Genomic DNA, 63,968 nt, shown 5'->3' with positions numbered 1-63,968 from the left:
AAAAAAGGAAAGGGAAAGGGAAAAGGAAAGGAAAAAGGAAAGGGAAATTGAAAGGGAAAAGGAAAGGGAAAGGAAAAAGGAAAGGGAAAAGGAAAGGGAAAAAAGGGAAAAAGAAAGGGAAAGGGAAAAGGAAAGGAAAAAGGAAAAAGGAAAAAAGAAAAAAGAAAAAGGAGGCCAGGCTGGGGGCAGCAGGCGAACCCCCTCCTCGCCTTCCCAGGTGCCTCTCAACAAGACGCATGAGGCTCCGGAGGTGGAAGGCCAGTCCAGGGAGGATGTGGAGCTCGGGCCAGCTGTGCCAGAGGTGTTGCCATGGTCAGAAAGGCCTACCCCTGTATTATGACCGCCTCCCCAAGGAAGCCAAGATGGCTTAGGGGTGTGGGTGACTCCCTTCTGAGGGGAACAGAGGGTCCGAGATGCCAGACAGAGCCTCCTCTTAGGGAAGCCTGCTGCCTCCCTGGGGCCCGGGTTCAGGGCAGCACTGGGAAACTTCCCAGCCTGGGACGGCCCACGGGCTATTGCCCACAACTGCTCTTCCGCCTGGGTGGCGACAAAGCTGCAACACGTGGTCCAAGGGCGATCGAAAGAGACTTCGGGGCCTTGGGATGGTTGGGAGGGGAATCTGGAACACGGCTTATTTTTCCCTCTCTCCTTCCAGTTGCGGGCAGCGACACTGGAAGAAAGAGGTGGACCTGGTCTCTTAATACGTGGGTCGTGGCTGGTGTCCCCGCCAGAGTTTTGGGTTTTTCGATAATAGGGTGGCCGGCACGGCCCCAGGCCTGCTGGTGTCAGATGGGCTTCGCCTTTCTCAAAGGGGGAAGGGGGGTCTTGGCTCACGAGCTAGCGGGGCTCATTGGCAGAGCTCTAACCTACACTCGAAGGGATGTTATGGAGGCACACACAATCAAATCCAACAGGTGTTAAAGCTCAGCTTTATTCTTTAGTAAAAAGTTAGTTAGAACTCCAGTAACATTTTGTAAACCACAGGCTCAATGATGTAAGGGGAATTAATACTACACAGCTGACTTAAGAATTCTTAAGATTTAAAATGATGACTCAAAACGTGCGTATCACTCACCTAAAAGTTGAGGGCTCTCTACCTTGAGGAGTTACCTCGGGTGGTGTCCCAACCAAAGGGGGAGTCCCCGACTGCAGACCTGCTGCTCTTGGGAGGACTGATTCCAAAATGTCCTCCAGCGGGATCCTCTTTATACCCTTGTCGAATCTGATCTGTGGTCATTTTAATCTCCATTGGCCAAAAGGTCACTTCAGTGTACCTGGCGCATCTCAACTGGTAAGTTCAATTTTCAACCTGTGGCCTCTAGGGTTTAGGGTTTTTTTTCTCCCTGCCTGGAGAAGTTTCATTTCCTGGAGGAGGGGTGTACTGCCACAAGGGGGAGGGGGATAATATCAGGCTCACCCTTGACAAGCTGTGGGATGACACGCCAAGGTTGGAGGGACAGGGTGCTAGCAAGGGCCCTCAGCCTGTTGCTCAAAGATGTGTGGGGTACACTAGAACACACTTGTGAAGTCTTACAGAGATGAGCCAGGGGCTGCTGAGGTAATGGGAGCCAAGAGGGAAACAACAATGGAATCATAGGATCTTTTGGGTTGGAAGGGACCTTTAAAGGTCATCTAGTCCAACCCCCCCCTGCAATGAGCAGGGACATCTTCAACTAGACCAGGTTGCTCAGAGCCCTGTCCAACCTGGCCTTGAACATTTCCAGGGATGGAGCATCTACCACCTCTCTGGGCAACCTGTTCCAGTGTTTCACCATCTTCATTGTAAAAAACATCTTCCTTATATCTGGTCTAAATCTACCCTCTTTTAGTGTAAAACCATTCCCTCTTGTCCTATCACTACAGGTGCTGCTGCAAAATCTGTCCCCATCTTTCATATAATCCCCCTTTAAAGTACTGAAAGGCAGCAGTAAGGTCTCCCTAGAGCCTTCTCTTCTCCAGGCTAAACACCCCCAACTCTCTCAGCCTTTCCTCACAGGAGAGGTGCTCCTCCCTCTGATAATTTTTGTGGCCCTCCTCTCAACCTGCTCCACCAGGACCATGTCTGTCTTTTGCTGAGGACTCCAAAGCTGGATGCAGTATGCCAGGTAGGTTGTCACCAGAGCAGAGTAGAGGGGCCAAATTCCCCTCCCTCCACCTGTCAGCCATGATTCTTTTGATGTGGCCCAGGATACAGTTGGCTTTCTGGATTGCAATGGCACATTGTCAGCTCATGTCCAGCTCTTCATCCACCGAGTCACACACAGGGCTGCTCTCAATCCCTTCAAACCCCAGCCTGTATTGATACCAGGGGTTGCACCAAACTAGGTAAAGTACCATGCCCTTGGCCTTGTTAAACTTCATAAGGTTAACATAGGCCCACTTCTGCAGCCTGTCCGGAGTCTTGGGTGGATCATGGAAGGCAGAGCTTCCTCGAAAGGAGAAAAATCATGTTGGGGAGCTGCATCGGAGGAGTCTGTGGCTGAGACCCAAGACCTTCGGTACTTAAAGCAGAGGTCAAAAGACTCCGGGAGATGCCTGGGAGGAGCCTCGGGACAATCCTAGAGAAGAGAGCATCCTGCAAAGGAGAAAAATCATCTTGGGTAGCTGCCTTGCAGAAGTCTGGGGCTGCTACCTGGGATCTCAAGTCCCTAAAAGAGATGTCAAAAGACTCTGGGAGTCACTGGGAGAAGTCACACATGGATCCCAGAGGGGAGAGCTTCCTCTAAAACAGAAAAAATCATCAAGGGTAGCTTCCCTGGAGAAGTCTGGGGCTGCTACCTGAGATCTTAGGTACATAAACCATAGGTCAAGACTGTGGACCACACCATTCCTCCCAGTAAGGAAAGCCACTTGCATGGGATACATAACTGCAGAGATGACACAGGAACATTTATTTTGTGGGCCCCTTCTATAATTTCCCATAACCTCCTCCTAAATCAAAATGCAAATCTTAGGCAGGGGGAGAGTTTGTCTTCCTCTCCTCCAAGGAACACCTATGGAAAGCATGGTTTGTTTCTATTTTCAGTCATGCTTTCTGAACATTTGGGGAAGCAGGTAGGCAAGCTGCCTTACACATGTAGCACTCTATGAAGCAGTAGAGTCAGGCTGGGTTTGTGCTTTTAAGGTGAGGAAGGAGATACAAGAACAAAGGAAGATCTGTTTCTTTGAAAAGATCAGTGTCCTCAAGTCCACTTGTGCCACAGCTTAACTGCTAGGAGATATTAGCACGGGTGTGAGAGCAAGGGGAGGAAGAAGAGAGTTTCTCCTGCAGATTTGAGGCAGGACAGGAACACATGCAGGCCTAGGAAAGTTCTACAAGCAGCTAAGACAAATACCATGATGTGATCATTGCAGCATTACTGCAGTGCAGTGAAGACTGCAGAAAACACGGTGAAAGAACTGTACTGGAACCATCATGGCAGGAAAATTCTCTACAGCAGCAGGAAGTAGATCATCATCATAGCCCAGAAAGCTTCAGCTTACATGAAGCTTCGAAACGCTTTACTTTACAGAGGAATCACTACCTAGAAGAACATAGTTTAGACTTATATTTCTCAGGAGCATCAGATAGCATTATTTTAAGCTAGCAAAACTGCAAGGTAGTCCAGCTAATGCAGCAAGGCAGTAGACACTTCCAGTGAGATTCTGCAGTCAGAACAGAGGCATAGCAGGGCAGGATCGTTTTCCTTTTGCAACTTCCACAGGGGGTACACAAAAAAAGCCTTGAAAACTACCCCTTCAACATCCTAGTGGATCAGCTGTTGTATTCTGATTATTATCACTGTTACTCACTATGGCTTACAGAATATGGAAGAAAATTCCTGTAACACCTTTTAGCAGAATTAAAAAAAAAAAAAGACAGAATCTTCAAGTCAGGATCTTGGAAAAAGAGTTCAAAGGCCAGTTCTGCCATAGACTTCCTATATGATCTTGCAGACTAATTTCCAGTCAAGAAGTAGATGACAACCATTCCTTTGTTCTCTAGAACCTCATCTGACAAAGCTATTTAAAAAAGAAAAAAAAAGCCTCCTTGGACCATGAACTTCCTCACTAGCTTCATACAGAACATAACCACACTCTCAGCCTCTAGGTGTCACTGCAACTACAATTAAGTCCTTACAACAGGTCAGCAAACCTCCCCCCCACCTCATCCCTTGAGGGAGTAAAAAGTTTTTTTCAGAACAAAACTATCCCTACAATACCAAAGGCAGAAGCTAAGTTGTAAAAGTGTCATTGAACTCAAAAAGACCCCTTTAACTCCAATATTCTTTCAAAAGACATCTTTATTATAAAAGATATAGAAAATTAGAGTTAAACTTGTTTCTTCCACAATGTTAATCACAGCAGTTATTAAAAAAACCCTAGGTAAACATGTTTAAGAGCATTTGTATACCAAATTAAGTGTTTGCTACTTGCCATCAAATACAGCAAAGACATGCTCAGTATCAGTGCAGTTAAGGCAGTCAGCAAGCATCAGCCTGCCAGAGGGCAGGGAAAAGAGCTCCTCATTTACCTCCATGTGCCACACAACAGCAGCACAGTGAAGCAAGACCCAAATTGCAATTGCAGAATTTCAGCCTTGCTCTGCTGTTTGAGGCAGATGTTCCAGCTCTAAGCAATCATGGGATTTGTCTCTCTAAACATCAGATGAACTCAGTCACCTCAGACACTATGTCATTAAGCTTTCACTCCTTAAAGAAAAATGGCCGGTAAGCAGAGTCATTCATTCCTTTCTATTGCCAGGGTGGTTTAACTTTCAACTAACTTCCCAGATAAAGTTCTTTTGCCAGTTTCCTTACAAAGAGTTGTTTGTTACATACCACCAAGAACTTAAAGTGGTGGCCAAGACCTTAAGTTTCCACCACTAGGGTATTCACTCATGGTGGTTCCATTCAAACAGCAGAACAGCCATTCACCTTCAGACAGGAAGGACTATGTACTTTGCTGCCCATACTAAAGGTACAAAGACAGCGAGAAGAACAAGAGCCACCACAAGCTGCATCAAGATACAGGATGCAAGTCTTCAGCCATCATTTAACACATGACAGATCACCACATAAACACTGAATGTGAAGACCAGGACTGGGAATGGGGTACAAGGGCAGGTAAAACCAAGGACAGCCTCAGGACTGCTTGTGCATTTATGTGAATTAAAACCACAGTGCTCTGGTTTGCATTTTGAAAATGGCTGTTTGTTTTGGTTTTAAGGAAATTAATAAAGCCACCACAAGATCACAATCCTCCACTGAACACAAGATTGGTCCCTTATATGTTTTTATACTACATTCTGCTTTGGGCAGATGCAATCCAAATTGGTAAGGAACACATTCAGTCAGCAAGCATCCTGGTCAGTATTTTGCTAGCTGGATGCTGTTTTCACCCCTTAAAGGAAAAATTAAAAGATATATTAATTAAAAATAAAAATAGTGTTTCAACCAATTCCAGGGAAAAGAAAGTGTCATTGACTACAGAGAACTTATTTTGTTTTTTTCTTTTATGACAGCACCATCAGAAAAGAGATTATACCAGAGCAGAAACAAGACACAGGCTGTTCAGAAAGCAAACAAGGAGGCAAACCTCTTGTGTTCTCTTAGCAGTCATCTCTGCACAAAGGCCAGATAACCAGCTTGCTACAGAACCATCCGAAAGCAAGGGAGAAAGTCTTCTTGTCTCAGATCAAGTCCACTTCCTGACCTTCAGTGTGCACGCTTACAACAGTTAATTCAGTGCAGTTTAAATTCAAGTCACTTAGTTTAGCTTGCAAGGTTCAGTAATACTTCTTGGAAACAACTGTATCTGCAGCCACATATTTTGTACCTATGTTAGAAGGTGATACTTCAGCTCCTGCTAGAGGAACTCTTTCTGCGTATGGTCCTTATCTCTCATCCCTCACAATTTGACAGACTGCTCATTTTCAGGAGCGAGTCAGGCAGTATTTCAGCAGTGGTTTCCACACTGTGAGGGAAGAACTGGCATTGTACAGGTTGCTTTCCAAGGGCTGTTTTATATTTCACATACCTAAACATCAAACTAGATCACCACAAGATAAATACCTGTACTTGACCATTAGTACAAGATTCTGCAGCTAGACATACACGTTACAGCAGGCTCAGTGGGCCATTGAGGAAAGTGTCATAAAACAGCATGTAGTGTACCAGATATAACTTTTCTTCCAAGTTGTGCAAATATAATCCTCTTAAGGTGGACAAATTGGCAGTGGTAAATCCTGCACCACTGGCTGGTTTGCTGATGATCACTCATCTCACCATTCCTAGATACTTCCTCTGTGTTCCCACCAGTTATTTGGCAAGTTACAGAAGCAACGGAGTTCTCTCCCCAGCTGGCTGCTCTTTCTGAAAAAACTCTTTGATATGCAGTAGCTTATTATGGATCCTCTCTCTTAAGGGAGGGATATGATGGCTAGGGTCTAAGACATTGGTGCTTCTACGTTCCCTTTCCCGCTTCCAGGTGACATAGGGGTGTGGTGGAAAGGGCACTTCACTTCTCTCTCGGCGAAGCTGCACAGTTACTCCGCTGAGGGCCAGCATTGTCCACACTGACAGGATAATGAAGTCTGAAAGAGAGAAAACAAACAGACTCCTGTATCAAAGCAGAACTTTCCTTCCTTTCCCAAGCACAAACACTGAACAAGCTTAGTGACAGAAAGGAATGAAATATTGTCTGTGCATCCTCACAGGCCTAGAGTAATTCCATGCAAAGGTGAGAACACACATGGAGTTGAGATAAGCCTGTTCAGTCACCATATTAGGTCTTTTGACTGCCCATTCTGCAAACTTATCAGCAAGGTGGCAGTCCAGGCCTGAGAAGCACCGTTCCCAAGGGCCATTGTCACATATCACCTGCGGGAAGGTTAGTGCCTTTGAGTCTACTCAGTATTTCTTTTGGAGTACTAGAATTTATCATCTGGGTGTTAAATCTCACACTGTACTTACTGTGTTCTGCTGTCATCCCTTCTTACCCTCATTGACTATTCACAATGGAACCAAAAGAGGCAGCAGTTTATAAATAAATAAAAGTCTTAAGAGCAGTACTCACCATTTGTTTGAAAAGGCACATTGGTGTAAGCTCTACTGAAGTAATCATTGAGGACCCTTCTGAGTAGGTCTAAGGTGATGTAAGCAAGACTTGTGTAGACATAACAAGCAATAGCTAGGATCACTGTATAAGAGCCTACCATTGCAGAGGCCAGTATGTTCAGCTAGAGGGGGAGAAAAATACACAGCTTTAGGGGAGTGATGAACGCTCTTTATTCCCCATCTCCTTAAGGTAGTATTTTGTATCAGTTCTTCTACAAGAAATTGGCTGCACACACCTGTTATCCAGACATCCTGTTAAGACAGCAGAAGTTGACTAAATGCAGGTGTTAGTGGATGCTGTGTGCAACACTGCAAAAAGTCATTCCTTCGCTTATGGACCATTTAGCACAAGTAGGGCTGACCAGGAACTCCCCTAGAGCTGGTCCTGTGCTGAGCTTCATGAAGGCGTGTTAAGTTTTCTATACATATCCCACAGGACTACATTTTGCATTAAGAAGTCTGACACCCCTTCCTCTCTCCTTCCAAGGTGACAATGCAGATTACTTACAATTCTTGGACAGCCAATAAAAAGCACTGGAATCATCAAGGCCACAGAAGAAAAGGTCACCCAGAACACCACATCATCACGGAAGACCCTGTAGTCTCCTGCAAAGATACCATATTCCACATGTAATTTACTAGTTAGTAAAACATTTTCTTTTTTGCAGGTGGTTGGGGTGAGCTTTTTCCCCCCCCAAAGATTCTGTACATTCAGAAATATCTGGAGTACAGTGTTGTGCTGGTTTTGGCTGGGTTAGAGTTAATTTTCTTCATGGTAGCAAGTATGAGGCTATGTTTTGAATTTGTGCTGAAAACAGTGTTGATAATACAGAAATGTTTTTATTATTGCTGAGCAGTGCTTACACAGAGTCAAGGCCTTTTCTGCTTCTCACCCCACCCCACCTTTGAGTATGCGGGGGGGGGGGCGGGGGGGGGGGCACAACAAGTTGGGGGGGGGGCACAACTGGGACAGCTGACCCCAACTGACACAAGGGATATTCCAGACCATATGATGTCATGCTCAGTGTATAAAGCTGGGGGAAAAAGGAAGGGGGGGACATTTGGAGTTAGGCATGTGTATTCCCAAGTAACCATTATGCATGATTGAGCCCTGCTTTCCTGGAGATGTCTGAACACCTGCCTGCCGATCGGAAGTAGCAAATGAATTTGTTGTTTTGCTTTGCTTATGTGCGTGGCTTTTGCTTTACTTATTAAACCGTCTTTATCTCAACCCATGTGTTTTCTCACTTTTATTCTTCTGATTCTCTTCCCCATCCCACCAGAGGAGTGAGCAAGCAGCTGTATGGTGCTTAGCTGCCAGCTGGGGTTAAATCACAAGCATTCAAAAGCTTAGCTTTTGAGCTCAAATGCTGATTGTTTGATGCATTGTAACATAGTTAGTCAAAACAAGAACAGAAAAAGTGTCCCAGTTGAGTATAGGTCCTGTACTCTAAGTTGGGACAGCAGATCTTGTCCATGAAACAAAGATTTTTTGATGAGGTGTACATTACTCATCTGGTAAGAATTAAAAGTACCAGAGTACTTCTGCCCAATAAAAAGCCATTTTGTTGCCTATATAAGTTTATAATCTATAAACCTGCATCTATGTAAGTTTGACTCTAGGGCATGGTACAAGTGCAGCCATCACAACAACACAAGGCAACAAATTCTTCCGGCTTTAGGAAGAGTAATTAAGTCACTCAAACACTACTTCCCTCCACCCCCCTACCCCGCCCCCAGCTTTCTAAAGCCTGTCAATTAAACAGAGGGGACAAGCTGACCCCCAGCATGGGTTATCACAGAATTGTGGCTCGAGTCATGCACAGATGACTGGTGAATGAAACTGTCCCAGCAAGGGATCTTGAGCAGAAGTTTTGAGATTTAAAATTATAATAGAGAAAGCAGTGTGGCTGATGCTCTGCTGTCCCAGAGGGATTCCAGCTCAGCAGCCCTGCTTGCTTTTAAGAGAGAAACAACAGACAAATTGCTTAACAAAGTCATTCTAAAGACCCTGATGTTAGTCCAGCTGCAAATACAAGTTTGACTCTTATAGTGCAGTGCTCTCAGAGCTTTGCACTGTAGTATGGTGAAAGGTAACAGCAAGAGCTCCTCTTAATCCATGATGCCTTTATGCTTGAAGCCTTCAAGTTAGACTACAGATTTACTACTGTGACTTGTTCTGGATAGAGAACAAGACAGACAGCAAGTGCATGCCTGGAGCAAAGCTGGTGTCACAGACTGCTGAGCCTCACCAAGTTCTCTGCAGAATAAGCAGTTTCCTTCTCCCCCCAGTACAGATTCCCTAAGTAGTTTTAATTACAGCACACCTGAAAGAAGGCTTCAGGTACATCTCTAGTCCTCGCAACACTGGAAAGTGAAAGTTAAATATCGCACTAAGATAAACCAGATAACAACATTCATCTTAGAGCTGCAGGGACACATCACTCAATAGCCAGCACTTTGCAGCAGAGTATTTCAGTGCATACCTAGTGGAGTAAAGAAGACCATCGATGAAAAGAGGAATCCCAGCACAAGTCCAATAATAAACATACAGAGTAGAACAGAGCCAGATCTCCACCAGCTGGCAACCAGGAAAAGCCCTCCAATAATTCCAGCTACTGCTGTCAAAGTAAGATGCACTGAAAAAGAAAAGGGGAAATTCCAAGGCTCTGATAACTTCAGTTACTGCAATAATGTATCAGTAGCTTTACTTACATGCTTGATTGTTACCTAATGAAAACTTCCTGAAAAAAGCCAAACAAGAGTATCTGTATTTGCTTCATGCACTTCACTCAGACTCCAGTCTGCAACTAAGGATGTGCTACCCAGAGTGGCATAGAGCTGGAATGAAAGTCTTACTACTATGTACATTAGTACCTTGAGTTCCCAGGGCAGTTATGGCTAATGCACTTGTATCAGAAAAAAAGTAACTATATGAGGTACGACAAAGACAAAAGGAACAAATTCTTGCTAGTCTAACAAGCAGGGTGCAGACCTTCCATTTTACAGATGAAATCTGCATTTGATCTGAAATAGAGGTTCACCCATTATGAAAGAAGTAGGAAGGAAGTATGTTGCAAGTTTCCAGAGTTTCTAAAAATCTGTATCTTCCTTGAATAGATATTAAATTTGTCTTTTAGAGTTGCATCTATTAATTCTGCATCACTATTGGATGTTGGAAGCAATTGTTACTCTGTTGCATATTCAGCTATTATGGTAATCAAAGCTCAGTTCAAGTACCCAGGTATCATCCTCCTATCGTAAGGCTCACCAGCAACAAGCACAACAGATTTTACTGAAGGGATTCATAACAATACTTTGGGAAGAGGATTGGGTATCCTGACACATCTACTCACCATCATAACCAAGGCCAGTTACCCTCGTAATGAATACAAAGAAGAAGAATGCTGTGAATATGAAGCCCATGAAGAATAAGTCTAGAGAAAAAGGAAAAAAGATTTAGTATGCTGTCATATCACTTCATACCAAGCCCACTTCAGTATATCTTCAGACATCTTCATGTTACAACAGGGAAGGAACATACCAGCTCACTGACTGAGAAGCACAAAAGGAAAGCCAGACAACACTTTGTTCTGGAAAGGGGTGTCCTCAAACACTTCTAATAGTAGAAAATTTACATATTTATGTCTATGTTGCCCAGCATGTACCCTAGTTCTACGTTTCTATTCTTTGCATACCAGAAAATTCTTGCTCTGCATTTAAAAGCTCAGATACTGTAAAAGCAAAGCAGTGGACCTAATTGGCACATAATCACTATCAAGTGAATCTTAGTAACAACACCACCATTCTAAGATAAAGTAAGTTACATTTATGAAATTCCAACCAGGCTTATGAGAAGAGAAAAAACAACCAAAAAACATTCAGCACCTGTTTTCCAGAATCTGTGTCCAAAAAAGCAAGTGAAAAGACCAAGAACAGCAAGAGCAGTGAAGAATACTTTGGTAGAGAGTTTACCTACAAGGAGAGAAAGTGTTACTAGACAATTCCACCTAGTAGTTCCAACGAGACTAAGGTAAGGCAAGGTTGCTGTTACTAAGTCTACTGATAATTTAATGGCTGCCACTCCTTCAGACACGCCATGTGAGCAGATTTGCAATGCCTGAACTAACAGTTATCTTGATAGGATCTCCAACAGAATATTTCACTAGTTCCACACTGATTAAGAGATCAAGAGCTTCCTCCTTATTCAGAAGACTAAAGTTTCTGTAACAATTAGTTAAGCAGCTGTAACTTGCTGTTTATAATATAGATACAGCTTTATCTGAAAATTCTCTGGTCAGCTTTAGAAAAGTGACATCCAATCACCTATAAAAATCAGTACTACAGGATTAGTGACCCAGGCAGCAGCTACAGTCTTTACTGCTGCAAGCCTTCACCATAATCTCCCTTTAATATACTTTCCATGCAACAGAAAGGACTGTCAGCATCCCAGTACAGCTCACCTGTCTCCTAGGCAAAACTCTTACTGGTGTTTAAGCTATATGAAAAAGTAAACCACATTTTCCTAGTTCTCCGAATTAGAGAGGTTTAGCCTAGATAATTTGTCTCATGTTGTCATAAGGCAACACTGAGTTTGACAACAGTTACTTGTGTTACAGTATACAAGAAAATAATCATGAGAACAAATCTTACTTTATGAACCATATTCTACCCATTATTCTTGTCTCTTCCACAGTCACAATGGGAGTGGCAGCTTTGCTCTTTTTCTGCTCAAATTCTATCATTATATAACTTTGTACAAAGTAGCATGACTTTGTAGTCATTCCACTATTGCTGACATTTTAATGTTTATTTTAGGCAACTATCTCCTTTCAAAATATTTGAAGGTTACCAATTCCTGTTAGCACCAGTACAGTTAGAAAAATCAGGCTGGATCCTAATCTAGTTCATGTTTTATTAGCTTAGTTTCACATGTAGCATCTATAGTCCTACAAGTGATTTAAGATTATGTATTCAATTCAAATGGAAAAAGCTAGAGTGGCACTACAGAGTTGCAAGTTATATATTTGCAAGCCACATATTAAACTTCCATTAAGTTAAACCTTCAATTGCTAATAGTTCTCCTTAGTCTTATTTCAACAGTCTAGAATTTCTTCTCCATCAAGAAGTAGACTCCATCATAAAGTAACAAAATACATCCAGCGTAAAACAAAAACCTCCTTCACACACTAAAAAAAAAAAGTCTCAAAAGCACCATTCGGCATGTTGGAGCACAACAAGCTCGAGATGAGCTGGCAAGGACATACAAGTCCCAACTTACTGAGAGAAGAGCAGTTATCCACTAGGTCAGCAAAGCTGCAGGCATATGTATGCACAGGTACGTATGCAGCAGAAGTATTCCAAAGAGGATCCCATACTATGACATTGTAGATCACACCTTGTCCAGGAAGTGAGGAAAAGTAGACATTGGTCTTGTCATCAGTTGTCAGCGTAAGCATCTGGAACAGTAAAGAGAATTTTGAGTTGCAAGGAACTCCTTGTCACTGTTACTGATGGCATGTTGATGTGTCCATACAGCTGAGGCAACACTCAGCAGCTCAAGGAAGATGATCAGCAAAAACTCCAGGCAAGAGCTCTCCTATTCTGAACTCTCTCAGTATTACCAATTGAAGCATTAAAGGCTCACAGGACAGAGTCCACTTCCTCCAGCACTCTGCTGTCAGAAAACATAGTAGAAGATTCTTCCACTCATGTTTTGCTCTTCCCCATTTGAGGACACAGTTCAGGTTCCCGGCCAGCCTCCAGCCAGTCTCCTAACACAGGTCTGGCCTCTGAAGCAGGCAAGGCTGCCATTCTACTCCCTAGTAAGGCCAGGCAGGTCACAGCCACTGAGATTCTCCCCTCCGTCCCTTCCGATATCTTTGCTGGGGGATAGGTAAACATGTGGCAAGTATTTGCTCTCATGTATCAGATCTCTCTATGCTGCTCCAAAAGGCACCCATTTCTAGTCCCGTTCCACTATATTCTCCCCCCTCCTCTCTTCCTTGCATTCCATGCTCAATCCTCAGCACATGAGGATGCCAGACCCCAGCATCTCTCAGGCATCATAGAAGACTATCCATCTTTGTCAGAAGTGGCTCTATTTCTGGATTTACAGGCACCGAGCGGCAGTATAGCTATAGGCAAGCTGGCTTCAACATCACTGAAGGAGCACTGTGGTTAAACCAGTATTCAGCAAGCAGGAAGACACTGCAGTAAGAGCTTGTTCCATTGAGAAAAGGGTGCAAGACATACATCTCAGACTAGTCACTAACATCTACGTAATATCAGAATCCATTGCAAGAAACCTCAATTTTGCCTCATTTCAGGCTATGCTAACTAGCCACCTCTATCCCAAGAGAGAGTGGTTACCATTTTGTATGCACCACTCACTATATATTTCCTAGCCAGAAATCCCAGATACAAGCAAGCAGCCTGAAGCGTCTGCAGCTTGCTTATGTCACTCAAGGAAGACAAGCACAGAGGAGGAGAAAACATAAGATAGTGCCACTGCCACACACCTAATACACCAGTGCTTCAGACTTACTTTAATGCCATTGGCTTTGATACTTTGCACCTCAGACATCTTCCGTATATGGCTCATGAGTACCATTTCAGAAAGATCGTTTTCTGGTAAGAAGTACTGGTAGACATCATAGCGCAGTCGCCATCTGGAGTTCTGACCAGTCCCTGAATCGCAGGATGGTGGGTTTGCTCCTCTATAATTAAAAAAAAAAGAGATCAGCTATATGCCCAGCACAAGCCCCCAGATCTTAACATTAGTTTTCAGGTCCAAGGTGGCAGTATTTGGCTGCTTCTCTTTAGAAGTTAAAACCAGCAACTAATTCAAAACTAGACTATAAATGTTTGTGAGCACAGACTACAGCAGTATTATGCCGAACCACCCTGATGCAGGTAGTGTCTGTGCCTGTACCTGCCTTTACATTTACAGAGGCTTCCTACAAGTTGTCATAAGGAACCAGCACAAGAATTTCAAAAGGTCACAACAGCCAAACATCACAAAACCACTGTTTGTTTTCCCATGCATGCTATATATACAGCTCTGAACACAGCCTTCCCCATTCCCTGCCTATCACCTGTGACATCAAGCATCATTCAGGAAATAATACCTTATAACTTGAAGTCTCACCGTTAAACAAAACTCTAGGTTGTTATCATGCTTCAGTGCCAGTAAAGGAATGAAAGTGGCTATAATACACAATTGCTTCTCAACCAGATTAAGTCATTATGCAAAGTGGGAAGATCCAGAATTTGCTGACTGCTTGCACATCTGAAGTTGCATAACCTTTCCCATAAGATGCAACTCTCAACTTTTATCTCTCTCTCTCATGTATCCTCTCCCCCTCCTTCTTTTCCTCATTTACTTCTCAGTTTGTTGCAGCAAACAAGATTTCTGCCAGCAGCTAGATGGTCAGCCTTTTCAGCAGAATCTTGTTTTATGATCTTGGCCAAATACAGGACAAAGAAGGTCTTGCTCAGTGCACTGAAGTTTTTCCACACACCTGGTATATCCCAAGTTTGCAGGGGCAAACTTGATGTGTATATCAACCAATGTATAGTCTAGGTAAATATTTGGATCCACTTCCAAGTCAAATTCTAGATTGCAGCCTCCAGGAATAGGATCTAGAACACAGAAAAAGATAACTGCAGTAGTTTTTACTTCCCCCTTACACAGCATGAAAGAAGTTCTAAGACCTCAGCAATGCATGTACTTGCAGGCATAGTCTGCTTCCTGAGCATATAAAATTGTCAGGTTCTCTTACTGCAGTCAATAGAAGTGGTTTCACTGCAGTCTAAGACAGGTCCTGATACATACGCACAGCAGTTTTCTACTCTAAGGCTGGAGTTGTGACAAGACCATACAGTACATCCTATACACAACTCATAATTCAGCAGTGATACTAAACTTTTTCAGCCCATTTCAAAAGAATTTCTGGCATCTCCATCATATGTTTGCACCATGTAAGACTATCACCTCTGAAAGGTCAACACATCAACACTTCACTTCATAGTTAACTTGTAATAAGCAGAACTGGCATCCCTTAACAAGTAATAAGAACATACCTTTCTCCATATAGGGAATAGAGATAGCTGTGCTGAGCACCTGGCTAGCATCCCGTGACCGAAGGTACCATGTACATACGCTCTGTTGAGGCCGAAGAATGGAAACCAGTCCTTTGTCTACTCCAGTTCCTGAGTTGTTCACAGATGGATTCTGGACAGAAACAAATTGAGAAGATTTTTACCACAGTTTGATGTATTGCACAGGAGTCATATTCCCGCCACAAACCTGCAGGGCACACATTTCGGTGCCAGTTGCCACAGATGAGGCATTCAGCCCTTAGCTAGCTGGTAAAAAAGGAAGATGGAAAAAAGGGAGTGGCCTCTGACACCACACACTGCCTAGCTCAGGCTCAAAAACCCAACTGACAAGTTTGAGACTACTAAAGAGTTAATAATCACAAGAAAGTTGCAAAGAAATCTAGCTAGTCAAAGTCTACTGCTGCACAGCAATGTGTTCACTAGTGAAGGTATAAAAAGATTGGAATATCCCTCACAAAAATTTGTGAGATTGCTTCTCAGAATGCTCTTTATTGCTAAGTGCAGAAGCACCTCACTATCTCCACCAGAATGGAGATGATTGTATGACAGCTGGCTTAACACCAGCCATGCCAGACAAGTGCTTGGGGCCAGGTCAGCTACTGATCTAATGCCCACCAGCACCATCCCTTTCAGAACCAGGGGTCTTGAGGAAAGATCAGGCAGCAATGGCAATATCACACTCACATGGCTAGAACAACCTACTGACCTGCAGTCGAATCTATTTTTCAGCATGGAAAATATGCTTTTGTCCAAGAGAGCCACAGTTATCTGAGGCAACACTGTAAAAAAGCACTTTGGACCTGGCAGACTTTAAAGTCTGGCTCAGCTTCATATTTCTAGAGGCAGGCTAGCCCTAAAAGAAGTATAGCTATATTTATGCATCACGGTCTTTGGTCTGGTAAGGCCCATGAATGCAAAGAAGGTCTGAACTGACAGTAGAAAATCCTACCAGCAGTAATCAAAGATTGAATAGGTGTAACAGTAATGTCTTAGCCCTATAATCCTGGCTATTTCACCAGTACAAAGATGACTGAGCTGGGTGACTTGTGTTACAGGTTATTCATCTCCTAACCTTCCCAGGATACTTCTTGACACTCGGTATATTCTCATTTGGGAAATACTGATGGGGAGAGGAAAACTGGATGGCAGCTGTCAGATCTCCATCTACTACCTTCAGATTAGTCTATGTTCTGCTCAAATACCACTTAGACCCTCATGGTACCATAAAAAAAAAAATCAAAAAAAAAAATCAGTATTTTAGACTGCATCCCAGTAATGACAAACTGATCCTAGTGTATAGCAGTAGGAACACTTATACTGTTAGCTAGAAGTAGCAGCCTTCACTGGAGTACTAAGGAGCAATTTTTCCATGTGCCACCAAAGGATAATTAGATTCAGGACAAGGAGCTGGGGTAACAAGACATCATATCTGTAGGCTAGATCCAAGTCGCATAAACAGCTGACAACTAAACATCCCAAAGTGATCATGTTTAGTGTATAAGGTATCTGGCAAACACTTATCATGAATCAGTTTTTAATTTGACAAGCTGATGGATAGTAGTCAGCAGTCACATGTCAAAAGCACCACTTCCACCAAGAACAAAGAGCCTTGAAACATTGTCAAGCCAGCTCTGAAATTCCTTCAGCATTCAGTCCTCCAAAATAGCAGCTATGACATACAAGTACAAGAAAGGATTTCTGAAGCTCAAATAATACTGTCCAAGAGCCATGCAGGTAAGATATTCATATTATTTATATTGCTTCAGTTCTATATTCCTACATGTCTCGGAGCCCACTTCTTTGTTGAAAAAAAGTAGCACTTAAGAACAGAAGTGACACTGTTACCATACCTTATCAAAGGATATCACCACACTGCTTTGCTGGGCATGTACTTGAAAAATAACAACAGTCACATTGCTTGCAATGTTCCTGATTACAGCTTCCACTGGATTGGTCTGGTTAAGCAGCACATTTCTGAATTTTCCCAAGGAGAGCTCAAGAAGACCTGCATTACAAAAAAAGGAAGACACTTTTTTTTTGTCCAGAGGGAAGCAATTATCAAGGGGAGCCTGGAAGCTTCCAGTAGCCCAATATTAGTCAGCTAGGAACAGAGCAAGATGTTGTTTTATGCTACTCTCATTCTGTAAGCCATATTAAGTTTTCAGAAACTACTGTACAGCTATACCTACAAGAACAGATACAGCTAGAGAACCCACCATGCAGCCTGGCACTCACCTAAGCACATCAGGCAGGACTTCCTGCTAGGAGCTCAGTATTTGATACTGCTGAGTTCATCAGCAACAGACACTAGCTGCAGCTGGCCAGCTAGTGCAATCAACAGCAAGTAACATTCAGTAGAGTAAGAGAGGATACTGAGGACTACTTGCTCTTTGGCAAATACAGGCAAGTATTAGCCAACCAGCTTGCACGATACCCGTTAGACTTCCTGGGCGAATTCCCATGGACCATAGGAGTTGTAGTCAACTTCTATAACAGAGTTAAATCTGTAGTTTACACATGTATACTTACCCACTTTCAGCTATTTCACATACATCTTTTGCTCCCACACCATTCTTAATTATTAGGACTGTTGGACCCTGATTTCTGTATCTAAAAATCTGACTAATTTTTCCAAGACACAACCAAGACCATTTCTTCTCATGATAAGCACAACCCCATGATCCACTGTAATTTTTAATTAAAGAGAACCACATGACCGAGGATATAAGATTCTTTGAGAATCATCTTCGGCTTGAATCAAGTCCTGCAAGAAAGCCTGGTTTCTCCCTGCACTGGGCTCTTTATGGACAGGGGTTGTCAAGGGAGGAAAGAGAAGCAGCTGTACAGAAGCCACAACATTCTCTTTTGTTGGTGGTTAGCAGCCAGACTACATGCTTGCCGAGCACACACAACGCCTTTCAGGTTTTTCCCTGAATTCCCATGCATGCACACACAGTAGTCCAGCAGACCTAAAACTTATCAAGCCTAAACACATACACAGTACCTCCTCAATAAAGTTGCCTCTTCTAGTGTAAAGAGTTGATACTGTCAAGTACTCCAACAGAAGCACAGAGTATCGACAGTACCATCCTATATACACTGTTGCTGATGACTCAGGTGGTCTCCCATCCAAAAAAGGAAGGGATACCATCTTGTCATCTGAAACTGCCCCCAGTACTCTGTAACTCCTTTCTGTTATTTTTTCACTCTCCCCTGCCAAGAACTGGCATCTTTGGCCAGCTTCTTGGCCTCTTGATGATATGTAAACAGAGTTGAGCTCCTACCCTCATGCCTCCTCCACTCATCTCACAGCAGAGGAAGGAAGTGGAGGAAAAGTCTAACTCATTATCTTGTTAACTTCAATGCTTACATGCTCACCCCCAAAATTCAATTAATACCAGTACTGCATCATCAATAAAACCCCAGTTGAAATATGGGGATCATAAACCACCTAGGAGGAAAAACAAAGATTCTCCCTTTTTCTGTCCCATCATCTGCAGTTTGTGTTAAGGTAGAAAAAGTTTCTGCTCCAAGTTTTCAAAGAGTAATTAACATAAAATTAGAGCTACAAAAAAGCTTTGTGTGTTCTTCAGTTTCTGATAGAGTCCCTTGAGCAGCATTCAGATATCCTCCCCTTCACAAGACCTCTTTTCCTCCTTAGCTCTTAAGTTCTACCAGAAATGCAACTAGCAATATGAATGCTAAAGAAAAGCATTCAAAAGGCACAGACTGTATATCTATGCACTCAGAAATTTGGAGTGAAAGCTTAGAATGCAGTAAAAAAATTTTTCTTTGATTTTTAAGAACTTCAGCACAGTTTCCTGAACTGCAAGATTTTCACACTTAGATGTTCTTTGAAGGAAAATGCTGAAGCCATTTACATCCTCTCTATACTCTACATCGGGGGGGGGGGGGGGGGGGGGCAGACAGATGACAACTGCATTGCTCTGCCTTGTTTCTCACCTCCGCTCTGTATTCATACCCAGAGGCCTCTGCATAAACAAGAACAGATTCGTCAGCAAGACATGCAGCCACTACTTCCACATGATCATGAGACTCTAAATGTCAGAGGCACTCTCTCAAGTTTAATTAGTGTGATAAATTAAGGCATGGTGTTCTACATTGCTTTACTGTTTGCATAATTGATCCTCAAACAGTGCATGTGACATACATTTTAAACCAAAATCTGGACAGAAGAGTGTAGATTGAGGGTGAACAACAAGAATGGCTACATCCATCAGACAAGTATTTTTCAGCTTGTTATTCACAGGCTCCTTGAATCACACTTCTAGCCAGGCTTGAAAGATGAGTAAAAGGAGAGTTCACAAGCACTGCAGAGCAGCAGACCCTTCTAAGAAGTTTGCTGGAAGAGCAATAGCTACATGGCCACAGACTTCAGCACCTTTCCAGCCTTCTCTTTTTCTGTCATTTGAACAAGTCACTGGTGGTGCTCCGAAGCAGAAGGGGAGCATGGAGAGCAAGGCAAATTAACCAACTCATAATTCATCAGGCCTATGGCTATCGCAAGTTCTCAGACAGGCATCAGACTACCCGAGCCATACAGAGTTCAGTGTTGTCAAAGATGCTTTGAAACGCAGATACCACAACCTCCATGAACACGTAGTACTGGCCACAGCGTGCAATCTTCTTCTTTGGACAAGGTTGATCTTACTGAAGGTAGCACACCAAACAGGACTGCAGGTTCAGCAGCACATGCAGGAAAGAGAACAGCACCACAGAAGTGAGGTAGTTGACCCAGCAAGTCAGCAACAGAGCCAGGAACAAAATCTGGGCATCCCTGCTTTTTTTATTGCTTCAGTTGCTTCAAATAGTGAAGGTCTGGAAACACCCTGTAAGATGCCATGCTATCCCCTCTTCCTTGCCTTGTAGGGAGAAGCATGATGGTCACTGCATGTCAGAGTAGTTTTGGGTTAGATACAAAGAGGAACCCTCACTATTACAGAGATTATCAACTGAAAACATACTTAAAGGAAGTCAACATTGCTGAAACTGAGCAAGAGCAGAGCAAAGATGGAGTATTGAGCATGTATTACTTGGTATACTAGTACCAATACTAGAACAGGAGCACAGATAGTCCAGCGTATAAAAGAACTGATGAACAGAGCCAGACAACAGTCTATTCTGTCACTCCACATTGTATCTTTTCTCCCACATGAAGGGCAAACACAGTTAAGTCAGCAAAGGAATTGAACCTCTCAGAGCGCTTCCAAGATCAAAAGTCCTTATTCCTAACTCTAACCAACTAGGTAATCAACTCTACAGAGGCTCAGCATTTATTATCCCTTCCCTGCGACATGCAGTTTCACCAACAAGCAACGGCCAGCTTGAACCATTTGATGCTTAAAGTAAACCACATTTCTGGCTCAAATAGTCAAGTGTCATTCCTCATCACCAACAAATGGTTAACCATACAAGGTTCTTGATGACACCTACCATTCCAATTTCCATTATGAAACATGACTGAAGAGATGCCATTGCTGCCCCTGCAGGAACAGTCTTTACCTACAGAGCCACGCTCAAACATTATGCTTGCCTCAGACAAAGAGGTTCTCTACAGTCAGAGAAAATGCATTTCTACTGTGCCAACCAACATACAGTGGATATGCAGAATAACCTTATGTAAGCTTTAAGAGGTAAGAACCACCTTCCAGTGTAGCGAGTAAGTCAACAAGTAGTCACATGAAGATGTTTAATGGAGATGAAATGCAAGCTCAGACTGAAAACTAGTTTGAGTAGGGAAAACATGAGTATACAGTTACTTAAGAGAATAAAACCAGCAGTCATATTATATCAGACTTGTAAGGCCATGCATACATGGATGCATAGCAGAGTCCTGCTACAAGGTCTCTGTCTTCCCACACTAGTAAAACCCCAAATAAAGATACCACCCACCTTGCTTCTTCCAAAAGAAGCAAGAACATTTATGAAAGCTTCTAAACTTTAATTGCATGTGTACTGAGACTCATGCTTAGAGCACAGTTTGATGCTTAAAGCAGACAGTGCCACAGAATGTGGCTTGACACGAACTGCACCACTCCCATCCCAGAAGACTATTCTGTTCACCAAATTAAAGGTAATGAGTGAGATCTTCTACAGTTTGAAAAGTGAGGGAAGAAGTACCCATCTCACCTGCTTACAGTTTTACTAATCCACTTTTATTATCAGACAGAACACGCAAGACCTGAGCTCCATTGCATTGCTGGCACTGTTGATTAAGTTGTCACTTACACACCTGGGCAATAACGCTTCAAGATGCAAGTGACCAGCTGTCCAGTACATTCAGACAGCTGAATAGCTTTGTGTTAACTTAAAGTGTTGTCTCTGCATAGACTAAACAGCTAGCACAAACCAAGTTCATCCAGAGAAGCTCCCTTTATGAAAAGTGCACTGCTCAATCCTGATTACACTCTAAATTCACTTTAGTTTTTCCAACACTAAATAACCTGGTTTGGATGTAGCAAACAAGGCCAGTTGCACTCCTACTTCATGAAGGTGGGGCTCCCTGGAAGGTGACAAACATGACATATAAAACATTTCTGCACAAATACTTAAGTCTGAAGAGCTGCAGCCTGTCAGAACCCCAGAGAGGTAACATAGGACATCGTGCACCGATTTTACTTACGTGCACTTTTAAAATGAAGCAGGATCTTCTGTTAGGAGATAGCAGAGCTCATCCCTACAAACCTGAGTGTCTAAGACTGAATAACTACAAGACAATTTCAAATAAGTGGACCTAATGGTCCTAAAGTGTCCTTGTTTAAAGGGCCTAATGATCAGCTAGACATTGGTACACAATTTACACAGCTTACTAGCTTTTCACCAGGAAAATACTTCCCCCTCCACCCTCAATTCTGCAAGGAAATACAGCAACAGGCTCCTTCAAGGCAAAGTAGTTAGCTTAGTCCCATATTCATTCTGCCTTTTTACATACTGTAAAAAAAATGACTCAGCACATGATCCATTTCAATCAAGTCTGGGAGACAAACTGCTTGTCAGGATCTTTTAATATAAATATTAAAATCTAAGAACACTGAGCCCTCATTCTCAGACCTGCTTGTCACCATCAGGTGCCAAGCCTAAGCTTCTAGGGCCTGCAAGAAGCACAGAACACCTGGCTCTCCACTAAGATCTTGGGCATGAGACTGGGGGGGGGGGGGGGCGGGAAGCTGGGAGAAGTCTTCCATACTTGAGACTGATTCCAAACTCTGTCCTGCAGCCTTGCCAAGTATCCCAAGAATAGATTTCTTTTGGTCAATTAAGCTTCATTAGAGGCAAGATTAAAAATAAAGAAAAACTAAGAAGAGGAAGCTTAGATCAGCCCTAACATAAGGCAGCACTTGCTTATCTCCAAATTATCTCTGAAAGGAAACTGATTATTTTTTCCTTTATTTGAACAGATAAGAGTTTAACCAGAAAAAAGTAAGCAGCTCTTAAATCTTCACAAGCTATACTCGTTACAGTACACTTACCTACACTCCTATTTTAGTCACGTGCAGGAACACAGGGGAATTACAGAAAAAAACCAACCATGCCAAATAAAGTCAGATTACATCAGCATGGCCAACAAGTAATTTTAAGAACCAAGCTCCAAGTTCTAGGGGGTTTCGCTCATTTCCTCAATTTTATAGGGACAGTGGTTTTCAACACACAATTCGCAGAGTGCTGGGAACACAAAACCACCTGTATGTGGTCAAAAAAACCCCCTGCTATTAACCTTGTTCCTTTTCTCATATAAACTCACGGATGGTAAATTCCACCTTGTTTCCTTAGAAGGAGCACACTACACCAGACTCATTAGCCTGCACCGTATCCCTGCAACGGCATGGTAAAAATTAGTCCAGCACATCCATGTAAAATGATGGCGTTCACAGCAATTAAGCTGTAAAATAAAAAGAAAAAAAAAGGGGGGGGGGGGAGAATGGGTTCTCCCTGCCCCTATCAAAGATTAAGATAACCACGAACATATAACTCTTCTCCAGCTCCGCAGACAGCTGCATCTTCGTTTTGATCTTCACTCTTGCACAACCCCCGAGACAGCAGCAGCAGGTCTCCCCACCGCCACCGCCTGGGACACCCCCCAAAAAGGGTCCTGCAGGCCTCTCCTCACAACAAGCCCCCTCCCCTCCATCCTGCTAGACGTCGACCCGGCCAAAAAACACACTCTCCCCGCTACAAGCCGGGTTCCACCAGCCCTCCGGCTGCCTAATGGCGGCCACGGCCCACAGTCCCGCGTCGTGACCACACACACACCACCACCCCCGCCGCCGCCGCCACCTCCCCGCGCCGCACTCACCTGAGGCACCGCCATGGCGCAGGACCCCCAGGAGCACCAAGAGCACCACGGCGCAGGGAAAGAGCCGCATGGCGCTGCGGAGGGAAGGGGGAGATGAAGCTGAGAGCGGACCAGGGAGGTTAGGAGGGGGTTGGGCCGGGCGGGTCCTGTGAGGCGGCGCAGCCTCCGCGGGCGCTGCGCCGCCTCACAGGACCCACCCGCCCGCCCGCCCGGCCGGGCCGAGACCGCCCTCGCCACCCCTCACCCACCTGCGCGAGGAGCCTGAGGTAACGGCCGCAGCCGCCGCCCCCAACAGCTTTTATCCTCCCAAAGCCGCCTCTGCCGGCTTGTGGCTGTTACTGGGGCGGATCAGAGGCTTGGGAAGGTCTCCAGGTCGAGGCGGGGAGGGTTGGGGTTTTTTTAATATATATTTTTTGTTTGGTTTGGTTTGGTTTTTAGTTTTTAAGGCGGCTGCCGTTTGTTTTCACCTTATAAACAGCGGTAAGAAAGGCTGCTCGGCCTCAGAGGCGCCTCTGGCTGCAAAAGTGATTCATGGGTGCGTGACGGCAGAAAACAGAAAGCAAAACAAAAGTCTCTTTTTTGGGGGGTGTGTTTTCAATTTGTTATGTGGGCCTCGTTTATGAATTCATGTCGTAACCTAGGCTCTAAAAAGCCTTGTAGGATCACCCCTATTGCATTTACTTTTTCCCCAGCTTGCTTTGATCTGGTTTCCAGTTAAAATGCAAAAGGAAGCTGTCAGTCTGGTGTAAGAACAAGGAGATGAGTGCTGGTCTGTATTTATAGATATTTCAGATAAATGGGTGTACTTTCTTCTCCTTACCTTTGCCTACTGTGCATAGGAAGGCAGCCTTTCTCAGTCAGGTTATCTAGTTTGCTGAGGTTATTTCTGTTCTGCTCAATGAAGTTCCTGTAAGTCAAAATCCATGAGATATTAAAAGTCTGTTAAGTTTAGTGTTTGCCACTGCTGTAGTTGACCTCTCTGAGTGAGACCTCAGTCACTCTTCATTCACAGCTCAGCATTCAAACTGCTCACCTGTGGCTTTCAGCCATAAGCAAACAGCGCCTGCGAGAGGCTTGTCTTGTGCCATGAGCCCCACTTATTCCAGGCTCAGTCCAGCATCCATCCTGCTCGTGGAAATCTAAGAAAGAACCTGTTGACTTCAATAAAAGTTGTAAACCCCTTAAAAACGCGCAGTAGATTTTGGTCTACAGCGCAGTAGTTTGTGACTTGGCTTTTTAACAGAGGAGCACGAAGGAACCCCGCATCACAGTTTACACGTACAGGCCAACAAAATCCTAACCCCGGCCATGCCATTGGGAAAACACCTTTGTCGGATTAGTTTGTTCCATGGCAAAGAGGGGAGCTGTAGGTGACAAAAGTCTCGTGGGACATGCGTTGCTGCTGGGTGGCTGCACCCACAGCGTCACTGGCAAATTAGCCAGAATAAACTCCTGGAGGTCTCCAGCCCAGCTGGCCCTTGAACCCGAACTATGGCCAACACTAGAGCAGGTCAGCCACGGTTTTGCCTTGCCTCACCTGAAGACCCATGAGGGCAGCGAGCGCACAGCCTCCCTGGGTGTCCCGTCCCACCTGCCTCGTTCTGCGGGTGTTTCCTAATACTCAGCCTGGCCCTCCCAAGGCCACCCGCCAGCTGTGAAACCCGCCGGTGATCAGGGGAGGTCCCTGGCTGGGGGAAGGCTGACATTGTACCCAGCTTTCAGAGGTAAGAAAGAAGGGATTTAAGTGCTGAATGACGGTCAGCTAGACACCAGACACCTACTGATGGGCACAAATCGGTATTTGTTGCCCAGCCCAGGGGCACAGAGGCCTCTTGCTGGCTCTAGGCCGGATCATTGAGGACGCTACGCTCCTGGCCCTTCACCGCTCCCCATCCGCTAGACATGATGCCGGCTCAGCTCAGGGCAGGAGCAGAGCGTGGAGCGGAGCCGGCGGCAAAGCGACTGTCGTAAGGCAACAGCTGTGCCCTCCGTGGCACACCGGCCTTCTACCGCCGGTCACGCAGGAATTAGGGTAACACGGGAATTAGGTTGCTGCTGCCGCCGCCCGCGGCCCCTCCGCCAGAGCCGAGGCGGCACCGGGCCTCCTCCTGGCCTGCAGGGGGCGCGCCAGGCCCGTCCCGACCCACCGGAAGGAGCCCTGCGCCCCGCCCCGTCCCTCCTCCGCCCACCCAACGCCCAGGCGCCCTATTGGCCGCGCTGGTCGCTGCGCGCTCGGGCGGCGGCGCCATGGCGGATCGGCTAACGCAGCTGCAGGACGCGGTGAACTCGGTGAGGCGGGCGCTGCCCTCTTCTCTCCCCCGACGCCCGTCGTTCTTCTTGCCGGCGGGGAGGGGAGGCTGGTGCTGGGCCACGGCCCCTCCTGCCCCCGCGGCCTCCGCCGCCGCGCCTATGCGCGGGGGTGCGACCCCTCTCCCCGCCGTCCCCTGCTCGCAGCCCCGGGGGCTATCGCTACGGGGGTGTGCGCCCACCTAGCGCCGGGTGGGCCGCTGCGTGGGGTCCGCTGGGATGCAAAATAAAATCGAAATGGCCTTCGTAGCAAAATAAATTAACGACCTCTTTGCCGCCTGCAGCTCGCAGACCAATTCTGTAACGCCATCGGAGTATTGCAGCAGTGTGGACCCCCAGCCTCTTTCAGCAACATTCAGACAGCAATAAACAAAGATCAGCCTGCTAACCCGACAGAAGGCAAGTCTCTCTTTCTGCGTCTCCTAACAAAATGTCAGCGTGTTCTGGTATTGTATGCTCTGTAATACAAAATCTGTACTCTGTTTCACAGAGTTCAGCAAACAATTTCACCAGTAACTGCTGGAGCGACTGAAGTTAGGCCATAAATTGATGCCAGCTGCACTTGCTGCATGACATTGTGATAGCGGAAAAGTAATTTTAAGTGTTAAGTAAGCATTGTGATATACTTCTTGTGCTGGTTGCTTTGCACAGAGATGGTAGCTCTACAGATACAAAGTGTTTTAATAGGACTGGTGCAAGAGGTTGTTAATAAGTTGTCCGTTACTTCCAAGAAGTCTTTTTAGAAAGAATTAGTGTTAGTTTTATGAGTTTAAAATTCTCCACGCCATAAACTTTTGATTATTTGTGTTTCTCTGTGTATCATCTGCTTATATAATTAATCAAGGAATAACATCATGTTGAATCTCCCTGTTGGCATTTGTGGGTTTGATGTTGGCTGCTTTGTTTTGGGGGGTTTGGTTGGGTTTTTTTTGAGAGAAGAGAAACTGATCTAAGACACTGAAATTGGCAAGTGAACTAAAAGTTCTCTCTGATTTGAGTACTTCAGGTTAGTATTTAAATAACCATGTTATTCTAATCCTGAATTTTTTAGTTCTTTTCTCACCCCACCCCTCCTGAGAAAATTTTATATATATATCTTGTATCAGATTAGGTTTGTCTATTAGGATATCAGGGGAGACTGGTTTGGAGCACAGTGATGCGCTTTCTAGGACAGTTGAATATTAGTTCTTTATTGGTCTGTGGTGGTTTGCATTCTGATACTGGAATTAGTTGGAAGAGCCAGCTGAAAGGCTTGTTTCCTTCCTCATCTTAACTGCTGCTGTCCCAGGTGCCAGCATCGGTGTGGTGCCAGGATCCTAGAGGCTTTGTTAAGGTCCTAAAATGGTAGGTCATGACTGACTTCTCTTTTGATTTGTTTTTTTCCTAAAATTCTGAATAAAGTGACTTCAGTAAAATCATATAGCCACATTAGCAATGCTGATAAGGGAAAACAAGACTACCAATTATGTGTCTTTAAAGTCTTAATAAGAAGGCCTTAAAACTCTTTACAGGTAAACTCTGTGGTGACCCCAAATAAGCTTTAAATGGATATATTGGTTTTGTTTGGTGGGGTTTTTTCTAAGTTAAAGTCAAGTGTACCTTTGATAATGTCAACCTCTTCTATAGATTTTTGGCATTAGAAAGTGTTTTCTCTCCTGCATCCGCAAATCATTCATGAACCATGCAATATAAACAAATGCATAAGATCTTAAATTATAAATTGAAACAGGCTGTTACAATATTTTAGCGATAGTAAGGAACTTAATTCAGATTGAATGGATGCAATTCCATATGGAAAGGTTTTGTTTCTGGCTTATGATGCCTTTTACTAAAAGTTCTTCCAATGATATAGCAGCTAAATTAAGGTCTGTTATAACCTTCCAATCCTTTTCCATTTCTCAGGGGCAATTTAACTTTTTCTGTGGCTGAATAGGAATTTTTCTTTTTAAATTAAAAAACCCTAAAATTCTTTCACTAATGATCTGTTGCTTAACATGATTGAAATAATCCATCTATTTGAATCACTATTTTTATGTCGTTTCTAGTGTTCTTTTTTTGTCTAGTGGCAGATTTCGAGGCAAGGATTGAAAAGTTAAATGAGTTTCTAGCTACTTCTCAATACTTAATGTAGTGACTAGGACACTTAATACTGATATTAGTAATTTCTTAATTGTCTAACTGTGATGGGAGTTCTAGCTATTTTCTCATTTGTACAAAGCCCAGCCCTTTGTATAACCAGTTACCTTGTTTAATCTAGGATTGGAATTAAACTACCTTCATCTAACACGGTTGAGTTCCCATCAGTTATGATACTGTTGTTTTCTTCACGCAGGAGAATTTTTAACACCTGCAGACTTCAAGTCTGTAGGATTTTCTATGCTGTGTATATGGAATTGTACTTATTTCTAATAATGTACTGAGTAGGCTGGCTTTTCTTTTTTAAAGAGTACGCCCAACTGTTTGCAGCATTGATTGCACGAACTGCAAAAGATATTGATGTTCTAATAGATTCCCTGCCTAGTGAAGAATCGACGGCAGCTTTGCAGGTAAGAGTGTTCTTGATTAAAATATTAAAACATAACTGAAGGCAAGCTTCTTCCTTTTTTAAAATGCATTTTTTACTCACCAGGTGGTGTTGAAAAATGATTTTAATACAAGCCTGAATTTTTCATGAGGTTAGCTTGTGAGTACTTTATGGGCTTAGCGGAAAACTGAATTTGCATCTAGTTCTAAATAAGATTATACACAGTGAGAATATTTTAAATTTAGTTTTCTGTTAGAATGTTTTTTAAAAAAGTGCTTTTATCATAACACCTCAATCCTGGAAACTGCTACCCCTTTTTTTTTCCCCCCAGCTGTTCAAATACTAATACAACAGATGCAACAGTACTGATGTGCTGGGGGGGGTGGGGGGGGGCGTCCCCTTGGATAATCTTTCACATTCTTTCACTAATTAGGAGCACGTTTCATTTTGTAGCTGCAGGGCCAACACTTTATTGAAGCCTTGTGTTCTTCCACAGTGTTTAGGGTTGTTACAGGGTTTGCAGGGTATCCTTTAAGTTCTCCAGCTCTGTCATAAAACAGTTCTTTCACTTTTCAGTAACAGCGTGTCCTTCTTTGGGCCAGCCAAACTTGGTGCTTTTGTTTCTTGCTCCTTTGCCTTTTAGACTTTAGACCAGAGTTACTCTAGGAGGAGCTTGGGAATGGAAAGCAGGTACTGGCCAGGCAGCTATTAGCAGGTGCAGCCAGTATCACAGCCTCCATTCCCTGCCTCACAGGAGCTGAACTGCTGTGAACAGCTTGTGAGTTCTCTCACAATACTTGTCTGTTTCTCACTTCCAAAAAATGCCTTGGACCCATGATTCAAAGAATGCCACCGTATTGGGGGTTGGGTTGGGGTTTTTTAGCTGTTATTTCTACAGATCTTGCCTATTAAACAGCAGCATTTTTTGTTGTTGTTTTGACTCTTAGCTGCTAGATTTACATCAAGTGTTTTCTTTTTAGAATGCAACAAGGATCCAAAGAGTGCTGTTTCTTTGAGAACCCTGGAACTGCTTTAAGATCACCTGAAGGTTTTACACCTGGGTTGATAATCTGTAACTATTCAAAGGCATTTTACAAAAGACTAATAGTAGAGGTGCCTGCTGGGCCAAATACAAATGACTTAACAGTGACATCACATTTGGTTTTAAACAGAGGAGGTTAAATTTGGAAACGTTGCTAGTCACAGTAATTGCTGAATATACTAATTGGGCCCATTAACACCAGCGTAATTTCATGTAACTGTGTATTTAATAGCTGAAGACAGCTTTCCTGCTGCAGACAAATTACAGGCTTCTTCCGTGATTGAGCAGGGTCTGATGCAGGGAACGTAGGGTGCTCCAGAAAGAGAAGTTGGTTAGCCAGTAGGGGCATGCTTTTCTTAGAAGTGATACTCGGAACAGTTTCTTGCTCTGTTAATGCAGAATCTCATTTCACAAGAATTTCTGGTCTTTTTTGTTTGATGTGGTTTTGAGGCAAGTTAGCTTACTGAGTCTAGTTTTGATTTTTATTTTCTGTTGTTTAATTGATGCAGCATTAAAGATAAATACTATGCCATTCTTTAAAAAAAACTATTTTGAAGGTGCTTCAAACATTGAAATATGCAGTAGAGGTTATGTTGAGAAGTGATGGATAGATACTTGGCTAATAGAGATATACTTAGGCTGATTTTTTTTAATTTTTTTTTTTTTTAATTAAGGCTGTCTTGGTATATGTTTCAAATCTGAGGCTTGTCTTAAAAGGGGCTGTTCTACACTAATGCCTAACGCAATTTACCCGTCCCTTTTGAGTTCCTTTGTGGTGAAGTTGGCAGTACATATTCTACTTATAGAATGTATATGGCTTACCTGCAGTCAACTATTTATCAACTGAGACTGAAGTAATTGAGCTGGATTCTAAATTTCTAACTTTTACCTTTTGCCATCTTCCTTCTCTGACCCTTCCTCCAAGAACTATCAAGTCCTTAATGCATATATTGACCTTCACTAAAGACATCAGTGTTGCAGAACAGAAAGTGAATATGTGGATAGAATTTGCCAGTTAGTTTAAGCGTGACTTCTTAAGGACCTGTATAACTGCTTTAAAAAAATATCAGTTTGAAACTATTTTGTCTTTTCTGTTATCCAGTTAGAACTAGTTTTAGTAGTTTTAAATTTGGTAAATATTTTAAAATATTACAATATTTTGATGTTAAAATGTTTTGTTTCACTAAATTTTGTCTAACTGAAAAGCAGGTTGGTTCTGAAACAATACTGAAGAAAAAAGGTTAAATAATACAGTTTAATCTGAAATATGCTATTTAACAGAAAGGTTTAAATAAGTTATGCTTACATCTTGCTGAGCACCTTTCAGTAAGGGAGTGGGGAGGGGGATAAATACTCACTTCTCATCAAGAAAAGCTGTACTGAGCCAAGAGTTGTAATATGAAAGAAGCTAACATCTCTATTTGGGGGAGCAGTTGTGTTTACTCCATGGGGATATGCACTGTTTTAGGCTGCAACCTATAACGAGTTGCTTTGAAGTTGCTAGTGTGTAATTCAGAGGCTAAAGAGAGAATCTTTCTCTTTTCTAGGGAACACTAACTGTTCCATACACATCCTTTAGTAGCAAAGTAAATTTTGTATTATATTTGAAGATCCGTACTTTTCTCCCTTTTATTTTAAAGGCTGCTAGTCTGTATCGATTAGAAGAAGAAAATCATGAAGCAGCTGCCCGTCTGGAAGAGGTAGTTTATCGTGGGGATATGCTGCTGGAAAAGATACAGAGTGCCCTGGCAGATATCGCCCAGTCACAGCTGAAGACGAGGAGCGGTACGCATAGCCAGCTCCTTCCGGACTCATAGCACCAGGCGGCAGCATGCCCCTGCGAAACCCGGTGGTGGCAAGTCGTGTTGGAAACACAGCTCAGTTCCCACAGGGAGCTCTTGACACCCAGCCTGGCTGTCATGGGACTCTTGTGTGCTCTGATTGTCAGTAACAACGTCTTTTATCAAAGCTCAAACTACAGGTTTTGTGCAAGAAGCGCTTCTACTGTAGAATAGGTGGTTGTGTTCTAGAATTATGTGTCCTGATGTATGTTTCCTTGACTTAAAATACTAATTTTCTGAGCTTTCTTTTCTATTCATAAATATGTCTGATTTCAGTCTTATTTGTTATCTTCATTACACAGGCCTTAGTCCCTAAAGGGAATTCAGACGGAAAATATATTAAGAGTATTTGTGTAATTTGCTCACTCTTAATTTCAAACTTTTATGTTCTTCTTGTATTTTTTGTAAGGCTCAAACACAGACACACTTGAATTTGCCGGAGTTCCATGGAGACAGTGCTAGACAGTGATGTGAATACAGTCGTGGCCATCTGTTTTAATTAACAGAAATGGTAATTAAACATTTGTGTTACTACTCGGCTGGTTTACCACCCTTTACAGAGCAAGTAAAGGGATAAGTAAACTCTTAATGTTTGCAGAGTAAGTGTTCTTGCTATTGGCATCTCATTTAAAAAAAATAAATCTGCAGGTATCTGATATTGGCATTTATTATTGTTCGTAATTCACAAATGGGTCTTCACCTCCATTACTGCCACTGACAAGCTTACTTGCTCATGCCACTTCTCTGCTTCTGCTGAATATTCTGCATTCTCGTGGCAACTGATGAATGCCTCTAAAGCAGACAGTAATAAGGAAGCATTGGATGACTGGGAAGAAATTAGCAATGAGAAAACTGAAAGTAACTTATTACATAATGTTGCTTTTCCGTGTAAGCGGTGGCTGCCACTGTGAATGCTGTGATCGTAAGCAGCAAGAGGCCTGTCATCCCCAGTGTGCTGTAGAGAGTTGTTTGTTTTTATCTTCACACATTGAATCACTGAATAAATTTTTGCTTCTCATCTTAGGACTGTAGAAATACCAGCATCTCTTTATATTTGAAAAAAAAAGAACAAACACCACCAGATAATGTAGGGTTCAGTGCATGAACTTGGAGATGACCTGTTAGTCATTTTCTGGGTTTTTTTGAGTTAGCAGCCTTGCATTACTGTAGGATGCTGTTTATTGCCACATAACATCTGCTCATTTCCTCATCAAAACTACCTACTTCTCTATATGGTGGGCATGGTGGTGTTGGGTTGACGGTTGGACTTTATGATCTTAAAGGTCTTTTCCAACCTAAATGGTTCTATGATTCTATATTGGATATACTGTTATTAACTTGAAAGTTACACATGTTGCTCTTGTGTATAGACAGGTAAGAGCAATTCAAATGTCTTTAGCATGCTGATTCTTAAGGAATTAGATGCAGCTGCTCACTAGACTGCACCTGTGAAAGGAAGAGTATAACATGGCACAGGATACATCTTGTGTACAGCCTGTTTTGGGGATGAAAAAATACAAAGCTGTTCCTACCTGTTACAAATACTAAAACTGAAGTATTTAATCAGACTGGTATTTAATTAAATATTTAATATTATTTTGTCAAATTTGCATATCTGTAGTCATAAATTTAATCTCCTGTTGTGAGGCTCTTGTACGATCCAGATTCTACAGAAGGAAAAACAGTTGGGGAGGTGAACAGGCTACAGCACAGTCCCAGTTCTGTAACGGAATCTTTATCAAGAATAACCGGGCTGTGGCGATTTGCTAAGCTGTCTAAATATGCCTATGTCCTGGGGAGGCTCGAGGGGCCAGATTTTCATTTGAAGTCAGTCACGGGGCCTGTTTTTGGTTTTGTTTTTTTTCTAGAAAAACTGCATCCAGTGCATCTCAAGTTGGTTGGGGGGTGGGGTAGATTTTTGTTGTTGTTGCTTGTTTGCTTTTTAAACTAGTGGACTTTGAAAACTTAGAGTGAAATGTTTGGGCTTTGCTTGTGGATTTCTTTGTTTTGTATTGAGGTGTCTTAATTTGAGATTTTGATGTTGCTGGGAAAGGGGGTAGATCTTCATAGTAGACTCCCTGGTATAGCTTAACATGTTCATCACCTCAAACTTGTTAACTTGGAAACTTTTTGCTGTGGGAGATGGTGTACATCTTCAGTAACAATACAATTCTTTTAATTTCATGTATTTCTATTTTTTGTACTTGGAAACAGCTGTATTTCTGCAGCCTGGCACTGCCTAACTGTAGAAGCTTTTTCTTTTAGTTGCTGTTTATTTGAATATGCTAGCCCACTTTATGTTAAAATGTGTATTGGTATCACACAGTTAATTACACTTAGAAGTAAACCTTAACCAGAGGTATAAGCTCCCTAGTAAGTATGTTTGGTTTTTCAGGTACTTTACCTTTGTCTAGTTCAGTGAATATTGCCAATTTAATAGAGATGCAGTTTGCGATACAGTTAAAAACAAGTAACACAGTAAAGCAAGAGAGCCAAAATTGCTCTTTTTTGCCTTGATAAATAATGTAATGTAATGTTTTGGTGAGTGAGTAGTACTGTAAGATGCATGACCTCACTAGTTCTTGTATGTTGTGTTGCTGGCCTAGCTGTTGTAAATCTTTACCTGCTCTTTTACAGTCTGCAGCTCAGCCAGTAAGTTTGTATATCTTTTGTTGGGCTCTGAGACAAAGAAGGGGGAAAAATGCCAATTTGCTACAGCTGTCTAACGGACAAAGCATTAGATTGGGGCTTGGAGATGCGGATTCCTTTCCACTTTATCATAGATGTGCTGATTTGTCCAGCCCTTGCTGTTGGGGTTTAAACATCTCTGTTTAAAAAGCAGCGTGTAATGGTAGTGATCTCCGTAGGAGGGTACTCGTGCAAGAATTGTAGGGCATGCAGGATTACTGTGTCTGTACTATTTAGCACCCCAACTTCCAGTACAAATAAAAAAAAAAGAGGAGGGGAGGCAAATGTCTTTCAAAAAAGGCATTTTATTTTCCTTGAGAAGTCTTGACTGCCTCCAAACTTTTCATACTGAAGAGAGGAAGGGTAGGAGAGAGAGAAAAAACCCCTTCATAACAGCTTCTAACAAACATATCAGGTTACCTGCGAGAGAGCTGTAAAAGGAAGCTTTGGTTGAGACAAGACAATAAATGGAGGTAAAGCATCATGGGAAGAAAACAAAAGTATTGAGCAAGATATAAAATGGTTCTGCATATTATGCTGGACAAGGAGTACTGCCCAGTGAACAAACTGTGCTTTGAAGAAAGATAGCACAGAGCATAATGGAAAATTCCATTGAAAAACAATCTCAACCACTTCAAATGAGCAGGAGCATTTCATGCTGAGAATCCATATAGCCCACTGGCAAAGATGTTGGAATCAATTTAGTAAATATAAGTGGCTGATCAAAGCCTAGTATTCTTTACTATAAACAACCATGCTCAGAGGAAAGGAACATGTCGCAGCAGCTGTTCTCACTTTCAGATACAAGAATAGGGAGGAATTTGTACACTTGTTTTTAAAGATACTGGGAAAAGTGCATTAACAATGTTTTAGCTTCTTGTCTTTTATGAAGTTAATCCTAGCTTGCTGTTGCAGATGATCTTTGGATATCTGGGAGCTTCTGTTTTGTGTGGCATTGGGAGGGTGTCCTGGCCATCCCCACAGAATTGATATCAAAGGATTTGAGGAGTTTGCAACATTACAGGCCAGCGACTGCCTGGTTGGGGAGCAGCTCTGCTCAAATGGACCGAGGGGTCTTGGCAGACAGCAGGCTGAATGTGAGCCAGCAGCTGGCCCTGGCAATAAAAAAGGCCAACAGCATCCTGGGCTGTATTAGTGGGATCACAGCCAGCAGATCAAGGAAGGTGATTGCTTCCCTCTGCTCAGCATGTGTTAGACTGCATCTGGAACACTCTGGACAGTTTTGGGCTCCCAACATCAGAAAGATGTTGATAAACTGTAAGTTCAGCAGAAGGCCACCACAATGGCATGGGCTGGAGCATCTCCCTCTTCAGGAGAGGCTGAAGGAGCTAGGCTGGGAGAAGAGATGGTTTTGGGGACACCTAACAGCAGCCTGCCCATACCTGTGGGAAGGTTACAGAGAAGTTGGGGCCAGGCTCTTCACAGTGGTGCATGGCAGAAGAATGATGGGTGGTGGACATAAATTGAAACAACAGAGGTTCAGACTGGTCACAAGGAAAAGCTTTTTCAACATTAGGACAATTAAGTTTTAGAACATGGTCCTCAGAGAAGCTGGATATCTGGAAGGTTTTTCAAGACTTGGCTGGATAAAGCTCTGAGCAACCTCAACTGACCACACAGCTGACCCACCTTTGAGCAGGAGGTTGAACTAGACACCTCTGGAGGTCCCTTCTGACCTGAATGATCCTGTGGGTACTAGACACATTAATGGTTTCAGAAAGAACCAAGAAAGTATTAAGGAATGTTGTTGTCCCCTTTCTAGAAAGGCAGATTTGGAGGACAGAAAACTTAAGATATCTGGTATCAGCCTCATTCTTATTGATGAGATTTTGTGATGTAGGTCTTTGCACTGGTTGGCCATTGAGGTGACCTTATGTGTGGTGTGAAATTCCATGCTGTAGTGACCCACGTTTCCAACAGGTGCCCTTGGAGAGTGTGATATGCAAAATCCACATCCTACACTTAGAGAAAATTGATCTGTCAGATGATGCTGACTCGCTATTAGACAAAGGCAGACTCCTCTAAAGAAAGAAATTGTATTTGTGTTTTATATAGCTTGTTAGGTAGTCTTACATAAGAAATAATGAAAGCCCTATTTTCAGGCACCAAACCTGAGATTAGAGCAGAAGTTTTATTCTAGCTTTTTCTTTCAAGTCTGTGGAAGAATGTTTGAATGACTTTTATTAAGAACAAATTGTTGATTGACAGGACCTTTTTACCTCCAACCCATAGGATTATGTTCTAGCAAAAAAGGGCACTGAAAACAAAGTTTGCAAATGAAGTATTTTTTTCATGCTTCAAATACATCAGCCACTTGTATTTTACGTGCTTGCAATGAGCAGCATCTGTGGTGGAAATGATCCTCCAGAAGTTTTTATCTCTTTTAATATAGTTAGTGTAACATGCTTTGTAGGAGTGTAGCTTCAAAATTATTACATGCTGGTTTTGCACACTTATGTGCAGGTTTTGTGTTTATTTTTGTTTCTTGGAAAGCTTTGTAGGAAATCTTGCTTGTTCATGGTAGCTAAAAAGCAGACCAGGAATTTTATATTCTTGCTGCTGCTGTACTCAACCAGTATAGCCAAGTAGCCAAGCACATTCAACTCCTGCTCTAAGCACAAAAGGTCTATCTATTTTATAACTGTTTAGACTGTCACCATGTTTATTCTGAATTTCTGTTTATAGGTAGCACTCAGGTAGCATAGCACAACAGTACAAACAGATCTTCCCCCTGATCTATTTTAAGTTGATATTTACTTACTATAAATATTACCAGGGTCTGGGATTTAGTCTCTTTAGCTTTATACACTTCACTGAAGGTCTAAATGAATTAATTTTGTGAAGTGGAAATTTGTAGCTGAGTAGGGACTATGCAATTTTGCTGCAAAACATCCTTTCTCCACCCTGCCCACTTAAAGAGAAAATTGAAATAGAAGCCCTCTTTCAGAAAACAACGTACTTCATTCTATGGCTGTGTGGGAAAGTAACTGACTACACATTGACGCTCCACGAGTGCTAGAGAAAAATCATAATTGTGTTCCCAAGTCATGATCCAGGGAGAGAAGCCATATTCCTAAAAAGGACACCTTTGAAGCCAAGAGCTCAAAAGAAGAGGGCTCTTGCACCAAGACCGTACTAAGATTGTGGAGGTGGGGCTTCCGCAGGTGTCTGCAGAATGGTGAATAGGAAGAAGTAACAGTCTGTTTGCTTGGTGCCTTCAGTTGGGAAAAACAGGGGAACACAAATTTTATTTCAGTGCTGAAGAAGAGGGATGTTAAAAGAAAAATGTCAGGACAGTCAGGATACAAATACAGTTCCTTCTCTCTGCTTCCTTTCCAGAGGTATCAGAAAAAGGGTGGGTTCTGTTAACAGCCTGTCATTTTATTTTGAATGCTCAAGTTGAGAAATACTCCACATAAGCAAGTATTAGTTTTGAAAACTGCGCAGTTTTCAGATTCTGTGGTTAGATAAACCTCTCTGCATGTGGCAGTAAGCACTCTGTGTGTTTAATGAACCTGGGGCTGAAAGGGGAGCTTTAACAAAGGAGGTTTTCACTCGGTGGTGTTTTAAAAATTGCAGTAAGCTGCTGTCAGAAAGCTTTCTCTTGTGCAGGGATGCAGTGAGGGTGCAATAATTTATCCAACTTCTGCTGTAAAAAAGCCAGCAGAATTGCCCAGCCATTGTCAAATGGCATTTGATGGACAGGAAGCAGACCCTTTATTTCAGTGGGACTATATGTGTGTGCAAAGCTAAGGAAGCATCCTAACTGTCCTAGGCACAGTAAAGCGGAGCATGTGCCTCTCTGTACATTTACTGTGTTTGTTATTTATAAAGGAAGGGGCACAGTGTAAAATGATGGAAGGGAAACACTGCAGTGAAGAAGAAAAAACATTTTAGATGACTTCAAGGGCAGTGAGTGAGTCTATAATGTCCACCTAGCATGGGACCTCCTGGTGAGGTACCTCCTCTGTCATGGGACTCCCACTATGTGGCTTTCCCTACGGCAGCACAGTGAGGGTTGGAGCTGCAGCGTGGACATGCCTTTAGCCTCATGAATGTAGAAGCCGAGTCACGCCTAAATTGAATTCCTAAAGGATGCACAATGTGGTCCTCCTTCCCCAAAAGTCAGAGTTTGAATGTAAAATTATGCAACTGGTTAAAATTACACTGTTTTAATTTGTACTGTGGGAGCCAGCTATGAAAAGGTGCCTACAGTTGATCTGGGTGTTATGTTCCAGCTTGCTTTAGGCATCCAAGAGCCCAAACCGTGCTGCTCTAGTAGTCACTGTTAGCAAAGGAGAGCTGAAGTTCCTAGGTGCTACAAAAGTCCTGAGACTTTCAGTGTGTCAGACAGAGGTACAAGGAGTGCAGAGTGGGACCTGCCCTCGCTGATGCTGACCAACGACAAGGGGAATCCCTCGTGTGACTCCAGCAAGCTGTGGAGGCAGCCCCTGATGTGCTTAGAGGGAGTGAAATCCTCTAACGAGGCAGAATTAGCAGCTCTGACTTGTTTTGGTGTGCTCAAGCATGCAAAGCGTAATTCTACCTGTTGCATTACTACTTCTCAGCCAAGAACAATTGTGTTTGTTTTGCTATCTTGCTTCCTCTCCAGGTATTTTGCAGCAGCTGCAGGTGAATGAGTATACAGCCACATTCAGCTGTGTGGTTCCTTCCACCTGGTCTGTAATTGACCAGTTAAAAGTAATTAATCCCTGCCAGCCTGTCTAACAGGAGAGGGAATTCAGGTGGTAAGGCATGCTAAAAGGCAGTGTTTTAACCTTAGGTGGAGCTGGGGAGTAAGGGATCAATTTTCACAAAAGTTGTGTCGTGAGCTTGTACTTATGATTTAAGAAAATTGCTAGGCATCTGTAGATGCCAGTATTCTTTAACCATGTAACTTGTTATTTATTTAATATTTTTCATATATAATTGTCTGTTGTGTAACAGTGGATATTGACCTCATCTGAAGTCCTGACTTTGGGCTTTGGAGTAAACCGTAAATGGATAGGCTAAAATGTAAAAAACCCCGTATTTATTCCAGGTAAACTGTATGAGGAAGAATCCTATGGAGCAGCATCAGAAACGAATCTGATCAGTTAGGGTAATTAAGTGATAGTATTTACCACAGTAAAAGAAAGATTATGCTCATACTCTGCACAGCTCTTTATGCTTGATTGCTGCCAGAATAAAGCTGCAATAACATAACTTCTCAAATAATTAAGTTCAAGTGTAAACAGGTTGTAGTCTGCCTTGTAAAGGGAACTTGTGGTTCATTTCTGTTGATAACATCTGACACTGAGGTGTGGCAACTGAACTTCAGCAGTTAACTGTACACTTTCCAGACTTACCCTGTCTTCAGACCAAGTCGTGTTATGATTTATGGCTTTTCAAAAAGTGATGGTTTTCTTCAACCCAACTGTGAACACAGCTAGAGATGGGTGGGGTGCATGAATGTTGCAGCTTGCTTTGAAAACTCCCTGGTGCTGCATTGGTATGTCTGAACCACAGGTTCAGGCTTAGACTGATGCTGAAATTTAAGTTCAGGAAGACATCATCCCTAGTCTTAGTGACAGGGATTGTTAAAATTGTTTCTTACCTCTTTATGGCATGGAACTGGATTATTTCTTAGGATGATCCAGGCACTTAATCTAACAAGTTTCTTACTACTATGGGGAATGGGTACCTTAACAGTGCCCTTGATCACTTGTACCTGTGGTACTCTAGTTTTGTGGCTCTTGGTCTTTGGTGCTGTGGCCTTGTGGTGTGAGATGCTGTTCTGTGGTTTCAGTGCTTGGGGTTGTGTGACTGGATGCTTCTGAACTAAATACCGTGCGGTTGTGTGCAATTAGTCTTGCTCACCTTGGCAGCCCTTTTCATTTTCATCCTATGTTTAGTCCTTATTATGGTACTTCCGATCTAACCTACGCACAAAACCTGACCTCTGTGGTGTTAACAGTCTGTCGCAGAGATGTATTACAATACCCCACTGAAGTCAAGGGAACGTCCTTTCCCAAAAATGGGAGTGCGGGACTGCACTGCAGAATTCTTAATTCTCTCTTTTACTTATGATTCATAATCCTGACGTACTCAGGAACTCCTATACCAGACACAATAGAGCCAGCTGTTGCACTTGCCAGAAATACATTGTTCTGGTATTTTAACCCTCCATAAACCTATGCTGAGGAGAGAAATGTGTCAGAATTGGTTGCGAGGAGGCACCCTTCCTTGTGACCACCCTGGGCTGTCCCCAGAAGCTGGATTCTTTTCTTTCAAAATCTTCAGGTCCGTCTTCTAGTCTAGAAGAACAGCATTTTGAAGTAAAAGAGTCTATAGTAGAGACTGTGTTTAAACTGTTTGTGGTCACTTTTGCTACAGTTTTCAGGGGATACCCTATGCACCACTCTGTAAAACATCCTTGAGGTCACATGCCAGGCTTTTCTCTCAAAGGTGTTTCATCTCGCCTGGAATCACTCAAATTGTCATTAATCCAGAAAGGCAGATTGAGAATGCGTAGATGTGGCTCATACTCTAGTATGAGTCAACATACCCAAGGGGAGGAGGAAAGACGCAGCTTCCAGTCCTTGCACAAATGAATACACAGAGTAAAAGTGTTCCATCAAGAAAAGGGATGCAAAGATTCACCGCTCCAGAACAGTCTGTAATCCTAAAGTTAAGGCTCTGTACTGTAAGGTAAGTAGCCAAAGTTCAAATCTCAAATCCTCTCAGTCAAAATGGATCAATATAATACATAGTAAACTTTGGGGCTAGCTAGGGACTTAGGATGTACAAGGATAAGATTGCTGTGTGGGATGGAAAGGGCAGGAAATAAGTATTGCAGCAAGAAAATGGGGATTTAGTAGTCCCTTGTTGATAATCAAACTCTTGAATAACCCATTTAGTTGAATTGTGTGTCCCAACATGTGAAATATCTGCTTAGCATCTTGCAACAGGAGACACATTCATTCTGAACTGGAATAAAGAGACAGAGAATTATTTTTTGTCACTCAGGTGAAATAGCCAAGTACGGCTGTGACTACCTCTGCTATTTGCTTTGCTAAAGTTCCACTTGCTTTTTCTCTGATATAAGGTTTTCATACAAGGGACTGTCCTGTCAACTTGATTTCATGGTTCCCTGGCAAGTCAAAATAAATGTAATTAAATATTAAGGAACTGGGCAAGCAACAATGGAATAAATACCACAGGTCCTATACAGATCTTGGGGCGAGATTAGTTTGACTGTATTTAACAGATGTATACTGTTTACCTGATGAAAAAGGTATACTTTGTATTGCCTTCTTTTGGTAATTTGTAAGTTGAATTATTTTTTTAAGTAATTGCTATAAAGACAGGTCTTAAAACAAACTGCTCTTGTTATCCACAAAGAAGGAAGAATGCAAGCATTCTTCTGGCACCGATACCCCATCTGGAGGGACAGGTGTTATTCTTTGTCCATTTAAACCCAGCATTTTGCCTCAGAGCAGTAGGAAGGGATTTCCCTTGTGTCCTTCGTTACGGTGGCTTTAAGTAGATCTACCCAATGAACCATGTTACAACTTCATTTCATGCTGGCCACCAGATGAAATGCCATTGGCTTTGGACAAAACTGGCCTTTTTTACTGTGGAGGTTAGCAAATGCAATGCGGATGCCATGTTGAAGGATGGTGCAAGCCAATCAAGCGACAAATCAGTTGAGTTCCCTGATGCAGACAGGGTGTGAGTCTCCACCGTGTGCCAGCTGTCCCTGCAGTGTGACAGGGTAAAAGGACCAGGGAAGGACTAGGGCCTACCGTAATTCAGCGGGAGTTTAATGGGGCAGGTCTGTCCCTTTGCCACTGGGAATAGATGCACGAGGGTCACCAAAGCTGCAGTGTGCTTTGGATGTTAGACTAAAGTATGAAACCTGTATTTTTAAAGAGTTTCCTGTCTGATGCTGATTTTCTCCCCCATCCCTGCCCAGTCAGTGAGGTGCCACCAGCTCGCTGACAGCACAATAATACTGCAAAAACAGTGAAACAATTTAATCAGGTTTTTAAAACCTGCATGCCTTAATATTGCAAATGATTGAGGTATACAATAAATTAACATTACAAAATGTGAATAGGTTGGGGGGGGGGGGGGAAGCCTGGGTAACTGAAAGGTTGAGAGAACCAGAATATGTCAACAACATGCTTTAATTACTTTTTGTATTAGTGCCTCTGTCGCTGCTACAGCTTTCAGAAAACTAGCTCTGTAACTGTCTCTATTTGGAGGAAGAAAAAGCAGTCTAGGCTGACTCACAGGTGTCTGGAAAGGCCAGAATACTTGTCTCCTTGCATGTTTCATCATGGCATTTTCAATAAATTATTGTAGAATGATGTCACCCGAGGAAAATGTCATCCCACAAGAACTGCCCACAAGTTTGCCTTTATTAAGAAGGTTGAATAGTTCAGTTTGTGTTAATGGTTAAACTAACCAGACATTTCTCAGTAATCACAACATTTTCATTAGCGTCTTTTTGGAGAGGCAGTGGGACAGGGGTTTTGTGGACTTATGTCATTCCCAAGTCTGCTTTGTTTACTTATCACAAAGGCTTGTAGATACCTACTTTGGCATATCAATGTTAAAAATAGCTTCAGGTGCTGAGCAAGGAGATGAATAATCACATTTGAAAGACTTCAGGGAGTTCTCAGATTCACTCCACAGACATTCAGATAGATACAGTTCTTGTCTCTCTTAAGGGTAGGCTGGCTTGACCTAAATACTCATGTAACAGACTTTAACTAGGAAGCTACTAGAAACAGCTAGCTAGATTTGGTAGCTAATTAAAGTAAATAAACAAAGAACAGTTAATAGAAAACAAAAGGTGAACATTGTGTGCAATGTATTGTTATTGAGTCCCACGGTCACTATATCATCCTTTAAAAACTTCTCTCCGCTTAAGGCTGATTTTATGCTGCCTAAGAACCAGCGTGGGTGTCTATATGGAAGAGAATCTGGTACCCTTTACTTCTGGTCAGTGAATTATGTGCTTGTCCTTTGCCTCCTGGGGCCATACCCTGATGGGTTAAGGCTATTTACAGACTCATGAGAAATAGACTCAAATATTTCTAAATGCTCTCCAACCACTCTGAAAAAGAATATGATTATTCTAAGCTGCAGTATGTAATTAAAGCAAAATTATTCTGAATGTCAGAAGATGGGAGACAGAGGGAGAAGAGGAACTCACTGATAGATGACAAACATAATACAATACTGCAGACATCACATAACTGCTTGTTAACCTATTCTTTCTGCATCTTATCTCTTTGACCCATTGTCCCTTCTACTTAATTTGAGTTTAAGCTAAGGCAACTGGATTCACCACCTTCATCTCTTGGCAGAGAGACCCGTGAATGCTCCCCTTCAACCCGGCCTTTCCTACATCAACTCTGCAAAGCGTTTCTTTACATCCCATTTTTGCCTGGTTTCAATATATTTCTACCAGTCTGTAGGTGTCTGACATTTGCTGTTTGTTGTCTGCCAATCTCTAGTGGTACCCTCACCCTGTCACCTCCCTGTGCTCCCTCAAAGGCTCTCTGGCCACAGGGACCTGGCACAGCAATCCTCCCAAAACCCATCAGCCTCACAGCTGGCTCTGCTGCTCAAAACCCCTTCATGCTGCTATGTAAGCAGTGCTTTCTGCAGAAAAAAACTGAGCTGCTGTGTGAGGAGAGAGAATGTGTAATCACGGGCTTCCAGAGGAGATCGGAAACATGTTGGCTACAGGCTTTATCATGGCTATTGTCAAGGTTTGGGGAGGGGGATTCTTTGCTAAAGGGATTTGGAGAAAGAAAGAAAAGAGTAAGAAAATAATTTTGATCTTCATCCCTCTCCCCACATCCTTCCTCTTTTTTTTTTTTTCCTCCCTTATAAATACTTATATTTGCTTGTGAATGTCCAGGTTTCTGTAAGCTTGTAGTTCCCTCCCAGCCAGCATAAATGCTGTGTGTGCAGTGGGTTATGGGGTGACAGTGATTTAAAACTGCTTTAAAATATTATTGAGGAGCTCTGTCCCCCCTGTGATTTTAGGCACAGTATTTTCCAGGTGGCATTGCTGGTCTTAAATAGTAAGCAAGCAATTTGCTGAACTTTTTAAAGTAACTCTGGCTTTTTTCACGATACAAAAATAAGCCTGCCTTGACCTATTTTGAACTCATTTCTTAAGAACACAATCTCAGTTGATGTTGGAGGTTTCCAAAACCTTTCAGGAAGCATTTTAAGTACAGTGCATTAGATTTAGCCTTCTTTATGGCCCTGATTCAGCACTTATGTATGGGCCACAACCTGATGTGTTAGTTAAACACCGTTTGTTCCAAGTTATGCATGTTCTGACCTGCCTCTGATGGGAAGCAATGGATCAGCCTTCTCATCATGCTCCCTGTCTGCCCCTGGACTTACTGGAGAAATTAATGATCCAAGCAAGGGACTAAATCAATTGAATCCAACCTATAGACTTCTTTAGAGAATGCTAGTGTCAGCTGAAGCTGTTGTAGCCAGCTCGCTTTATTGGCCCATGCACGCTATGCAGTAAAACACTTAGTAGTGACACAAGCTTGAACAAAAATGCCAGACCCTAGCATCCCCAAACACCATGGGAGACTGGATCCAAGCCTGCCTTTAATGCACCCAGCTTTCCCTGGGCATTGACTGAATCCCTTAATCACTCTGCTGGAGAAACTCCTCTGCTGGAGGAGCAGAGAGTGCCTTAGTAAGAGCACTATAGAAACAGGTGGTTCCTGCCCCCTGTCGTGGTTTAACCCCAGCCAGCAACTAAGCACCACGCAGCCACTCACTCACTCCCCCCCACCCAGTGGGATGGGGGAGAAAATCAGGAAAAGAAGTAAAACTCGTGGGTTGAGATAAGAACGGTTTAATAGAACAGAAAAGAAGAAACTAATAATGATAATGATAACACTAATAAAATGACAGCAGTAGTAATAAAAGGATTGAAATGTACAAATGATGTGCAGGGCAATTGCTCACCACCCGCCGACCGACACCCAGCCAGTCCCCGAGCGGCAAATCCCTGCCCCCCCCTTCCCCGTTCCTAAACTAGATGGGACGTCACATGGTATGGAATACACCGTTGGCCAGTTTGGGTCAGGTGCCCTGGCTGGGCATGAGAAGCTGAAAAATCCTTGACTATAGTCTAAACACTGCTGAGCAACAACTGAAAACATCAGTGTTATCAGCATTCTTCACGTACTGAACTCAAAACATAGCACTGTACCAGCTACTAGGAAGACAGTTAACTCTATCCCAGCTGAAACCAGGACACCCCCCCAAAGGAAGCTGCCATAGGATTGTTTATCATATCATAGGATCGTTTAGTTTGGAAAAGACCTTTAGGATCATCGAGTCCACCATGGTGTTGTCACCAGTGGCCTAAGGCTGTTGGCCACTTCCAAAATCCAGCATTTTGGTACCTGAATCTGGAATGGGCAAGCCCGAATGTATGTGGTCAAGTGCTCTTTAGACTCGAGTGACACATTTCTGCACATAGTAAAGGCTCTTCTTGTAAAGTATTACACACAGTTATTATGGGTTTTGATCCATCAAGCAATAGGTAAGTCAGGGATGAAACCTGAAGTAAAACATGAAGTAATGAGTTAACTCCTAAGCACGTTTTTCAGCTTTTATCCCTAAAAATTCAAATCCCCTCCTATAGCTCTGTGCATATAAATATGTATACAGGCACACATACCCCCTACATATAACATTTGTCTATGAACACAACCTTGAAGCTATATTCAACATTTTCATATTATTCTACGTGCTACTGAAAGATAAAATGTTAAAAGATACCCAAGGAAATTATAACGGTCAGGGATCATCTCACTGTCCCACCACTTGCATTCTCACAATTATGATAAATTCCTCTGTGTTGTGCCAGCAAAAGACAGAATAAGTGAGGACCACATATCACTGAGGCTCCACTGATTGTCATCTCATCTCCTGCCCCCCCCTCCCCCCATCTCTTTTCTTAGATCCTCCTCCTCTTGTGTTTTTTTCCCCCCTTCCCACTTGTCTCCTCACAGGATATGAGTAACTGCTACTGAACTCAAACCGAGTTACTCACTTCCTCCGTCAGGGAACTCGTATCCCTAAAGTATACACTCTGCAGAATCACACAAACATTTGCATGCCTGCTCCAGAATGGAATGAGCTCTGAGAGAACAGCCTTGTAAGGTTTCTAGCACTTCATGGCTTGAATCGGGTGGGAAAACCCTCCAAAATGCTGCTCATGAACTATTTTTGTGTATGAAGAATAAGCTGTCACACAGAAGCAAACCTTTAAAAACTGACGTTATATAAATTTTGTGGTTTGGTGGGAAAAGGAGTACAATCTTGTATTTACTCTGAGGTTTCTTATCAGTTCTTGTCCTACCTACATTGCATTGTCCAGGAAATTGTTCTAAAATGAAGAATTATGCTGGAGTTCAGTGTGCACAAAGTTTTGTATTTACAAAAAATGTTTTATCAGAGTTACAAATATGGTCAAATCAGATTGTCGTATCTGAACAGTGCCACTCATCCATGGTCTTTAGAGCTTGTTAGAAATCTCCCCAAGTACTCATCTGAAGTTGAACCTCTGTTGTGTCTATACGGAGAAGACCCTAAAGCCCCCTACAGTGAACTTTACTCTTAAAGCAGACTGACTGCATCTTTGTATGTTTACTTACAACTTCCTCTTGACTTAGGAACCTTTCTGTACCATGGCCTTACAATCCCTTCTGAAATATACTGCAGAGCTGATATGAAGTAACAGCTACTGCTTACTGTTAGTCCTGCTGTGTCTCCAGGGAGCAGCCTGAAAATCTGGCTGGTAATCAAGATAGGGGCTGTTTGAAGATAATGCTGCCTCATACTTGCATGTGCTTGTGCTAGGACTTCAAGTAACTCTTTAACTCTAGGCCTTGGATGAAGACTGGAGTTGAGAAAGACAACATCTCAAGATGGTTTCCTTACATGGAAAACTCCCATTTGGCTGACCCTGCAAGCAATAAAACTCTTAAGCCTGTAGTAGCACTTGTGGTTATGTTTTCAAAGCTAAACTAGGCACCATGAAAAAGCGCGGGCACAACAGTTACAGAAAACATCCACTCTTAGTGTCACTGGATCATATGCCGAACTGCAAGAACAAGACAGACACCTTTCAGTCCTACAGAAAAATGGGGTTTTCTGCTGGGCTGCAGGGTACGGTTCTCCACTCCTGAAACTAAGCTTACTGCCTTCAGCCTAGCAAGTTTTACTTCAAGATACCATCTCTCACTGTCCATCTTTTTAAGATTTCCTTTTCTTTCCCTGCTTCTGGAGTGTTTGCTGTTCAGAATATTTTGAGTCTCTGAATGCAAGTGACAGCTGAGAGACCTCTGAATAAAAAGCTGAACACCACTGTGAGCAGAGTCAAACCAAGTGATGACTGTGAGTATGAGGGCTCAGACAAAAAGAAATATGCTGCCTCTATCCCTCCACAGGGCCATAAGAAAACCAGTACGGTCATTTGTGGGTTCAGGGGGAAGAAGCAGCAGTATGAAAGCTGCTTCACAGAAGTAAATGTGCTTTGCCATTCAGATAAGAACTATATCTGCACTTGTTGAAGCCAGAGGTAAACCCCAGTAAATGCAATGTACAGGATAAGAACATAGAAAGGAAACAGAAGTTTTCAGTATAAGAGTGACTGAAAAGCATGGTGTATGGAAGAAACACATACAGCACAAAAAATTTATCTTTTACTCCTGGCTTCACAAAAAAGGTGAGATAATGATACAGCTGTCAGAAACTCCAGGTGTTTGTAAGAGGTTTTGTGCTCCAAGAGGTTGCTCCCCTGGAGAAAATCCTCAGGATTCCCACAAATCCAGCTGGAGTTAATTAAGCCTTCTGGAAAGAAAGTACAGAAAGGCTGTGCCCACAAGTCACCTCCAGGTTCCAGCAGAGACACCAAGCAGTTGTCTGGGGGGGGTTTACTGACATCTCAGAGCAATATCTGTAAATGCTGCTGTCATCAGGCTTGATTTCTGCCGAAGGAGGAAAGTGTCCTTACGGAGCCTCCTATACGGAGTCTCCTTTTTTCTGTCATCTATTCACTTCCTTACTTGTACAGCATAGAGTGCCTCACCCTTCAAAATAGCATCTGCTTTTAGGGAATGCTATCAGGATCCCAAAATCTTTGCCATAAATACTGCCAGAACTGGCTCCAACCTTTGACTCATCCTGCCCAAAGGAAGAGGTGCCAGATCAGAGCTGAGAAACACTTGCAGTGCAACACAGAAGAAGGTTTTCACATCTCTTCCCTTTTCTCCAGGGTTAAATCCCAGCCTCGAGGAAGTCAGAGGCTAAAGTACGTCAACCGTCCCTACACACATCTTGCCAGGACCTTTCATAATGTACCTACACTGATGACCACTGTTTGTCTCAAAGAAAAGGCTTCTTAAATCTTTTTATCTTCCTTTTTAGAGGTTAATCATACTAGTTCTTTCCTGGTACAAAATCATATTAAAAACAAAAATCTTGGAAAAGTCATTGCAAGCTTTTTTTTTTTTTTTCCCCCTGTGGGAGGAAGGAGAGCCACCCCGTTGACAAACTCTGATTGTTTTTTCCCTCCTAAAAACGTTTATTCTTTGCCTTAGTTTTTGTGATGTTTCAAACCTTTGAAATAAAAACCTCTTTAGTATTATTTATAGTCAAAGCACTACAGACTTTTTTTTGTTCCATAACTCTGTTCATTGATTTGTATCTTGAAATGGTTTAAAGCATGTCAGAGAAGGAGCTTGGGAGGGAAAAAAGAAAGGGGCAGGAAAGATAATTGAAAGGACCAGAAAGAGATGGTGCATATTGAGGATCCTAAAATTCCTGAATTCTAAATAATTCAGTCTCTGCCACAGGTTAACTAGCTAGACAATACGAGAACAGAAAGGACTGCTTAATTCAGGCTATATATGATGGTTTACACTGAAAAAAAAAAAGCAATAACTGAGAACAAACAGAACACAAATACTTGTGGAAACATTTGGGAGTAAAGATGTCTATGCTAAAGATGTGATTCCCTAGCTCCTTCAGGGAGAAGCTAGGAAAACGGTATTTCTGATGCTTCCCAGAAATGTCTCAGTGAAGCCAAAATGTTTGATATTTTATTCTTACTATTTCTGAACAAGAAAGCCTGTGGGAAAAATGGATTTTTACCTCTGCTAGGTTTTCTCTGTCAGAAGGAAGAGCACCTTCGTGTGTGTGTGTGTGTGTAGCCACAAGTCCAATTTGGTTTTAAGCTTGAAGGTCACCATTAAGCAAAGATCATGGCCACAATATTGAGTTATATTTAGGGACAAAAACACAACAAAGAAATAAAGTCTGTATTTTGTCAATGTCTGTGACGCTTTTATTACCTATTTGTTACTGCTGTGTTATGGGAAAGTCACTGGAGCATACATTATTCTCTACAGCATCTTCATTCCACATTCTCCAAAACCAGTTAAATGTAAAATTTCAGATTAGCTGTGGAAAAGTATGCACGTGTCTGAAGTGATTTTCCTTCCAGCTCGCCATTTGTCACTGTTGGGGAGATAAAGGGGGGTCGAGCCGCTACTTGACCTTGTGCTTTTGCTTCTTGGAATCCTTGACTAAGATCAGTCATGAGGATAAAAACCCATCCAGGTTTTTAAATGCTTTCTCTGCTTATCAGTTATAAATTAATTTTCATTCTTTGTTTTCAAAGTTGGTATCAAGCTGTCACAAGAGTTATTGATATTTCCTGAACAAGCATCCATAAACTGATCATTTCCACCCAACCCCTCCCCATGCCGTGAGTCTTCCTGTGTTGGTTCAGCTGGTGCTCTGCATATTCCAGCCTTGGAGATAATTAGTTAACAATATGGCTACTATTTAAGAAGCATGTTTACTGTTGCCCAGTGAAAGACTCCACTGAATTCAGGAGAACGTCACCAGAACGGTAAATGGTCTTGTAGGACTGTGGCAGAGTGCTCATCAGAAGGAAGCACTCTGTATGGCTGTGCTTGCTCCCTTTGCCAGTTACTCTATGCTGAAGCTGCCTGGGTCTTGTCATCTACATAGCTTCTTTCTTCAAGTGAGGAAGAAGATAGTGCATAAGTCAGTTAAACAGCAGCAATTACCTCAGCCAGATATCGCCACAACAAATGCTGGCTTGCTGCAGTTTGGGTTATTTCTCTTTTGACTTACTCTTTGCTAAATTTGTTTATCCAAAGTTGGAGACAAGAAACCCTGGACATCCTTCACATCACAGCAGTGCCACATGGGATCCTTCCTAGTTTCATGTAGAAACTTGTGAGGCTTTGAAGAACACTTAGAAGTCAAGGGAAATATTCAGCTTGACTTGAATAGTTTTTCATTGTATTTGCAACTGTGAAATTGAGATTCAGATTTCAGATTTACTGAGCAAAAGAATCCCTGTGCATCCACCCCTTCAGAGAGGGCACCTGACAGCTCCTCCAGCGGTGGCAGCTCCATAGGGATGAGGTTAGGATACTGATGCTGATGTACCCTCACACAGATTTGAAAACACTAGTAAATGGTACAGTTTTGCTGATACTTAAGCAAGTAGTAGCTGTACTTTCAGTTTACATTTTTGTGTGTCATTTTACCACCTGACTAGCAGCCCTCAGAACTAGCCTATCCATATTAACACTGCACTGGTCTTCACTTCTTTCCTGCATTTATACAAATACACCCAAAGTCATCGCTAGATAAAAGCGCTTCTGGATTAGTCAGGAATTTTGAGCAAGGTCCCTTCACTGCCTCAGAGCAGACTTGATTGATACAGGTCTTCTGGCACATTTCCAGGCAAACTTGTCACACACATGATGGGCACCCTGAGAGCTTGGGTTTGGGCTTTTGATCTTGATCCTTCAGGATCTGAAATTTTAGGAAGAAGATTGAGATCAGATTTGACAGTTTTCTGTTATCTTAATAAGGGTCTGCAGGTAAGACTGCATCTTAAGACTTCCTTCTATCATTAGGTAAAGGAGGCAGAAACAGAAGTGGGTTTAGGTGTGCCATTAGTTGGCCACATGTTTGTAATACAGGTAAATGCACAGTCACTCTTTCTGATAGGAAATGCACCCTTCCCATCACTCTGTAATCTGCTCCCATGCTTCAGGGAAACTGTAAAAATACAACGAAGGTAATTGATTTCATTTTCCCTTCTCTGGCTGATAACATGCTGAACTGACTTTCCTACACCTGTGTTATTCCTGCTGCCGTCTGAATTGCAGTTGTACCTGTAAGAAGGGTTTGTGCCTGGTTTTCTGGAAAGTATCAGCCACTTAACCCATTTTTCCCCTCAAAGAAGCTTTTCCAGTCCAAAATGTTTCAGTGCGATTGCAAGACAAGCTCCTATTTCTCTCCCGTTTCCTTGTTTGCAGTACACAAATTGTGACCTCACACGCACCAGGACAAACAGACTTCTTAGTCATCTTGGCTACAATTTCTGAGGCATTGGCTCAATACCATTTACTAAATGCAGGCTAGCTGGATCCCTTTATCAGAATAAAAGTCTCAGCTGTGGTCTTTAACCTGAGTTCTGCTTTTTAACAAGTAATATAGAAAACACATTTTATGTAGGAGGACCGCTCCAATTCTCTTTTTCCCCTGGAAGCTCTGCTGTGTGAGCTTATTGCGCAGGCTGGAGTTTCACACATGTGAGTGCTGATCCTGGAAGATGTGCACGTTGCCACACGTTCGTCAGCAATGACAACGTGTTGCTTGCCTTCACTCCCTCAGCTGACACACACAGCACAGACCGCTGAGAATGCAGCCTTGCTTCTTGGCTCAAACCACCCCAACAAACCAACCACCATGCCAAAAAGCAAAGCACCGATGTGGAAGGAAATCCCAGGCCCAAGAGTGTGCTGCCAGCCACCCCAGCACCACGATTGCGCTGCTCTGCCAGACTGAGTGAGATCACAGAGGCTGTAAAGGCTAGAAATTTGGTAGAGTCTTCAGTTATCCCCATGTACCTTGGGCTAAAATCATAGTGGGATGTAATACTCGGGCCAATTTTTAGATACTTCCATTTCATGGAGGAACTCATAAGAGAAAATGCAGCCCTTGACTTGGACCTGAGCAGTGCACAATACATAGAGAGACCAAATATCTGTGATATCCATTACAGATATGCTCAGCTTCGGAAAGGGGAACTGTACAAAAATGAGGAAGCATTTTAAAAGGAATTAAAAAGGGCAACTATGAGAATTAAGTTCCTACTTAATTAAGTTCCTACTAAGCCGGATGGAGGTGTATATACCACCTTTTCAGAAAGCCTTGAAGAAACAGCAAAAGGTAGCCAGCTTTGTTAGGCCAGCAGAGCAAGGAAAGGCATTAGAAAGAGATTAAAAAGGCTGAAGGCATGTCCAAAGGGAATAAATAGAAAGGATCATACCCTCTGGCAGATTAAATGTAAAAATGCAATAAGGGTGGCCAAAAAGAAGGACTTGGAAGAACAAAGCACAAAAATTACCCAAACTAATGTTAAAGCTTCTTTTTTAATACATCAAGAGCAGAAAACTTCCCAGACAGTCTGCAGGAGCAGCTAAGGACCAGGCTACCAGAGGAGTTACCTGCAAAGGCACTTTGTCTAAGAAGCAAAACTTAGGGAATTTCCCGTCTTTAAACTCATGTCACATCCAAACAGACCTACAACTTCTTTGCACAATGAAATTTTATTTCAGTAAGTGAATTCTCCCTCTTTTTGACAAGCCAGTCTCCTTCTTGCAAATGCCTCCACCCCCTTAACACTACCTGGTCTAATACACTTGAGTACTCTGATGAGGGGTTGTGCTACAATAAAAATTTCCTGCTAGGGGGGTACTAATCTAACTGCTGGCGCATAAAGTGCCTGGCAACAGATCGACAGACAGGATTCGAACCGTGGGCCCGGAGTCAGTCCCTTCTGCAACATGGACGTGGAGTTGCAGAGCAGACCTCAGGCTGGAGGGAGATGTCGTGGGCCCTCACGGGAAGGGCTGGAGGCCAGAGTTACAGCCTGTGGTACATTTAAATACTGCAATAGCTGGTCCACATGGTATCATCTCTTTTTTTCTTCCAACTTTGTAGTTATTCAGGGAACTGGTCAAAGGTAGACAAAGCCCCTGTGCAGCAGGGGAAGGTATTTTTATAATTCTGGTCAGAGCATAGCCCCAGGGACACCGGTGGTGAGGAGTGCGAAGATGTGGCATGTTCATCCCCCAACCACTTGAGCACCTATCAGGGCCCTCCGGGCACTTCGCATTTTGAGTGGCGTAATGCTTCAATACACCTCTCAAAGTTTGCTCGCTCCCTAAAGAGCAGGCCTAATATTAAATACCTACTCAGGTTGCTTCAAAGGTGTAGTTAGAATTATGGAATGACCCTTTGAATTCTGTTACAGCTATATCTGTGACTGTGTCATCCATCCCCCCATAAGCTTTTAAATGTTTCCTTCTTCACTTAAATATGAGATTAATATTATGCTACTTATCTCTTCTCCTGTAGGAACAGGTAAACTTTCAAAATGTCAGTGACATATATGCATACAGAGTAATTACTATCTATTCTTAAATCCTGCTGTCGGAAAATAATGCATACTTTACGAAAATGTGATTTTTCTAGAAATACCTTAAGAGGTCCTCATCATTTTTGTGCCAGAAATAAACAAAAAAAAGACCGCTTTGAGTGGTGCGTTACTCATTTTAAAGAGCCTGTGGAAAACTGACATACTGCCTTGTTTATCTTTGGGAAGGAACAATTTCATCAGGTACTGCAGGAGAAAATACAGTGCCACATTATGCAAGGGAGTTTCCATTTAAAATAACTGAGTACTTAAAATTCACTCTCTTGCTCATTCAATAAAGCACTCGGCAATTCTAAAGCTGGAAAAGGCCATTAGTATCATCTTATCTGACCCTCTCCATAACAGAGGCAACTAAACTTCATCCAATTTCCTTCAATAATGCATTTCTTGGTTAAAGTCTATTTTCAGAAAAGGATCTAGTCTTGATTTAAAAACTTCTAGAAGAGAATTTGCTGTGTCCCATGTTAGTCTGTTCCAATGCATAATCATACTCAAAGATATATATTTTATTTTTTCTGGCTTTACATACCAGCCAGTTGGTTTGGTTTATACCTTCCTCTATCAAAAGAAAGGATTAGCTCATCCTTCAGTTCTATATAGTTGTGTCTAATAAGATTTGAGTATAAAAGTAGGAAGACTCGAAGTTTCAAAACTACAGAAGAAGCTTAAGAAAAAAGTGAAGAGGGAAAAAACTAGCCTCTGGTAAAGCTATTTGTTAGAAGTGTCTAGAGTAAAGGCTCTGTGATTGTAGACCTGACCGTGCCATTAGGAGGGCAGAGTTGTGCAGTCATCACTAAAACAAAACGTCCATCAGCATTTGATGGGAATTTCAGATCTGTAGTGACTGATTAAGGATTATGACACAGCTTTCCATATTTAAATATATTTTAAATGTTTCTGATAAGTGCCATATACTTTTAATTTCCCTTCTAATAGCATTTTTTCTTCTTCCATTGTTCTAACTGCATAAGCTAGTGCAGTTAGAGACATTTAGAAATCTACTTTTCTTGACAGAGATTTTACAGTATCAAAGAAAATGGTTTATTACAGATTCAGCGTAGCCCTTGAAGTGTTTTTCTGCTAAAGACGTGACTTCTTGTTGAAATGTTTTCCTGAATCAAAGCCTTAATCCCCTATATATTTAAGTCTGACTGATAGGCAAATCTACCATTGTGATCCCAGGCTCTCGGATAAAACCATGCATCAAGTAACACTGCAAATATCCCTCATACCATGGGTCTTCATGCAGGGCAAACCCAGGATGGGACTGGGAAGCTACATTTTTGCTCCCAAAGGGCAGAAGTTCCCTGACGTTTCTCTCCCACCCAACCAGAGCACTGCTCTCCTTCCCACCAGTGTCAGCTCTTCCACTGGGGTGGGAGGTCCATGGTGTGCACCCAGAGGGAGTGGAAGGCAGCAGGACATGGCTCAGGGCTTGCTGAGGTGGAGCTGTTGAGGTGGCTGAGGCAGCTATTCCACCTTGCCGGGTCAGCAGGGCTCCGGACAGTCTTGCCCAGTGATGTGGGGGACACGACAAGGGTGAATGTGTTCATACCCATGTCACCACCCCTCAGGGCTTCCCTGGGTGATCCACCACTGCTGCTGCCCTCACCCTGTCCTAGCACCTCTCCTGCCATGTCCCATCTCTGGTCTGTGCAGCCCTGTTTGGCAGGACTCGGCTGGGTCAGCAGTCCTTGTGCTGAAGGCGGACAGTACAGGGCACAGAAAATAACCTGACAGGACTGGAAGCAAAACCATTAGCCCTCTCTGAGAGGGTTGCTCTTAGGTCAGTGCAGGCACAGCATACTATTTCAGTGTCTTCAGAGGTGAAAAACTAATCCAGTGTATGTAGAGAACAGCAGCTGCTGGATGCCTCCTTTGAAATGTGTAGTTGTAAGGCCAATTAATGGAATAATTTATAGCTCTAAGTTCCCTTCTTTATCTTACAACAGGTGGATATTCTGGCTAAAGCATTTGTTAATATGTTTTTCATCTTTTTGTCATTTAACACCACAGTTAACAGCACCCATGATACGTATCCCAGAGTCATTATGTCTCTTTTAACATCAATGCAATTGCATAGCAAGATGGGCTGTTTTCTCAACAAATCCTCTGCTAAGGAAAGGGAAGGCGAGGCTCACTATTTCTGCCTGCCAACAGGTCCAGTAATACAGCATGAAATAATTTTTCCTCCAGAAAAAATATCTTTGCAGGTATTATGGTAAAATGAAAAGTCACTAACAGGTTTGCCTCTCAGAAACTAAACAGTAATACAGCTAACTAGAAAAGGAGGTAATTTCTTTGGCTTTTGAAAGAGCACAGCGTGTATCTATGAAGATTTCTGTGAAGAAACACATGAAACAGTGTCATTATTGGGTTCACATTCACTGGATGGTCTTCTACCTAACAGTCAAATATTTCAACTTTTTCCAGCTTATCAAATGCAAAGGCAGTTTCTTTTCACCACTGAACAGAGGGAAAGCAGCAGACACTTTTTCTACAGCCTCAATTAAGCAGGTGCTGATGGAGAATGAGGAGACTTTTGATGTTAAGGCATGTTCTGGCAGCAGTCCTAGTCCTTGCCAGTTGATTTTAGAAAATTGTAAATAAATTTGCAGGATGAGAATTTTGAGAAATGTATTTAACTATGTCAATTGAATGAACTTCCAATAGACTTTTTACCATATTGGCAGACCAAAAGCAACTCTTGTGTGATTCATGTTCTGTTTCTGAAAGAACAGCCTATTTTGACCCATATAGAGCTTTACAAGAGAAGTCCTCCAAAATTCAAGAGACTTATCAAAGTATAAACAAGAGCAGGACACAAGCACTACAAGTTACTTGGTGGCCTGGCCCTTGTAAGCAAATTGAGGCCTTAATAGGAGTCTGGAAGGGTATAAGTTGCAAAAACAACATAAAAGCAATGATGTTTATAAATCATCCTGACAGCGCATGTTGCAACATAGTTGTTTTCTTCAGAAAGGGCTCGTACTCATTATCAAAGTCAGTGATTTTTCCAGATATATTAATTTGGCTCCAATTCCCCATACTTTATCTACATGCCAAAATAAATGCTTGCCAAAGAAAAATTCACAGATCTGGCAGGCTAGGAGGAGTCTCAGGAGATCATCTCATCCAACATTCTGCACTGAAGCAGGCTAAAAGTATCTGGACACCATCCCTGACACTTTTATCTTCTTCGCTTTAAGAAATCGATATCCCTGGGTAGTGTGTCCTAACGCTTTGCCACACTTTCAGATAGAAAGACTTACCTAATATCCTGCCTAAATCTTTTAGGTGAAGGTGAAAGTGATACTTTCTTGCCCTTCCCTAAATGGACATGCAAAGTAATTTACAGTTGTTGCCCCATCTGCGTCAATCCCTTCCAAGCTGCTGTGCCATTTCTCAGTCTTCTCTTTTCAATCCAGTGCCTACACTTTCCTTTTTATGAGTCACATTTTCTACACCTCTTATCATGCTTGTTACTTTTCTGTGCTTTTCCCTCGACTGTGTCTACTTACTGCTTCCAGCTGAGACAAAGGACTCCAGGTGGGACTTCACCACTACTTCAGAAAGTAGAACAATTGCTACCGCTGCCTACATAAAGACAGTTTTATTGTCAGAACAAAGCTCATCTCTTCCTCAGCAGTATCTGATTATTGACATATACCTAGCTTGAGCTCTGTAGTGTGGATCATAGGCTACCAGAATTGCAAGGGGATAAATAGAGACTATCTAGAGAATGATACCTAGAAATATTCAAAATATGTTTGTCTCACTTGTTCTTTAAAAATGTCCAGTAGGGGAGATTTCATGATCACTGTAGACAATCTGTTCCAGCACTTCACTGTCTTCACATTTAGATGTTAGGAGACAAAAATGCTATCTTAAATCATACTGTAGGGTCCAGTCAGAAAAATCTCCCTCTTCTGCTGTGATGCTGCCTAGCCAATAACTTCCAACTTTGTGCTTGTCTGCTGAATTTCTCCTCCCTAAGGAAGAAGACTTGTATTTGTCTTTGCTGAATTTCAGCTGTTTTGATTTCAGATTCTCTCTAATTTTTCAAGCATGTGTTGAATTCTGATGCTTGTGTTCACAGTACTTGCAACCTTGACCTATGCCACTCCCATTCACTAATACTATGACCATATTATCTCGTTGGTCCTCCAAACTGCCAAGAGAAATGCTGAAGAGAGCCAGGGCCAGAACAGAGCACCACTAAACTTCAGTTGAAATTTGACAGCAAAGAGTTCATGAGTGCTCTTTGAGAGCAAGTTTCCAGCCATTGCACACCTTTCTTCTCACGACCACATCAACACTGTATCTCATTAGTTTCCTTATGGGAATGTCATGGAGAAGTGGCAGAAATGTCACTAGGATTGAGATTATATCACATTAGTTGTACCCTGCTTTCTTTCCCTACTAGGCTGCTTAACCAGCCAAAGGCAGAAATTAAACAGGCTTGACGTGGCCCATTCTCAGCAATCCTTGTTGTCTATTTCTTTTATCAGTTTATAATAATTTAGGTACTTAAAACATAATTTTCTAACAGCTTGTTCCAGAACCTTCTCAGGAATCAAAGTTACACTGACAGGTCCAAAAGAGCAGCATCTCCTCCTGTATAAAAACACAGACAGAGCACGTGTCCACGGAGTTTCCTAAATCCTCATATCAGAATACAGGTCTCCTTTCACACCTGAAACATTGCTACTGTTTGCTCAGAACTTCAGTTTCCACCATCAAATCGATAACCTCATCAGAGGCTCAAGCATGACAAGAGTGACATTTCCAGGGTTTTTCATCGTTAAGTGCCACTGAGCATTGGCCAACTGTTTTTCTCATGGGTTTGTGACTGAACATAATATATGCTAAAAGGGATTTTACACGAAATGACTAGACACTGCCCCAAATCAGACAGCGATGCCAGAATGTCTCTAAGCAAAACCACCACAATATTTGTAAGAGGACAAAATTTATGTTTTTTTCTTTCCTAGCTCCAATCTTGAATTTCTGAGTTGTTTTGATTGAATCTTTCAAGAAAAAAATGCAATGAAAGGGGGGGTAAGAAAGGCAGTGTCCTGGGTGGGATACCACATCCTGAATTGAAGTTTGCAAAGCTACAGACATTGTGGTTATAACTCTTCCTGGTTGTCCTACATGGAAAAAGAACTTCATGTCCCCACTGTATCTTCCATATGAGTGCATTAGAAAAGTTGAGCTATGTTCACATAATTTTCCAGGAAGCAGAAAATATTATTACCGTGTTCTTACAGTCCGGAAAAGATAAAGAGGCCATGTTCAAGGTCAAAGTGAGTCAGCAGAGAGCACAGGATGAAACTAAGCTAATCTTATGTTTTAATAACTAAGACAATGCTCTCCTTTTTTTCTCCCTTTCAGATAGTGTTCACCCGTGTAATCTTATCTCCAAACCAGAAGAGCTCCTCAGAGGTCTATAGCTGAAATACTGGTGAAGGTCAAAGGGAAATAAGCTTGCTCACTGGACAACCACCTTGTTTTATGCTCTATTGATTTACAACACCTTACAGAAATGTTAGGGGGTATGGTGTGACTAATGGACAGTTTCTGAAGCTACCTCTCATACAGCACATACTTTCTTCCAAAAATACCTTTTAAAATAGAGTTGTCCCTTACAGACACATTTGTGGCGTGAAGAGTGCCCTGTCTCCCCCTGCTTTAATATTTTACTTAAAATATAAAGAAAGGGAGAAAAATCAGAACTCTAGTGAGGCTGGGCTGATGGTGATGTTGCTTCACAGAAACTCTCAGCACATGTCCATCACTCTGAAATCTGAGCAGGGATTCAGGTCTGCCTCAGACAAGTACCCATTGCTACAAACAGTCATTAGGCCCTTGAACCGACTGGTGTCCTCACCTCAAATCACTACAGCTGGACGCTCCAGAAGAAAGTAGGCAAAAAGCCTAAAATACACTGGACTGTGGGGACTGAAGAAGAATTTATAGACATGCTCTGAAATGTGTCTGAACTGCAAACAAGTAACTGTACTTCTCTGCCTACAAACCAGTCATAGTCTGATCAGTGAATGCATGTATTTTCTTACCTCATTCAAAAGACAGAGGGTTATTTTTGAGGCAAGGATCTGTGCAGGTGCATTCCAGTTTTTGGAATCTCTAGGACTGCCAAAGGCTATTGTATAGATAAATATTCATTGGAAAAAATACACTAAAAGTACCACTCTACCCCTAAGCTACTGAGGATGCACAAGATAGAAATGACCCTGTGTTATATAGAAAACAGAATAAAATAAGGTATTTATGTGGCTGGATCTGAAATGCATTGTAGTTGCTGCTTTCATTCACAGGTTTGCATGCACAGCAACAAACATGTGCTTGAACAGTCAGGTATACGGAATAAACCTTATCTAGAATGCTTTAGCTGACAGATGAGAAACTCAAGGGAGAGCTACTGTAGGAGCATTAAGCAAGAAAACAACTCACAAAGGCTCTTTACGAGGCCGGGGAACATAAAAGCAACAGCAAATTTTCTGTGAAGTGGCAAAGCTTTTCCTTTTTTTTTTTTCACTTCCATATAATTATATGTTGTAATATTCTTTCTGTCTAAATGTCATGGTCTGTTTATAATCATAAAACCAGGAAAAAACTGTTCTTTGAACAGGATACAAACTTCTGCCAGTCATTCTAGCTACGGAATTGAGAAATTAAAATGTGACAGCCCAAAAAGCCTGGAAACTTCAGATCCCTTCTCCAAAAAAAAGAAAATAGGAGAAGTGATCTCCTACATCCTCAAAAGCTTTCCCAACCCCCGGGTTAATCTACTTGCATTTGGGCACTAGTTTCCATAAGTCCAGAATACTATATGGTGAGCTGTTGCATTTGGCAAAGTGGCAAAGTATGGCAATCGCATTCAGTGCTGTTTCTTTTGATGAAACACAGCAATTTGTAAATTCTTTGGGGTAGAAATGGAGTTCATTCTTAACCGATCCTTTGTAAGTACTGTAATAAACAAGGTTAGAGATAACAGTAAAACCCAAGGACACAGGGCAGGATGGCATAGGTTGGTAATCTATCCTGTTGAGATGGAGCTAGGGATGGAGAGAAAGCACTGGTGTAGACATTGGTTTAATTCCTGGAAGATGTTGGCTAAGTTCCCATTTCTTGCACATGCTTGCTGTGTGCCCTTAACAAAGGTCACTTAGGACTAGCTCCATAAACAGACACATGCATTAAATGCCATTGCTGATCACAGAATCATAGGATCTTTTGAGTTGGAAGGAACCTTTAAAGGTCATCTAGTCCAACCCCCCTGCAATGAGCAGGGACATCTTCAACTAGATCAGGTTGCTCAGAGCCCCGTCCAACCTGACCTTGAGTGTTTCCAGGGATGGGGCATCTACAGCCTCCCTGGGCAACCTGTTCCAGTGTTTCACCACCCTCATCACAAAAAATTTCTTCCTTATATCTAGTCTAAATCTACCTTCTTTTACTTTAAAAGCATTACCCCTTGTCGTGTTGCTACAGGCCCTGCTAAAAAGTCTGTCCCCATCTTTCTTAAAAGCCCCCTTTAAGTACTGAAAGGCAGCAGTAAGGTCTCCCCGGAGCCTTCTCTTCTCCAGACTGAACAACCCCAACTCTCTCAGCCTGTCTTCATAAGAGAGGTGCTCCAGCCCGCTGATCATTTTTGTGGCCCTCCTCTGGACCTGCTCCAACAGGTCCATGTCTTTCCTGTGCTGAGGACTCCAGAGCTGGATGCAGTACTCCAGGTGGGCTCTCACCAGAGTGGAGTAGAGGGGCAGAATCACCTCCCTTGACCTGCTGGGCATGCTTCTTTTGATGCAGTCCAGTATCTAGGACTTAAGTCTTCTATGCCTCAGTTACTTATCTGTAAATTCCAGACAACAGTACTTCCCTATTTTAGTGTGGTATTAGGAAAATAAATACATTCAAGATATTTAAATGCTGCAGTGAAAAGGGTCATGCAAATAGCAAAGATAGAAAGAAATGAGCCTCCGTTTCTAATGCCTTCCAGGACTCCTGAGTGTGGAGAGAGTGCAGGGGCTGGAATCAAGGAAGAAAGAAAGGGGATGTAAGAGAGATGCCAGTGCCCACAATACACTTTCCTGGAGGGCAATAAGGCGTGCTTAGTTTGAAAGATGACAGCAAAGTCAGTGCCTTTTGCAAAGTAGAAGATGGCTGGGCCTATTCTGTGAGCAAGATAAAATCCTCCAAAAAGCCTTGGCAGAAACCAAATGCTTTTCCCCGTGGAACTGCACCCGCCCCTTTGGCTATGGGCAGGCGTGCTTTGATAGCTTCCTCTGTGATAGGGGAGGGGTGTTTGTGGGTTTTATTTAATACCTCCATCTGGAGGTTAGCACCCTGTGATCACAGTTTTTACCTGCTAGTATGCTTCTGGCATTATACCCCAAGAGGAGGGGTATAAAGCGACCAGGGGTTAGAAAAAGGCAGGTTTTGTTCCCACTGGATGAATCACTTTACTTTTCCCTGCGTTTCTTTCCCTATTCCCAGCAGTGTCCTGGAAGGCTGCAGTCCCCAAGGAGAAGAGATATCATAGCCTGAAATCACTGGGTGCCTTGTTTTTAATTCCCCGGAGAACTGAAAGTGGCTGTTGCTGTCCGATAACTGAAAAAGGGCTTTCCTAAAATGTTAAGGCCCTTAGGTCTCCAGGACTACAGTAACTCTGCCAGAACTTTCTTATGGTCTAAAAGGAAAGATTTTTGGTAGAGGATTTGCGCTGGCCTTACGAACAATGTGTTTTACATCCATTCTTTCCATCGTTTTCCTCCTGAGGAGAGCTGGTGGGAGACTGGGCAGAACGCTGCACCTGCACTGGTCAACAGCATCACCCTTCTGAAAAGCCAGGCAACACAGTATGCCAGCACACCAACAAACCCTGGCACTGCACAAAGGAGGACGCAGAGACCCAGCCCAAAAAGGGTTACTCAGAAATACCACCACCCACTTCCCTCCTGACTGGGAACTAGAACTTTGTACGTCGGCACTAGTTTTATTGGAGATTCTAATTACTGTACAAATACTGATTATCACTTAAAACGTGCAGCTGAAATGGATGATTGTCTCTGAATTGCTGTTATTGTAGTCACTTACAAGAAGTCCCACTTCCTTGTGAGATATGGTGTGAACCCAGAAGGCTCATGGACAATGGGCACAAGACCTTCCTTCTGGAAGGAGCCTACAGTATCCACCGGATAGAGGTTGAATTTGTACCTTATGTTCCTTAGAAGTAAAAGGATTCTCTTCTCCTCCTACACAGCCCATCTCCTAAAAAAGAAAGGACAGAAATAAATGTTTAAACACACCAGCTGATATCACCATTATAAAAAACAAACAAGAAAATGGGCATATTCAGCTGGCTTAAATACCACCAAGTCTCGTGTTTCCTGCTGTCTGACTCAAGACACTCTCAGTCTGCACTTCCCTCAGGCTTTCTGAATTGCTCTGCAGAGGCACTAAACCCACTACAGGCACAGACATTTAGGTGGAATTTAGGCTGGCTGGAAATGGCCCAAAGCAATTTGAAAACATAAGTTAGAAGACAGAGCCACAGAAAAAGAAAGAAATGGTCTCCTTGTTCATTGATATTCTCTGCTCCTTGAAGACCTGATGTGGACTAATGAAGGTCTCAGATTTCATGGGACACTGTTTTCCTGTAATTTTCATATGGAGGTTTTCTTGCTCTGTTATTTTTCATTTTGGCATCAGATCTTGGCAAAAGGAGAAATAACTTTTATGCAGTACATAGTATATTTTCACTTTAGTGATAACTGAAACTCTTGTCAACAGGTTTTTCATACCTGCAGGTCTCAATAGCTACCCCCAGAAAGGATCCTCACTCCCTTTCCATGCAACAAAGCAGGCTTTACAAATCCACCAGTATTTCAAAATATGTCTTCTGGTGGGAGAGGAAACACTCCCTTTCTTTTCCTTCCCAGCCATCACTCTTTTCCAATTCAGCTTCTATCTCAGGGAACAAAGCCTGATGTATCTCACTCTTCCGAGGAAAAAGAAACAAATGTTCCTATGGGCATAGATCCAAACACACTGAAGGTAACACAAAGTCTCCCAAACAATTCAACTAGCTTTGCATCAAGCTCACCAAAGATAAACATATGCAGTCTATGTAATGAAAATAAATGAGCATCCGGATTTTAAGCCTCTGTCAGCCCATCCAGTGAAACTCAATGAGGCAGCTGCTGTCAACTTCTTGACTAAGCCAAGCAAATAACGCTATGAAGCAAGTGAGGAAAGCAAGCTGCAGGTATATGCTTCTTCTGAGTGGCATCAAAAATTGGCAGGGAAGAGCATCCTGGCACAAGCACATGAGCTGGAATACAATTAAGTTGGCTGCATAGCAAACCTACACTTTCTTAGTGA

General features: G+C 42.6%; 2 protein-coding genes across 6 annotated transcripts; one reads left to right on the top strand and one right to left on the bottom strand.

Annotated features, from left to right (window-relative positions):
• Window positions 1–4,265: 4,265 nt before the first annotated feature.
• TM7SF3 (transmembrane 7 superfamily member 3) lies at window positions 4,266–24,618 on the bottom strand. Of its 5 annotated transcripts, none has more exons than XM_075051925.1 (13): window positions 24,356–24,618; window positions 23,536–23,609; window positions 17,072–17,226; window positions 15,183–15,333; window positions 14,621–14,741; window positions 13,645–13,816; window positions 12,379–12,556; window positions 10,986–11,072; window positions 10,454–10,534; window positions 9,584–9,736; window positions 7,606–7,703; window positions 7,057–7,219; window positions 4,266–6,574 (listed from the first exon to the last, which is right to left on the bottom strand). In XM_075051925.1, exons 1-13 carry the CDS (start codon window positions 24,370–24,372, stop codon window positions 6,312–6,314), a joined length of 1,713 nt encoding a protein of 570 aa, XP_074908026.1. In that variant the 5' UTR covers window positions 24,373–24,618; the 3' UTR covers window positions 4,266–6,311. The 5 variants fall into 5 exon arrangements, with proteins under 5 accessions (XP_074908026.1, XP_074908028.1, XP_074908027.1 ...); XM_075051927.1 differs by having other exon boundaries at window positions 23,536–23,634; window positions 24,356–24,371; XM_075051926.1 differs by lacking the exon at window positions 24,356–24,618 and adding an exon at window positions 24,003–24,337 and having other exon boundaries at window positions 23,536–23,634.
• A 1,108-nt stretch (window positions 24,619–25,726) lies between these two features.
• On the top strand, window positions 25,727–32,272 carry MED21 (mediator complex subunit 21). The gene is made up of 4 exons (XM_075051931.1): window positions 25,727–25,824; window positions 26,127–26,241; window positions 28,288–28,388; window positions 31,049–32,272. Exons 1-4 carry the CDS (start codon window positions 25,783–25,785, stop codon window positions 31,223–31,225), a joined length of 435 nt encoding a protein of 144 aa, XP_074908032.1. The 5' UTR covers window positions 25,727–25,782; the 3' UTR covers window positions 31,226–32,272.
• The last annotated feature ends 31,696 nt before the right edge of the window (window positions 32,273–63,968 follow it).

Source organism: Buteo buteo, chromosome 19 (genome assembly GCF_964188355.1).
Source record: "Buteo buteo chromosome 19, bButBut1.hap1.1, whole genome shotgun sequence".
Taxonomy (NCBI): domain Eukaryota; kingdom Metazoa; phylum Chordata; class Aves; order Accipitriformes; family Accipitridae; genus Buteo; species Buteo buteo.
This window is presented reverse-complemented; position numbering and strand designations above follow the sequence as displayed.

Excerpts from the sequence above, each read along its gene's own strand:
- TM7SF3 (XM_075051925.1), bottom strand. Across the intron at positions 11,073-12,378 it reads GGATAACTGCTCTTCTCTCA|GTAAACTCTCTACCAAAGTA; the intron begins GTAAGTTGGGAC and ends CTCTCCTTGTAG. Across the intron at positions 10,535-10,985 it reads ACACAGATTCTGGAAAACAG|ACTTATTCTTCATGGGCTTC; the intron begins GTGCTGAATGTT and ends CTTTTTCTCTAG.
- MED21 (XM_075051931.1), top strand. The coding sequence starts at position 25,783 with ATGGCGGATCGGCTAACGCAGCTGCAGGACGCGGTGAACTCG. Across the intron at positions 26,242-28,287 it reads GCCTGCTAACCCGACAGAAG|AGTACGCCCAACTGTTTGCA; the intron begins GCAAGTCTCTCT and ends TCTTTTTTAAAG. Across the intron at positions 28,389-31,048 it reads AATCGACGGCAGCTTTGCAG|GCTGCTAGTCTGTATCGATT; the intron begins GTAAGAGTGTTC and ends TTTATTTTAAAG.